Source organism: Arachis hypogaea, chromosome 20 (assembly GCF_003086295.3).
Source record: "Arachis hypogaea cultivar Tifrunner chromosome 20, arahy.Tifrunner.gnm2.J5K5, whole genome shotgun sequence".
Taxonomy (NCBI): Eukaryota; Viridiplantae; Streptophyta; class Magnoliopsida; order Fabales; family Fabaceae; genus Arachis; species Arachis hypogaea.
The window spans coordinates 101482700-101554788 of NC_092055.1; the positions used below are offsets into that span (position 1 = coordinate 101482700).

General features: G+C 35.9%; 2 protein-coding genes and 1 non-coding gene across 15 annotated transcripts; 1 reads left to right on the forward strand and 2 right to left on the reverse strand.

Annotated features, from left to right (window-relative positions):
• Nucleotides 1-9590: 9590 nt before the first annotated feature.
• Nucleotides 9591-15500, forward strand: LOC112785005 (uncharacterized). Its single transcript, XM_072229100.1, has 9 exons — nucleotides 9591-9828; nucleotides 10504-10613; nucleotides 10968-11153; nucleotides 11249-11360; nucleotides 11454-11488; nucleotides 11577-11729; nucleotides 11854-14339; nucleotides 14775-14834; nucleotides 15161-15500. The coding sequence occupies exons 2-9, from the start codon at nucleotides 10543-10545 to the stop codon at nucleotides 15190-15192; spliced, it is 3135 nt and encodes a 1044-aa protein (XP_072085201.1). The 5' UTR covers nucleotides 9591-9828; nucleotides 10504-10542; the 3' UTR covers nucleotides 15193-15500.
• Nucleotides 15501-22656: 7156 nt separating this feature from the next.
• LOC112788663 (small nucleolar RNA R71) lies at nucleotides 22657-22764 on the reverse strand. The gene has a single exon (XR_003196020.1). It is a non-coding gene; the product is annotated as a small nucleolar RNA R71 (small nucleolar RNA).
• A 32889-nt stretch (nucleotides 22765-55653) lies between these two features.
• On the reverse strand, nucleotides 55654-62933 carry LOC112783050 (uncharacterized). 13 transcript variants are annotated; one of them, XR_003193272.3, is made up of 16 exons: nucleotides 62579-62852; nucleotides 62304-62438; nucleotides 61882-61968; nucleotides 61704-61775; nucleotides 61066-61264; nucleotides 60599-60717; nucleotides 60007-60396; nucleotides 59766-59900; nucleotides 59406-59540; nucleotides 59068-59223; nucleotides 58545-58757; nucleotides 57974-58122; nucleotides 57624-57738; nucleotides 57393-57473; nucleotides 56299-56709; nucleotides 55654-55954 (listed from the first exon to the last, which is right to left on the reverse strand). XR_003193272.3 is itself a non-coding variant. In XM_072229162.1 (16 exons), the coding sequence occupies exons 4-16, from the start codon at nucleotides 61933-61935 to the stop codon at nucleotides 56518-56520; spliced, it is 2010 nt and encodes a 669-aa protein (XP_072085263.1). In that variant the 5' UTR covers nucleotides 61936-61968; nucleotides 62056-62128; nucleotides 62304-62438; nucleotides 62579-62933; the 3' UTR covers nucleotides 56222-56517. The 13 variants fall into 13 exon arrangements, 7 of the variants coding, with proteins under 7 accessions (XP_072085263.1, XP_072085265.1, XP_072085266.1 ...); XR_011878230.1 differs by having other exon boundaries at nucleotides 61704-61786; nucleotides 62579-62816; XR_011878231.1 differs by having other exon boundaries at nucleotides 61704-61801; nucleotides 62579-62806.
• Nucleotides 62934-72089: the final 9156 nt, after the last annotated feature.

Here is a 72089-nt window from a genome sequence, read left to right on the forward strand (position 1 = left end):
TATGCACTGTTCATGTCATGCATTCAGAATCACAGAAAATACCACCACATTTAAGTAAATAAGACTATTATTCAATACAGACCCACTTTCTCATGCATTATATTACTCCTGTATTTTTTATTTGAATTTAAGCTCAGTGAGTAATACATGAGACATCTTTTCAGAATTAAAGCAATAGAAAAACTAAACTAGTCATAGGATTCTAACTAATAAAGGATCATGCAACAAATAAAGCAAAATAACAGGAAACCAGAACATAACATAGAAAAAGAGGGGAGGAATAAAAAATGAAAGGAACTCAACCACCTTAGTTATCCTAGCAGTCATTTATTCTTCAGGTTGTGCTCCTCAGTGAAGATGATTCGCCTCCTTTTTGGTGCCATAGGAATAAACAGAAAACTTCTAAGCGAAGCGTCAACACCAAAATTAAAGGTTTGCTTGTCCTCAAGCAAAGAAGAACTGAAAATAGAAGAGACAAATATTAGAATGAAAGAAAAAATAAAAGGATACGAGAATAAGAGAGAATTAGGATTGGGAGAGAGAGAGAAAGAAAACTGGGCGGCGCAAGCGACGCGTTCGCCTCAATGACGCGATCGCGTACGTCGCGCATACTTCATAATGACGCGTTAGCGTCAGGCACGCGTCCGCGTGGATGGCCATGTATGCACATGACGCGGACGCGTCGGGCACGCGTCCGCGTGACCAAATTTGTGCTTTTAGCACACTTCTTGCCTCAAGCCAGCTTAACTCTCTGTCCAGACACCTTTTATGTCGATTTTTCGGGTCACGCGTCCGCGTGGATGACGCGATCGCGTGAAGTGGCAAAAATCATGGATGACGCGGTCGCGTGAGCCATGCGTCCGCGTGGGCTTGTTTGTGCTAGAGGCATAATTCTTGCGCCACTCCCGCGCAACTCTCTGTTCAAATTTATTTTTCACGCACACATGATTGACGCGTTCGCGTCAATGACGCGATCGCGTCGTGTGCCTCTCTCTCTTTTAGCCTGAGGTGTTCGGTTCCTGTGATAAAATAGCTGCATGATAAGAAAATTAGTAAGAACTTAATAAAAATCAACTAAGTAAAAACTACTACTACGAAAACAACTAAGAATGAAAAAAAACGATCATACCACGGTGGGTTGTCTCCCACCAAGCACTTTTAGTTAAAGTCCTTAAGTTGGACATATTGTGAGCTTCTTGTCATGGTGGCTTGTGCTTGTACTGATCCAGGAATCTCCACCAATGTTTGTAATTCCAATGGCTACCGGGATCCCAAACTAGGCGCATAACGCCTTTGAGCAAGTTGAAGCAAGTGACAAAGCCCCAAGAGTGTTGATTGTGAGAATGAATTCCAGGGTCCCAAACCTTGCTTTTACACCCGTTTTCTTATGTATCACCATTGTTTCCACCGGGTGGCAAGCAATCTGAATTCTCACAGAGATATCCAAACAACTTTCTAGACCCATTCAAATTAGCTCTACACCAATCCTTGCACTTCAAATTGGAGCATGCAACCATATTGAACCTTGCTTGACAACTCTTACCACTAACCATCTTCCTCTTGCTCTTAATGCCACAAAGAGCTCTAAGTTGACCATCCGTCTCCAGTAGTCCATATTCAAGTGAGAATGTAAAGGTTAAAGATAGAAATTTTATCCACTTGAATGTTGTATTGGATGGTGATGGCTTTGGGAGAGGTCTTGCAAGCTCCACTCCTTTGTGTTCTTCTTTGAATTCTTCCACCTCTTTGCAAGCTTCCTCAATTTCAACCTCTTCCTCTTGGTGGCCTTCTTTTTCGACTGACTCTTCATTGACCTTGGTCTCAGCACCAGCTACTTTACCACTTCTCAGTTGAATAGCCTTGCAGTCTTCTCTTGGGTTCACCACTGTATCACTTGGAAATGTACTTGCAGACTTCTCAGGTAATTGCTTGCTCATTTGGTCTATTTGCACATCCAAGTTTCTAATGGAGGCTCTGGTTTCCTGCATAAAACTCATCATCATCTCCCAATTAGAATCTTCTTGGGATTTAGAGTTTGCCTGCTAAGTTGATTGAAACTGGTGGTTATTAAAATTATTCTGTTGAGAACCATCTTGAGAATTATGATTAAAATCTTGTGGCCTCTGAGGTTGCTCTCTCCATCCAAAATTTGGGTGATTTCTCCACCCCTGATTGTAAGTCTTAGAATAGGGATCATTTTTGGGGTTTCTAGGAGCACTCCCCATGTAATTGACTTCTTGAAGAGGATTTTGGGTGTTGATAGCTGAGACTTGCATGCCACCCATCTGTTGAGTAAGTAGATTTAATTGCTGAGTCATAAGCTTGTTTTGGGCAAGAATAGCATTAAAAATTTCTACTTCCGTAACACCCTTCTTCTGAGGAGCTTCAATATCTGATGATGACTCTTGATATGGGTAGAAATATGATGGTTCTTGGTAGTTGGAACATGGAGCATTGAAATTTCTTTGGTTTTGGCTTTGCCAACCAACATTTTAATAGTTCCTCCATCCACCATAATATGAATCACTACTTGAGTGTGAGTAGTAACCCACGTGATCTCTCTCCATTATTTTTCCTCAGCACAAAACACCAAAAAAGATTAAACGCACCATGTGGTAAACAGGTAAACAAAGAAGAAAGAATAGAATTTTAAGAATTAAAATAAAAAATTTAAATTAAAACTAACTAGGAAACACCAAACTTAATTTCAGAAATTAAGAAAAAAAATTATTAAAACTAAAAAAATTTTTTTTTTTTGAAAATTAATGATAAAAATAAAAAAAAATTAATAGAATATAGAAAAAAATTTTGAAGAAAACAAAAACGAAAAATAAAAAGAAAAAAAATAAAAATTCAAAGCCGTAAGTTTTTTTTTTTTTTTTTGAAAAATCAAAAGAAAAAAATTAACGCAAAGGGGACACGGGAATGGGAAAAAAAAGGAAACAAGGACATTTTTTTTTTGAAAAATAATAAATAATATTTAAATAAAATTAAAATTAAAACGCCTAATCTAAACAATCAAACAACTAATAGTTGTTAATCACAGTCAATCCCCGGCAACGGCGCCAAAAACTTGGTGTGGTATTTTACAACCACACTTACTAACCGGCAAGTGCACCGGGTCGTACCAAGTAATATCTTACGTGAGTAAGGGTCGATCCCACGAGGATTGATGGACTAAGTAACAATAGTGTTTGATAGGCTTAGTTAGACAAACAAAAATTGGTGTTGAGATGCAGTATAAAAGACGTTAAACAATATCAAAAATATTGAAGAAGGGCAAGTAATTAAGTTGGGAATAATATATGGAGAAGATAGTTAAGGTTTCAGAGTTATCTATTTTTCCAGATTAATTTTTCTTACTAATTATTTTAATCATGTAGGATTTAATTTATGGCAAACTATATGTGACTAGACCATAATTCCTTAGACCTTCCTAGTCTCCTCTAAAATTCATCAACAGCCAATTCCTTAGTCAATTAATTCCAATTAGAGGGTGAAAATCAAATTTCAGTTTATATGCCACAAAAACTCTAATTACCCAAAAATAAAAAGATTATATGTCACGTATCCCGTTAAGTCCAAATAATTAAAATTTAGGAGAAATTGTTTTCAAGCTGTTGTTCAAGTAAAGAGCTTTTCCAAGTTTTACAGGAACTCAAATAGAAAGAGGGTCATACTTCCGTTCCACCCAAATTCATAAAGTAAGGAGCGAAAATAATTCTTAAATTATAAATCCATACATAAATTAAAATAGAAAAAGCAATAAAATTAATCCATAGACAGAGCTCCTAACCTTAACAGTGGAGGTTTAGTTGCTCATAGAAAAGAGAGAAAATTAGGATAGTCAATCATATTCCCCTGATGGGATGAGGTGGAATCTCCCCCAGGACCTCTCTACTAGGAGAGAAGTCTCCCTTTTTATAACTAATCCTAATTAATTTGAAATCTAATATCTAAAACTAAAAATTAAATAATATCTTTTTCTAGAATTAAAATTTGAATTTAAATTTGAATTAATTTAAATAATCAAATCTTCAATGGATGGATGGGGACCACTTGAATTGTCCATGCTGCAGCTTCTAATCTGTGTTTTTTGGGCTGAAAACTGGGTCAAAATAGCCCAGAAATCGCCCCAGCATTTTCTGTCAATTCTGCAGATCGCTCATGTGACGCGTCCGCGTCGTCCACGCATTTGCGTCATTTGTGCAGATTCCAGTCCACGCGATCGCGTCAGGCACGCGATCGCGTCATTGCGATTTCCTCCATTTCGCGCGGTCGCGTGAGCCATGCGTCCGCGTCGGTATTCGCTGGTCATCTCTTTGGCATCTTCTCTTTCTCTGCAGAAACTTCATCAAATCCATCCGAATGCTACCTAAAATAAATAAAATTGCACAAAACTCAAAATAGCATCCATAGTGGCTAAAATATAATTAATTCTTAATTAAACTCAACAAATTAGATGCAAATTCACTAGGAAAAGATAGACAAGATGCTCACGCATCAACTGACAATTTATGCGCCATGAGCTTGGGATCTATCCCGGGCATGTCGAAGGCTTTCCAAGCGAAGAGGTCGAAATTTTCTTGTAGGAGCCTTATCAGCTTTTGCTTCAAATCTCCTTTTAAATTGGCTCATATGTTAGTATTTTTTACGTCCTCTTGCCCGATCTGAACTTCATCGATCTTTCCTCCGGGATGTGGTCGCAATTCTTCTTTTAGTCGGATGCCTCCGAGCTTAATGGTGTTCACCTCCTTGCCTTTACCCTTCAGGTTTAGGCTTTCATTGTAACACTTTTCGCTAGCTTCTAATCTCCCCTGATGGTTGCTATTTCCTCTGGTGTTGGGAATTTCATGCAAAGATGGGGGGTAGATACCACTGCCCCAAGCCGATTTAGGGTCGTTCTACCTATCAAAGCGTTATAGGCCGAGCCCACATCGACGACAATAAAGTCGATACTTAGAGTTTTGGATTTCATTCCCTTTCCAAAGGTTGTATATAGGGGTATAAATTCTAGTAGTTTTATTGGTGTATCCCCCAGTCCGAAGAGGGTGTTAGGGTATGCCCTTAACTCTTTTTTATCCAATCCCAACTTGTCAAATGCTGGTTTGAACAGGATATCTGCCGAGTTTTCTTGATCCACCAGGATTCTGTGTAGCTGAGCGTTGGCGAGAATCATGGTAATTACCACCGGATCATCATGTTCGGGAGCAATACCCTGCCCGTCTTCCTTGGTGAAATAGATGGTTGGGGGGTCGGGTAGTTCGCTCCTGACCTGGTAAACTTCCTTCAGATGTCTTTTATGAGATGATTTTGTGAGTCCTCCTCCAGCAAACCCTCCCGACATCCGGGGTTCGTGGTGGTGGATCTCTTCGATCCTCCTCATCTCATTTCCTCTTTCCATGATTGTCCGACTTTTCCATGAGATATCTGTCAAGCCGACCTTCCCTGGCCAGCTTTTCTATCACATTTTTTAAGTCATAACAATCATTGGTAGAGTGCCCATATAATTTGTGATATTCACAATATTCGCTACGACCACCCTCCCCCTTCTTGTTCTTGATAGGCCGAGGAGGAGGTAGCTTTTCAGTATGGCAAATTTTCCTGTAAATGTCAACTAGCGAAACTCGTGGGGGAGTGTAAGAATGATATCTTCTGAGCCTTTCAGAACCGACTTCTTCTTTCTTCTTGGGCTCCCTCTCCTTTTCCTTGGACGAGTTAGTGTGCCCGGATCGCCAGCTCGGTTCCTGCAATCTGGCATTTTCTTCTATATTGATGTACTTTTCTTCTCTTTCTTGTACATCACTCAAAGAAGTTGGATGCCTTTTCGAGATGGACTGAGAGAAGGGGCCTTCTCGAAGTCCATTTACTAGGCCCATGATCATGGCTTCTGTAGGCAGGTCTTGAATTTCTAGGCACGCCTTGTTGAACCTTTCCATGTAGTCCCTCAGGGTTCTCCGATCTCCTATTTTACCCCCGAAAGACTAGGCGCGTGCTTGACTTTGTCTTTCTGACAATCGCATAAGGAACTTACGTGAGAGGTCGTCGAAGCTTGTGACCGACCTTGGGGGAGGCTATCGAACCACTTCATCGCCGCCTTTGTTAAAGTCGTTGGAAAGGCTTTGCAGCGGGTAGCATCAGAAGCGTCGGCTAGATACATCCGACTTTTGAAATTGCTCAGGTGATGCTTTGGGTCGGTAGCCCATCGTACAGATCCATATCAGGGCTTTTGAAGTTCTTTGGAACTTTTGCCCTCATGATGTCTTAACTGAATGGATCTTCTCCCCCCAATGGGGTATCCTCTTGGTCAATGCGAGAGCTCCTACCTCGGAGATTGGATTCTAGTCTTGAGAGCTTTTCTTCAAGCTCTTTTCGTCGTTCAACCTCTCTCCTTAGGTTTCTCTCTGCTTTTTGCTGTCATTCCAGTTCCTGTTCCAGCTGCTCTAGCCGTTCTTGGTGGCCGTGTAGCAGCCCCATGAGATCGGCAGCGTGGGGTTGTCCCTCTTTCTCTGGCTCGTGCACTTCAGAGGGGATTCTTCTTGAATCTTGAGTGCTTGAGGGGCCTTCCCTATGTTGCTTGTCCGCTCCTTGTAGAGGTACTAGTGCTCTGTCATTGTTATCTGCATCTTGATGCTCTTGCTCAGACTTTGATGCAGTATGTCCATCCTCGTTATGGTCATCCGCCATTTTGGATTGATTTCCTAGGTCCCCGGCAACGGCGCCAATATTACGTAGGTAACCTGAGATAGATGGATTGACCTTGAAAGATTGGCCCAAACATTAGAAGGAGATGATCTCCGATTTGCTTTAGCGTTTGGGAACCGCAGTCCGAGTTGCGTACGTGAGAGAATGTGGGGGTGGTACCTGCAAAGACACTTTGATGCTTAACTTAGTAAGGGAGTAAGCAGGTTTAGAGAGTATTGGAACTTAGTTTTACCTGAGTGTATCATTGTATTTATAGGTGATGATCTAATAACTACCGTTAGAGTAGTTCTACTTCTGAAGGTGGATAACCGTCCCTTTATCTTAGAGTTGTTGAAATATCTCTTCTAGAAGTGGATGAAGGATTTTAGGGGGCCATTATCTATTTGAATGAGCGTTATCTGCCAGCTCGTGTTGAACTCGACCTCTTTGGGGAGGAGCTTATGTCGAACCCGACCTCCTTTTAAGAGGTCGGATAGGTGGTAAAGGCCAACCTTTAGATTGAGTCTTTTTAATTTACTTGAGTTTGGACCATAATATTGAATTAGGGTATGATTATATATATACTTTTTTTTTGTTATTTTTTAGACACAAAAAATGTGTTTGATTTTTATTATCTAATGGTCAGTAAATCATCTAAAATATAATTATATTTTAGATGTGTTTATAATTATTTCGTGCATATATTATTTAGTGGTCAGTAACTGTTTTAAAATGTAGTTTCATTTCGAATATATTCATAATTATTTTATGTATAATTATATAATTTTAAATGTATCATAAAGATTTGATCTAGTGTCTTAAATATATTTAAAATAAATTTAAAATAACAAATAACAAATATAATATTTTTAAAACATATCTAAAAAATAAGTAAGTTTGTGTTAACCAACTACTTAAAATTTTACACTATATCAAATTATCAAGACACATCTAAAATAACATAATAATATATAAAATACTTTTTAAACACATCCAAAATCCATTTAAATTTATCCAAAACAAGTAACATTTATTAAATATTTAAACTACACCCACAATAGTCACCAAAAAAAAAAACTACACCCACAATAAAAAAGATTCTTCCTTTAAAAAAGTTTTTTTTTTCTAATCTTTTACATTAAAAGACGATGCCATATACCTTTTGCATAAGGAAAAAAGGGAAAAATTCAAATGGTTTTCGATAAAAAAAAATTGGGTTCTAATGATTTAGTATTTTTTATTTTTAAAAGGTTATAATTTTAAAATTTTTGAATTTAATTTAAAATAGTTTATTCTTTTTATTTTGAAATTGAATTTTTTTTAATGCTAGAGAAAGATAAATATCAAATTTATATGCAGTTATTTTGTAAAAAAAAAAGGCTGAAAAATGAAAAAATTTAATGAATATCTCGTTACACTGATAGTAAAATATGTATTAAACATTTAAGATATTATGCCCAATCAATAAACTTAAATATCACAAAACACAAAGTTTAATTTTCAAAAATTAAAAAACTTAATTTTAATATATTAATAATATAAAATATTTTATATAATTATATCTATTCTTTTAAATAATTATTTATATAATTAATATAAAATATAATTATTTTTATCAATATAATGTTATATAAATTAGACACATATCTAAAGTACATCAAAACTAAATTCAAATTAAAATTGTAGTAGTCACCAAAAAAAAAAAAAAAATTAAAATTGTAGTTATACGTCATTGCTATAGAATAAAGTCGCCGAAGCGGCGAAGCCAAATCAAGTAATAATTAAATTGACAATGGCTCTTGTTACTTGTCGGGTTCATGAAACGCGTGCTTCATAAGTGAAGAGAAAAGATATATTGGGTAGGAAGTGGTTTATGCATTTATGTTGTTAAGGTTGAGGGGTATGGTATGGTTTTTTTTTTTTTTTTTATCGGATGTCCCCGACGGGACGGGGTATGTTATGGTTGACATGTACACACGTAAAATACCGACAATAGACAAGGCCCAAGATTAAGTTATTGTATGTGATATGAAGAGTGTAAATAATACAAAAAATTTCAAAGGGAACATGTACGTTATATGTGTGGATCTGGAAACCCCAAACGCACGCGTGTTATGCCTTCGGTAGCGGTGAGAGTTGTCGTTTTACTTTACACAAGTCTCAAACCCAATCTCAATCTCAAATCTTTGTCACAATTTTTTGGCCTCCCCTATTTTCTGCATGTTTAAAATTAACGTAGACATACTTACTACTGCACTCAGGCATATCTCATCACCCAATGCAAAGTGTTATCATAAAAAATCCAAACAAAGCAAAGTTCTTTTTATTTATTTATAAGATAATTTTCATATAAATAATGGAAAAGAAGAAATCGAGATAAAAAAATGGGTTGCAGAGCGTGAAAGACACGCGTAGGGAATAAAAACACGAATAGAGTTGATTATAGTGGTGCGTAACGTGCTGTGCATTTGCTCTTGGTTTCTTTTCTTCAACTACCAGAATTTTGTGTTATTAAAACTCAACTAATTCCACTTCATCTAAACAAAATTTTATAAATACAAGTCTTTTTTTTATAATTTTTATTTCTAGATATAAAAATATTTTATACAATTATTTGATCAAATTCACGCGCAATGGGTGTGGTATCTTATTCTTTAGTTATTGTGCATAGAAATTAAGAATTTTTTATTAAAAGCTAAGAGCCTATTAAGTTAATTAATTTTGTATTTTGGATTAGTAACTTAGTATAATAATTAAATAAAAATTTATATATAATTATCTTCATATAAAATTAACAATTAAAAATTATTAATAATAATATAATCAAACTTGTTATATTAACTTCACATTAATACTTCTTCACCTAGTAATTATAGTTCATAGCGCGGACCACAAAACACAAGTTACTTTTGTTCCACTCATCACTCATCACTCATCCATCGCATTATTTGTGTTCATTTCTCATCACACTCCATCACTCACAGTTTCACACAGAGATTCGGCTTGAAGCTGCAGCTTCCTCTTCTCACTCTTACTCACATTTTCATTTTCATTCACCATTTTGAAGATCCTTTCTCTCTTTCCTCTTTTTGTGACGTAAAAACATTTCAGATCTCGAACGTTAGAGGAGAGAGAAAGAAAGCGGTGAGAGAATAACCGCTGTTTCGGTATTCTTGTCTAGCGAGACTCTCTCACCTTCATTGCTTGAGTGCGATTCTCTTGCTCACTGTCTTGGTTTTCGATACATTGGATTGTTGCTGTTTCCATGTTTTTTTTTCTGTTTAAATCCAAATTTATTTTTAAGAATCCGAGATTTCCTTCTTTATCTGCTTGCTTCACTCGAATTTTGTAATTTACTCTTTCTGCGATTTTTCTTTCTCCGTTTAGTTTGAAACTTTTTTTCTTTTCAGATCTGACTTCAATGCACGCGCATTCTTAGCAACTCATTTTTCTTTTCTTCTTTGATCTGGATGTCACTTTCTGTTTGTAACTGCATCTTCCATTATCGTCTCCTGTAATTTGATTTTTTTATAACTTTTTTCGAAATCAAAATTCTGTGATTTTTTGTGGATTAATTTTTTACTTCTCCAATGATGTGCTAGGAAGAGCGGTTGTTGATAACCAGCATTAATATTTTAGAATTTTTTTAGCATTTTTACATTTAGTAGTTGCATAACGTTCTCCTAACTTAATTGCATGATTGTGATGGGAAGAATCTTCACCGTTTTCACTTTAGTCATTCTAGCGAAAAATTGTTGACTAAATTCTGACTTGAGAGTTAACTAAAGTTCTATCTCTAATTGCTAATTTTCCTTTCAGGTTCAAGTTCCTTTTTTTTTTCCATCTAAAATCTTGGAAATGGAGGATGCACTGCATGCTAATGCGCCTTTGGATTATGCTTCAATTCGGATTTTTCCGAACCAAAATAGGTCAGCTTTTATTAAGTGGAAAGTGGAGTTAGAACTAGGTTTTCTAATTGAAACTGAATTTATGACATGAATTCTTTCAGTACTATATTAGTATATTCTGAAGTTGTTTTGGAAATGTTATTATCCTTACGGTAATGTTAGGAAGACAAAAAAAAAAAAAGCCAGAATTTACCTTATTTATCATTCATTAATTGTTATGTTAAATGAGGTAAGTTCGGGCTATTTTTGACTAATTTATTTTGGTTACCAAACATTTCTGTTATCCTTATTCAGTTCTGCATTGAGTATTGATTTATTGTGAATCTTTTCCACATGTGAATTTCTTTTACATTTTACGTGCCTTTATTGGGCTAGGTATGAGGCATTTGTATTTAAGGGGAAACTATCTGAGCAAGTGTTGGCCGGACATTTGGAACACCTGTTGCCGCATATACCTGCAATAAACAAATTATATGCCAAGGGATCTAACACAAACTTTGATCTTGAGTTGCCAGAAAATATGCATGGTGCTGAATGGTTTTCAAAAGCTACTGTTACAAGGTTTCTATCAAGGATGGCAGATCCTTTAGTTTTGTTTCCCTTTGCATTTCACTTATATGAAAATCTTACCAGCTGTCAATTATTTTGCCTCTCAGGTTCCTGCATATTATTAGTTCACCAGATTTGATAATTGACATTAATACTATCATGGATGAGATGTCACAGTTGGAGGAGTCGAAAAAATTCCATGTTTCATTATATGGAAAGGTGATACTTGTCTTTCAGGAAATATATACTGGATATGTTTTGTTTCTAATTGATAGTTGTCTTCTGAACTAATAGTTTATTGCTTATGAACAGCCTGAAGAAAAAAGCTTGTCATCTGATGCTTCAAAGTATGTTGTTGTAACTATTACATTACATTTAGCAAATATATATTTTTGCTTGCAACCTTTATTAAGCTTTCTTAGAATATGCTCCCAGGAACGAATTATTACGAGCAATGGACCTAAGGCTTACAGCATTGAGAAGCAAGTTAGTTGAAACAATTGACAAGGCTACTGGTGATACCTGCTCCCATGAAGCTATGACTCATTTAGCAAAATTTTCTCAACATTTTGGTGCTGTTAAAATTGAGTAAGTTTCAGACAGATTTATCAACTCTCAGGATGAGTAAATGCTATTATATCTTTAGCAAAACTTCTCTACTACTAGAAACATTGCTGAGCGGAGTTTACCTACATTGTGTACGTGAACACAGGAATTCTTTGTGCAAGTTTATAGAACTAAATCAAACGAGCCAGGATACTGGTCCCTTGAACAATGAAACACCCTCGACTACATGTAAGGGGACAAGCAGTGCTGCAAGCAACCCTGTTAAAGTTCGGCAGATTTCCAGGTCATCTAACTCTGATGCCCCTGTTGTCTATGGTGTTTCACCAGCTAAAGCTGCTCAAATTGAGAGGCAGAGTTCAACAGAAAGTGAGGAGTCTTCTAACTCAAGTGATGAGGATCAAATATCTGCTGAGAGAAGTCGTTCTCTTGTAAGATCTGCAACACCCAGAAGGTCGGCATCCCCAATGCGAAGGGTACAAATAGGAAGAGCAGGACCTCGCCGAGCTGCTGCATTAACTATAAAGAGTCTCAATTTTTTTCCTGGCAAAGGGGGGCCAATTTCTTATAGAGATGCTGCTGAAAATGGCTCTGAAGGGGAAGTATCTGAGCAACCCTTTAAGAAATCAGAAATTGATGTTAGGAGGATAACGGTGCAAGATGCCATCAGTCTTTTTGAAGGTAAACAGCGGGATCAAACTGCAGATGTTCAAAAGAGGAAGTCATTAGCAGATGTTTCTATCAGTACAAATAAATCTGTCTTGAGAAGATGGAGTGCAGGTATGGGAGAGACCTCTGTTCAAGACCAGCCAGAAGTTGCAACTGAAGATCCTCTTCCAGTGACTTCCAATGATGTGGTAGATGTCGATAACCATAAGAATTCGGAAGAAGTGGTGTCTGATTTTACTTCTGAAAGTCACGATAACGATGAGATAAATGCTGGTGACATAAAACAGGAAAGACAGGAAAATAGTTCCTATGCTATAGATAATGCAGAAGAAACTGAGTCAAAAGAGGAGACTGCCAGAAAGTTGGCAGCCTCAGAAGAATGGAATAAAAGAAAGCAAGAAGAGTTCAACCAGATTCTTAAGAAAATGGTTGAAAGCAAGCCTGTAATGTTTGGAAAGTCCCAGCCCAGCAGAAACCAGAATATTCCTTTTGAACAGAGGGGAGGATCTTATGATAATTATAAGGAGAAAAGGGATGCAAAACTCCGAGGAGAGAATACTGGAAAGCGGGTAGAAAAAGAAGCACAGTTTCGAGAAATGCAGCAACTACTTGATAAGAGGAAAGAAATGTTATCCAAAAATCTGAGTGCAAGTAAAAAAAGTGCTACAAGGTTGCCCCAAAAATCACTAAGAAATCCAACTCAACCTGCAAATTCTCCAAAAGAGACCTCTAAACCTATAGCTACGAAGAAGACATCTAAAACGTCACCAGTGCCTGCTATTCGGAAATCATGGTCAGCAATGCCTTCACCAAGGGCTGCAGGGACATCTCCTGTTAAATCACGCAGTGGAATTTCATCTGCTAGCACCACCCCAACATGTCGGAAACCAATCTCAGCATCTTCTGTGCCTCAACCAATCCCCCAAAGGGAGAAGTCTCAGCATCGAAACAGAAATGAGAAAGAACCTCAGACTGGCAGTGTCAGAAGTGTCAAAAGCAATGAGAAACGGCAGACAGCTGTTGCAAATAAGAGCAAGGCAACCAAAGCAAAAGTAACGAAAGCTTCTGAAGAAACCACTGTTCCTTCAAAGATTAGCTTGGCTAGCAAGGGAACCAAGAAAAGCAGTGTGGTGCCATTGGAATCGAAACCATTTCTACGTAAGGGTTCTCGGATGGGAAATGGTACAGGGACTGGTTCTGGTAATCTTAACAAGAGAAAAACTCCTCCTAAGCTGGACAAATCTCTCACTGAAAATGGTACTCAACATCAAGAAACGGAATTGGTTCTCAATGCTTCTGATCTGAACAGTCAACATTCAGACAGGGACACTGCAACACCCACTCATCAGAATGCTGCTACAGAACCAGAATCTCAGGTAAATAACCACTTGCAATGTGGTGAAATAGGAAATTTAGACCAAGATCCTACTGAAGTTGGTGATGTCTCAACAGATGTAATAGAGTCTCCCATAGAAATAAGGAATGAAGAGTCAACCATATCACCCTCTGCCTGGGTGGAGGAGACCGAAGAGGATCTGGAACTGTCCAGGCCATGCGAGGACAACACATTTCAACCCACATCTCTGGCTGGTATCCCTCCAGCAGGATCCGCTAGTCCCCGTGTTCGCCATTCTCTGTCGCAAATGCTTCAAGAAGAAAACAGTGAACCTGACACTTGTGAATGGGGAAATGCTGAGAATCCTCCGGCCATTATATCCCAAAAAGATGCACCCAAAGGTTTCAAAAGGCTCCTGAAATTTGCTCGGAAGAGCAAAGGTGGTGGTGATACAGGTTCCACTGGCTGGTCTAGTCCATCCGTATTCTCCGAAGGAGAGGACGATGCTGAGGATTTTAAAAACTCCAATAAAAGAAATGCTGACAATCTACTGAGAAAGGCTGCCCTTAATATGAAGAGTTATGGGCAACCAAAAAGTTCAATGCATGAAGGATATGAAAGAAATTTAGGTACTGATAAAATACATTTCTCTCTTTGCTTTTCCTCTCTACTGATGGTGCTGCACCAAATTTTGGAGTCCCTGAAATTTTTTTTCCCTCCTTGTCCTCTCGAACGTTAGATGCTTTCCTTCTGCTCCTTTTTCCTGTCGTGTTCTTATTTGATGGCCAATTTTTGGTGTCTCTCCAATATTCGGTTATTTGGGGCATATCCGTCAAATTTTTGAAAATTCTTACAATAACATCATTGCTTATTGGGCAATTAATAGGGACTGAAATTCAACAATATATTTTTATATATAAAAAGAAACTACGAAACTTTATGCTCTTTTATGCTAATGTCTTTGTGCTGTTTTTCACGTTGAACTTGACTGATTGCAAATTAACCGGCTCTAATTGTTCATATGATGCCTCTATTCTTATCACGTATAGATTTCTGCTTTGCAGCAAGTAGAGATGATGGCAAGGGTTCTCACAAGATGCATGATGGTGTCAGTTCTACAAGAGGTCAGTCTTCATGAGAAACACTAACTACAGACTTACCAATAATTTTTTTTATCCTTTTTCTTTTTATTTAAATATAGACGAGTCATGTTAACTTTTTTGTTACATTGATAAATTGATAAATTGATGTATTAGGATTATAATTTATATAAATCTAGTTAAAAGGAAAAGGTCAAACAAATTAATATGGAATGAAGGGAGCATGATTTTAGTGTTCCCTATACTTTTCTACATTGATTTTCTCACTAGTGGCGTTTCTCATTAAATACTTTAATGTTTTCTTCTGCATGTTCACGTTCCAGCGACAAGGTCATTCTTTTCTCTTTCAGCTTTTAGGGGAAGCAAACCCTCCGAGTCATAGTTTGGTTGATGGCTATGGAAAGTAAGATCATTGAGTTTGCTTTGCCATAATACAAGGGAAGTTTCATGTTGTAAATTCATTGAACTGCGTCGAGGTATTTTATAACATTACCCTGCAGTTAGCACTCAAATACTCCACGTCCCCGTCCTTAGCAGATTTTCTATACTTGATTTAATTGTTGTGATGGTTGTACCAAGCGTTCATTTCATAATATGTTACTATAACTTATATGAATATTGGTCATGTAGATAACTAAAATATTGGTACCAAATTTTTTGTTTAATTGTTTTTCATAGTTATTGGTGAAACTTGTTTTGGAGAGGTTACTTCTTTCTTTTGGTATGGAGTATATATCTACGGTTACTGTCACTCCGACGCTTATTTAAAAGAAAAACCGTTTTTGTGCAGCTGATGACTGATGGAGTCGAATAAAAATATTTCTTAATGAAAATACTGTTTTAGTGAACTGGTATGTATAGCCGAGTAATAAACATGTAAAATGTGCCGCGTTTTACTGTCTTGTCAAATTTATCAACTCGTTTTGGTGTAAAAATTTGAGTATGATGATGTGTTGGTACTTGGTAGCTATAAAAGCGTTGATAAAATTAAAGTTTTTTAATATATTGTTATTTTTTTTATTTTTTAAATTAAAAATTGTTAAATAATAAAACAATATTTTAATTTCAGTTATATCTTTCAAGACATCGTAGTTAGGAGTGGTAAAGTTGGTAGTTCGTTCCGCCAAGGGACTAGCCCGCTTTGTGAAATAAAATGGGTTTAAAATGTTAGGTAGAATATTTAATTAATTAAATGTTAGTTTGTTTAATTATTTTTTTTAAATTAATAAAATTAATAAAAAATAATTTAAAAATTAAATATAAAAAAGATCAAATTACAATACAATTCTTTTACTATTTTTTAAGATATTTAATTTCAATAGAATTGTTTAAAATAATATCTATCAATAAAATTATTTTTATTTTAAAAAATAAATTACATAATTTAAGAAATATATATATAAAAGTGTAAAATAAAATAAATAAAATTAATAACTAAACAAAAATAAAAATATGTTTAAAAATGATATAATTATTAATTTTTGTAGTATTAATTACTCTTATTTAATAAAAAAATCAAATAACTTTTGGCCTGACAGACGGGCCCGTTCCACCAAACTCGCGGTTTGACAGTGTGGGTTGGTTTGACGGAATTTTTTTATTTGGCGGATTCCAATCTTAGTCTAACCCACTCTTTTTGACGGGTTAGTCTAGTGAGTTCGATTTATTTTGCCATCCCTAATCATAGTTACTATAACCTGTATAGTATCAACATTTAAGTATGTACTATGTTTAACTTTATAAACAAAAGGGTAATTTATATAGTTAAATAAAACACAAGCTAATATTATTTAAATGTTTAATTACTTTACAAATTTCTATAGTTTTATCGAATTTTCAATTAGGATCTTATACTTTTTTCTTTTTAATTAGATTTTTATACTATATGATTTTTTTCAATTTAGTTTTTACTGGAACAAAAACGTTTAAAATAACAAAATATTCTATTAAAAAAAACGAATATTCTCACTATTAGGATAAAAGACCTAATTAAAGACACCTCTATATTTCGAAAATTTTAAAAGAACCTTTGTCATTTTGTCCCACCCTCACAGAGTCCTTGAGCATCCTTAGCTGTTTTTATTTGTTATTTCTTTAAATAAAGGTAGTGATCTGTTGTTTTCATTAAGATTTTCATGCTTTGAATCAATGTTTCTTAGAGTTTCTTCCCTTGAATTAAGTTAGAGATCTTCCTAACTTTAGTTGAGATTTTTTGGTACTTTGATCAATGCTTCTTGGAGTTGTTTTGTGCTTTCAAGTGTAGAAAATGATTAAAAGATGCTAGGCAAGAACAAGGAGATAGACAAAACAGGTATCAAGAAAAACGAAGGAGGAAGCTTAGGATACACTTTGAAATCTTAGGACACACTTTTAAAGTCATATTCATCAGAACGAGGCCTCCGTTAAGATTGGTCATCCAACGTGGAGAAAGTGGCGTCAAGTCATCAACCGGCAAAAGGAATATCATGCGTACACATCATACGTGCATACGCACAAATGGAGCAAAAAGAGAAATCATGCGTACGTATATTTTAGTACGAAAAGGGGTGTTGCATGTACGCATCCCTCATGCGTACGCGCAAATAGTGACAGAAGAAAAATCATGCGTATGCATGACCCCAAGTTCACATTCCACGCCAGTTTTGTGGCGTCCAACGGTTGGAATAAATTAGATAGCCAAATTGGGTCATTCTTGGAAGAAAGTGTGCCATGCAACGGCATATCATTGCCGTACAACGCCAAAACCATAAAGAGGCCCAAAATATTGAAAATTGAGCTGTCGTTGGACGTAGGATTTCTTAGTGTGCAATAGCTAACAATTAGTCCAACTCTTAAGCTCCAATTTCTTCATTCATTCTTCAATTCTCCAAGCTTCCAAAGAGTGAATCAAGCCCATGAAATCAAGCTCAATTAGTTTTGAATTTAATGTAATTGAATTTGAATTTGCATTTAAGTTTGTAGTAGGTTATAAATAGAGGTGGAAAGAGCACAAGAAAGAGACACAATCAGGAAGGGAGTTTTCAGACTCTCTTCTCATTCTTTTCTCTTCTTTCATTTTTTTTCATATCCATTTTGTAATTCTAGAGTTATGAATAGCTAATTCTCTCTTCATTTGGGGAAATAGCTCTGTTGCATTTTAATGGATTAATATGATTTCTTCTTCATCTTCAATTCATCTTTCAATTATTTCTTGAGAAAGAGTTTTAGTTCTTCATCAAAGGATCTAAATCTATTGAAAAATAATTTAGATCCAAGTTGGGTTTTATGATCACTTAGAAAAGTGAATTCATAAAATCAAAGCTTGAAAACTCTTTCTCCCAATTCTCATGATTGTGGATATTGATTTGATATGTGACATTAAATTAATCCTAATTTGAATCTTGAAGAATTGTGTGGTAATCAGAAGATATGCTTCATCTCTTTTCATGAGCAAATAATCAAAGAATTGACAATTGATCAAGTCAAGAAAAATTGAATTACCAAGGAATTAAAATTTAATTACTTATGATTTGTCAAGAGATTAATGATTGCATGATTGAAATGGAGATGAAAAGCTATTGATCCTGAGGACTCAACACCTCTTTACCCCAATGTTACCCCTATTCTTATCTTACTTTATTTATATTTTTGCAATTTAATTTTCAGTCATTTACATTCCCAGTTATTTACATTCTTGTCATTTACTTCCAGTCATTTACATTCCAGTTATTTACTTTAATGCTACGCTCTTTGATTAATTGTCATCCAAAATGAATTGTCTAACTAGAATATCAATTAATCACTGTTTGCTTAATCCATTAATCCTCGTGGGAATGATAAACCACTCACCGTGGTATTACTTGATGCGATCCGGTGCACTTGCCAGTAGTTTTGCGGATATTAGTTTATAAATTCCGTATCAAGTTTTTGGCGCCGTTGCCAGAGATTAATTGCGATTGACAAACTACCGGTTGATTGATTACCTATATTAGACACTTTTTATTCTATTAATTTAATTGCTTTTAATTCTTTATTTTTTTGTTAGTTAATTGTTTGTGTTATTGCCTCACTTAGAATTTTTTCAATTGTGACAAGGGAGATTCCAATTTCTTTTGATCTTGGTGATTATGTTTCTATAGAGTATTTTCAAGGGAAAATGGAGTTTACGTCACCCTTTGGCCAAGCAAATTGCATGGGATACTTTCTACCACCACAAAATGATTCATGCTACTATCCTAATTGTGGTTGGAAATATCAAGAACAAAAAATGATGGAGTATGAGCAAGTAAACCATATAGGATATTTTCCAGGGACACAAAATTATTCACATTACTATGAAATGAGCAATCATCTGAATGGTGGCTGGGAAAATTATTATCAAAGAGATTTCAATACTCCATATCCCATTTATCAAGAGCCATTATCTCTTGATCGTGCCTTGGACAAACTACAACAAACACTGGATGCATTTATGCAAAATTGTCCAATCTCACCTCCTAATTTTTTATATCAAAATCCTTCATCACTTGACCCTGCCTTACCACAAAACTCCTTTCAAAATTCACAAAACCCATTTCATTCCTTTCAAAACCCACAAAATCCACTTCACAATTCACAATACTCCTTTCACAATCCACAAAACGCATTTCACTACCCACAAAACTCCTTCTATATCCTCCAAAACAACTTCACCACAACACGTATATATTCACAAAACTATTCCAACCTTTCATCTCTTGAGTTAACCTTAGAACAACTTTTTCAAGCTACCATTTTATTTATCCAAACAGTAAATAGTTTCCTTCAAGAGTCCAGAGCATATAGTAAAAATCAGGAAGCCTCAAGAAAGTATCTAGAAGTACAAATGAGACAAATGACACAACATCTGACTGAGAAACCAACTATTGTCTTTACTAATAATAAAATTTTCTATCCAAGAGAAGAATGCAAGACCATAAGTTGGAGAAGTAGAGTAGTGCTTAGCAAGGAGAATGAAGACTAAATTGAGGCTATGAAAGAGGAGTTAGAAGTGCAAGAGCAAGACCAAAAGGGCCCTGAAATTCTAATAAAGAAGGAGGTTGTGAATGCATACAAACCTAGGATTTCATATCTTCAGAGGCTACAAGAGGTGGCAAAAGAACAGGTAAAGTCCCTCCCAAAAGAAGCAATACAAAATCATGCAAAAGAAAAGGAGAAAAATAACCAAGGGAGTCCACACTCCAAGGAATCAGAGAAATACATGGTGGTTGATTTAATTGAACCATCAATCTAAGAAGTTCTTGATGAAGGGGACACTCCAACCAATACACAATACTCAAGTCCTAAAACCAAAGAGGTGAAGGCAATCAAGGAAAGCACTCAAAGAAGAATTGTGATCAATAAACAAAAGACAACATCCATAAAAAAGAGAAGGTCAACAAAAACATCCAACCCCTACCTCAACAAACAAGCCGAATCAAGCTAGTAACAATAAAAAAAATCTTGTTAGGAGAAAATCAAATCAGGGGGCATCAATTTTCTCCTCTTCTCCTTTGAAGTCATTCCTCTTAACCAACTAGAAGAAGATGAAGAAAATTCAAGAATCAAGAGTCAAGCTAATGACTTTAAAAGAGCGCTTATTGGGAGGTAACCCAACCATAGTATTGATAAACCACTATTTTATGATTTATATTGTGTTTAATTGAGTGGTTTTTATCAATTATTTACTTACTTATTCATATGATTTGCATGATTTTACAATTCCTTCCTAGTTGAATTCTATGGTTGAAAACTTGCTTCCTAGAGATCTTTTATTTGTATATTTTAATTCTCCTTTATCCCATTCGATGCCGTGATCCGTGTGTTAAGTGTTTCAGGCTTTATAGGGCAGGAATGGCTCAGAGAATGGAGAGGAAGCTTGCAAAAATGGAAGGAACACAAGAAACTAAGGAGATGACCAGCGAACACTGACGCGAGCGCATGGCTCACGCGAGCGCGCGAAATGAAGAAATCGCAGCGACGCGAACGCGTTCCTGACGCGTACGCATGGATTGGAGTCTGCACGAATGACGCGAACGCGTGGACGACGCGAATGCGTGACAAGAAAAATAGCTGAATGACACGAACGCATGGACGACGCGTACGCGTGACCTGCGCGATCTGCAGAAATAACATAATACGCCGGGGGTGATTTCGAGCCGCATTTTGACCCAGTTTTCGGCTAAGAAACACAGACTAAAGTTAGGGAACATGCAGAAACTCAAGACGCATCCACACACATTCAGATACATTGATATTAGGATTACTTTTAGTTTTAGATCTGAATCTAGATTTGCCTTACATTCATAGTTTATGCTTTTGCTTTGGATTTTGGATGTTGAAGAGTCATTACCTCCATTGAAGTTATTACTTTAGTTTGTTTCCTTATTCCTTTACTCCTTTCAGTTGATCATTGACCCTATTCAGATAATTATGTTGCATTTTGAATTTATTAATATATAGAGTTACTTTTACTTTTAATTAATTTTAATTCTCTATTTTATTTTATTTAATTTATTATGTCTTCTTATATTTTTATGAGTATTAAATCCATGTCAATGGAGTAGATTTTCTACTTGACATGGGGGTTGATTAAAAGGAGACACTTGAGTTGGAATGCTCAAGTGCTTAGTTAAATTGGACGTTATTAGCTAATTCTGTATCTACTAACGCTAGACCTTCCCAAGGGAGAGGACTAGAATTTGAGGATAAGAGTTAGCTCAATCACTTGACTTTCCTTTATTTAGTAAGGGTTAACTAAGTGAAAACAACAACATCTTTACACTACACTAGAGAAGATTCTAACAAGGATAGAACTTCCAATTAATCATTCCCCCAGTCAAGGCCTTTTAATATTAATAATAATTCTTAGTTTATTGCTTTAATTTATAATTATTTTAAATTGCTCATTATCCAACTCAAACTTTCTTGAAAATTACTGATTAATAAATTAGTACCCTTTTCTGCAACTCGTTGGGAGACGACCTGGGACTCATATTCCTAGTATTTTTATTTCTAAAATTTGTGACAACTTTTCTAAATTAACAAGGCGGACCTTAGCTGATTAAGAACTATACTCACGACGTATTCTATAAGTTATTTCTTAATTATCCGACTTCTGCCTGCTGTTCAATTTTTGGCGCCGTTGCCGGGGAGTTGCAATAGTGTGCTAGATTATTAATTAGTGTACATATTTTATTTTATTTGCATATTTTATTTTCATTTTTTGTTACCATGAGCTATATGTTTTTCTCCTTGAATGACGCGTTCATTGCCTGATCCGAGCTTAGCCTCTTTTGATCCTGAAATTGAAAGAACTCTTTCACGTATTAGGCGAGCTCGACGTCGGTTAGCCTCTAAGGGTGGTGAAGTGATTGTTATCGATTCACCAGTCTCATCTGAGGGTGAATCTGAACTGCCATCTGAGAGCGAGACAAGCTCCTTTACTACTGATTCAGTTGATTCATGTGCAGGTAACATGGTAGAACCTAGGAGGATTACTCTCCAGGAAGCTGGAGCCCCAGATTTTACACTACAACCGTATCAAGTGCGTCATCCAAATCTGGCTGCAGATTTTGAACTGAAGACTGCACTAATCAACTTGATGCCCAAGTTTTATGGCTTACCTGCTTAGGAGCCTATCAAGCACCTTAGGGATTTCCAGACATCCTGTTCTATTGTTAGGCGTCATGGTGCAGATGAAACTTCTATTCTGTTAACCGCCTTTCCGTTTTCTCTTCAGAGAAAGGCGAGAGAATGGTACTACGCTCAACCCGAAGTGACGGTTACTAACTGGGATACGCTCAGGAGAGAATTTTTGGAAAAATACTTTCCGTCTGAAGTCACAGATAGACTGAGAAAAGAGATCTCCTGTATTGTTCAAGGTGATTCGGAGACTCTCTATGAGTACTGGGAGCGTTTTAAGAACCTTCTAGACGCATGCCCCCATCACATGATTGACAGACTAGTGTTGATCAGCTACTTCACTTAAGGCATGAACCCCCAGGATAAGACTACACTGGATGGTGCTAGTAATGGTTCTATGAAAAAGTACAGGACCGCAGATGAAGCATGGCAACTGATCAGCGACTTAGCTGAGTCCACTAGGAATCACAGGCAGAGGCGCAGCCACTCAAAAGCTGTTTCAGAGGTTTCCTCTGGCGTTAAAACTACTGCTCTTACCCAGAGTATATGTGAAATGACCAACCTACTAAAACAGATGCAGTTAAATCAACAACAAGCACAACAAGCTCAACCTCTCCCACCACAACACAGACAACAGTTGGTTCCACAAAGAGTATGCGGGATCTGTGCTGATTATAGTCATTATACTGACGAATGTCCGCAGCTCCAACAGGAAGACAACACTGTGACAGCCACTCACAACTTCTATGACCGCTCGAATCAAGGATACAATCAACAAGGTGGCAACTACAACCAAGGTGGCAACTATAACCATGGATGGCAGGACAACTCCAACCAAGGTTGGAAAGATAATTCTAACCATAGTTTGAGGGACAACTATAACAGAGGAGGCAAAGATAACAATGGAAACCAGAGGTGGAATAACAATAACAACAACAGACAGCAGAATCAGAACCAACCTTACAGAGCACCTCACCTAAGACAGTCCCAAGGACCCCAACACAACCAACAACAGGTTCCTCAGATCATTTATTCCAATTCCTCATCAAATGATGAGATGCTCTATTCTCTTGCACAAGGACAACAAGACATGCAGACGCAGCTGAACTCTACTTTAAATGGTCTGACTGCCACTTTATAAGCTCTCGTCTCCCGGTTAGATTCATCACCTAATTTCACCAATCAACCTTCAAGCTCCAGTAGAATTTCTTTTCAACCCCTACCTAATCCCAAAGGTGGCATCAATGCCATCACTTTAAGCTCCAAAGCCACATTGCAAAAGAGGAACCAGGAGGAGCCAAGCTCACCAGAACACGTCCTAGCTGAGGATGTGGTGGAAGTGGAAGATGCTGAAGAGAAAGAGGATGTACAAAACATAGTTGAAGAAGAAGCAGCTCAACCACAGAATGAAACACCAAAGGATGCAGAAGCTGTAAGTAACGCCCTTCCTATTCCATTCCCATAAGTTGCAAGGAAGCCTAGAAAGCAGATGGAACTTGACCCCAAAATGGTAGAAATATTCAAAAAGGTTGAGGTAACTGTTCTCTTTTTTTATGTTATTCAGCAGGTACCTAAATATGCAAAGTTTCTAAAAGATTTATGCATACATAAGGATAAGATTAATGAATTAGAAACTATTCCTTTAGGTAGTTTTATATCTGCTTTAATGAGAGGTATGCCTGAAAAATGTAGTGATCCAGGTCCATGCATGGTTAACTGTACCATTGGAGGTGTAATATTTTCTGATTGCATGTGCGATTTAGGAGCGTGTGTTAGTATAATGCCATTGTCTATATATAATACTTTGAGGCTCCCTCCCTTAAAAAGGTCGGCAGCTCGTTTTGTGTTAGTAGATAAAATCATTATTACAGTAGTTGGAATTGCTGAAGATGTATTAGTGAGCATTAAGGGGCTCACATTTTCTATTGACTTCTATATCCTGGAAATGCCCCCTAATGACTCAGGAAGACCATCATCAATCCTGCTTGGAAGACCATTCCTGAAGACTTCAAAGTTCAAGCTGGATGCATTCTCAGGAACTTACTCCTTTGAGATAGATGGCAGAACAGTGAGTTTCAGTTTAAATGAAGCTATGAAGCACCCTCCGGAAGATCATTCTATCTTCTAGTGCGACATCATTGATGAAACTGTAGCTGAATTTTACCAAGAAGAAATAGAAGAGAAGCACAAAGAGCAAGGTCCAAGTGTGGGGACACCCTCTGAACATAATGAAGACCCTTTGTCATTATCACCAGCCCCGGATGATCCAGAACCTAGCCATGAAAAGAAATTGGAATTAAAGCCCCTCCCTCCACACCTCAAGTATGCTTACCTTGAGGATAAGCAGAAGTTTCCAGTTATCATTGCAAGGGAACTCACTTCCCAACAAGAAGAACAACTGCTTAATGTGCTGAGAAAACATAAGAAAGCAATTGGATGGAGCTTGGCGGATATAGTAGGCATCAGTCCTCAAGTTTGTGAGCACAGAATATATTTAGAAGAGGAATCAAAGCCTGTCCGTCAACCTCAAAGAAGATTAAATCCCACCATCTTAGAAGTTGTCAAGAAAGAAGTGACCAGGCTACTTGAAGCAGATATCATTTACCCCATCTCAGATAGTGAATGGGTCAGTCCAGTACAAGTGGTGTCCAAAAAGTCTGGAGTCACAACAATAAGAAATGAGCATGGAGAGCTCCTGACAACTAGAGTGCAGAATTCATGGAGAGTTTGCATTGACTATAGGCGTCTCAACCAAGCCACTCGCAAGGATCATTACCCCTTGCCATTCATTGATCAGATGCTTGATCGCCTGTCAGGTAAATCCCATTACTGCTTTTTAGATGGTTATACATGCTACTTTCAAATTCATATAGCTCCTGAAGATCAGAAAGAGACTACTTTTACATGTCCTTTTGGGACTTATGCTTATAAGAGAATGCCCTTTGGCTTATGCAATGCACCAGCTACTTTCCAAAGGTGCATGATGAGTCTTTTCTCTTATCTCATTGAGAACTGTATGGAGATTTTTATGGATGATTTTAGCATATATGGTGATTCCTTTAGCCTTTGCTTGGATAGTTTATCTAGAGTGTTAGACAGATGTATTAGTTCAAACCTTGTATTAAATTTTGAAAAATGTCACTTTATGGTAAAACAAGGAATTGTACTAGGACATGTTGTGTCTAATACTGGCATTTCTGTAGATCCAGCAAAGGTGGATGTTATTTCTAGTTTACCTTACCCCTCCTCCGTGAGGGAAGTCCGTTCGTTCCTTGGCCATGCAGGTTTTTACAGGAGATTCATTAAGGACTTCAATAAGGTAGCATTGCCTTTATCCAGATTGCTGCAGAAAGATATTGAGTTCGAGTTCAGTGTGGATTGTATGCAAGCATTTGATAAGCTGAAGATCGCCCTGACTCAAGCCCCAATTGTGAGAGGACCAGACTGGAGTCAGCCATTTGAAATTATGTGTGATGCTTCCAAACATGCAGTAGGAGCAGCGCTGGCTCAGCGAGAAGGTAATGATCCTTTTTTAATTGCTTATGCATCTAAGACTTTAGATGCTGCTCAATCTAACTATACTACTACTGAAAAAGAGCTTTTAGCTATTGTTTTTGCTCTGGATAAATTCCGAGCCTATTTACTTGGTACTAAGGTAGTAGCGTACTCAGATCATGCAGCTCTAAAATATTTACTAGCTAAAAAGGAGTCCAAACCAAGGCTAATACGTTGGATACTACTGCTGCAAGAATTTGATTTAGAAATTATGGATAGGAGTGGTAACTAGAATTTAGTAGCAGACCACTTGAGTCGTCTTGAGCACATTAAGGATGACTCCACTCCTATAAATGATAATTTCTCATTTGATAGCTTACATGCAGTATCTGAAGTAGTTCCTTGGTATGCACCTGTAGCTAATTATCTAGTTAGCCACACTTTTTCTCCAAATTTTACTAAGCATCAAAGAGACAAGCTGAAGAGCGAGTCCAAATATTATATATGGGATGATCCATATTTATAGAGGTGTGGTGCTGACCAGGTAATTAGATGGTGTGTACCTCAATCAGAATTCCAGTCCATTTTAGAGGCCTGCCACTCATCTGAGAGTGGAGGACATTTTGGCCCTCAAAGAACAGCTAGAAAAATTTTAGACTGTGGATTCTGGTGGCCTACTCTTTTTAAAGACGCTGCTGAATTTTGTAAATCTTGTCCCCCTTGCCAAAGGTTTGGTAATATATCTAAGAGGGATGAGATGCCTCAACAGATTATGCTTTTCTGTGAAATTTTTTATGTTTGGGGCATTGACTTCATGGGTCCATTTCCAAATTCTAATGGTTACTTTTATATACTGTTAGCCATAGATTATCTTTCTAAATGGATGGAAGCAATTCCCACCCGTACTGATGATGCTAACACTGTCATTTCCTTTGTTAGAAACCATATTATTTGTCGCTTTGGATCACCACGAGCAATCGTGAGTGATCAAGGCACCCACTTTTGTAACAGGAGACTGACAGGATTACTCAAGAAGCATGGGATAATTCACAAAGTAGCAACAGCTTACCATCCCAGATCAATGGGCAAGTCGAAGTCTCTAACAGAGAGATTAAACGCATTTTGGAAAAGATAGTAAAACCTCATAGGAAGGACTGGAGTGCCAGGCTACAAGATGCACTCTGGGCATATAGAACAGCGTACAAAATACCCATTGGGATGAGTCCCTTCCGCTTAGTATACGGAAAGGCTTGTCACCTTCCAATGGAGGTGGAACACAAGGCTTTCTGGGCTGTGAGGGAGTGCAACATGAACTTTGAGGAAGCTGGTGCTGAAAGAAAGCTGCAACTAGCAGAACTTGAGAACTTTCACCTAGAAGCATATGACAACTCCAGGAGATACAAAGAAAAGATGAAGGCTGTCCATGACAAGCACATAAAAAGGAGAGAATTCAGACCAGGGAGTTAGTTCTTCTTTATAACTCCAGACTGAGGCTTATGCCAGGTAAACTGAGATTAAGATGGGAAGGTCCATATAGAGTAGAAAAGGCAGAGCCATACGGAGTTTTTTACCTGCGTCATCCTTCTAGCTCCAAAATTCTAAAGGTCAATGGACATCGCCTGAAGCTCTATCATGGTGAGAAGACAAAGGATCACAAAGAACTAGAGGACTTCCTCTTGGAAGACCCACCAACAGAAGCAGAATGAGTCTGAAGAGCGTCCAACTTAAGGACGTAAAAGCAAAGTGCTAGGTGGGAGACAACCCACCATGGTATGATCGTTCCGTTTCAGTTTTAGTTTTATTTTACTTTATTCTATTTAATTTTTGTTAATGATTCTTCTCATAATCTCTGCATATAGCTGCATATAGCCTGCATTTGCATTTGCATACTGCACCAAAAAAAACGCACGCGACGTGTAAGCGTCGCTGACGCGTCCGCGTCATCGTTGCGTTAGGAAGAAAAGAGAATTGAACAGAAAGTCACGCGAAAGCGTGGCTGGAGGCCTGCCTTAGGCACAAATATGCTCATGCGACCGCATCGCTGATGCGTCCGCGTCATTTTGAAGAATAGCCTCCCATGCGTCTGCGTCACCCACGCGAACGCGTGCCCCTAAAAATTGACGTAAAAGAGGTGTATGGCAGCAAGCTACGATGGATTGGGGCTGAAATGATGCTGGAAGCACCAGCCCTATCACGCGACCGCGTGCCTCATGCGTCCGCGTCGTTTCCTAAATATGGTCATTCACGCGATCGCGTCACCCACGCGAACGCGTCACCCTAAATTTTAGCAAAATGAGTTTGAAACAGAGAGTCGCGCGAATCAAGTCACGCGACCGCATGACCCACGTGTCTGCGTCACTTGAAAAACATCGCACACCACACGTCCGCGTCACATGTGGCGCACAGATTATCCAGATCAGCCAAATATCATATCTTTTCTTCCCCAAATCCTAATTTTTCTTTTCCCTTCTTATTTCTTTCTTCCCCCCTTCTTCCTTCTCTATTCTTTCTCACTTTTTACTTTCTCCTCCTTATTTTTCACATCCATTCTCAAGGTTCTTTTCCTTCTTTCTTTTTATTTTTCCTTTATTACTTTTATTTATGTTTATGTTTTTTTTCCTTTTTCTTTTCACTTTCATTATCTATATCTTCTTTTCCTTTATTTTCTCTGTCTTTTTATTCCTTTAATTGGTGTTAGAAATTTAATTAGGTGATTATTTTCTTCTATATTTTGCTTGTGAACTATTGTGAAATTGTTTGACAATTAATATTACTTCTTAAAGGGTTGCTTGCATGTTCAATTTACTACTTTCAATAACATGTTTACCATGCATGCTATGTGTTTGTGAAAAAGCCTGTATGGCATTGCACACTAATTATTCTATTCTACTACTTTAATGCCTGTTTTTCACAAAACCCCTTTTATATTTTATTAATTAAATATAATTGTCAATACAAACAGGTTGTTAGTTTGAAAGGGTTGGTAATCTAACTTGGACATTAAATGCTTAATCTATGCTACTCATGCCTTTGCCGGCATACCAATAAACATCTTGCATTTAATTACCATCACATGCACTTGCTATATTACCTTTGATGAACTTTTCACATGTAGTCTAGACCATGTGTTAACGACATCCTTCTTCACCGTGCATTGATTATCACCCATAATATTTGCTCCCTTGCTCGAACCCTTATCTTTACATATTACTTTCTTTTTCCTTTTTCAGGATGGCCACCAAGAAAGGTAAAGAGAAAGCTACTCCCAAACCTCCAGCAAGGAGAGAAACAAAAAGAGCATTAGTGGCAGAGCCATCTTCAACAGCGGTGAAACCCTCAACAAAACGAATCAAGAGGATCATCAAGGTCGATGAAAAAGAGAAAGCCTTTCCAACAAAGGACACTGCGCGGTTCACTAACCGCTACTGTGAGCAGATGTTCCCCATCCTGACAAAGAGGAATTATAACAATGAGTACCTTCTTATCCTCCCAACCAACATTACTGAATTTGTTGATCCCCGCATTGAGCGACGACAGTGGGGATTCCTACAGAGACAGCCACGGCAGGTTAATCTATCATGGGTAGTTGAATTCTACTCCAATTTTCACATGCCAACCATGCAGTTTGTCTATGTCCGTCAGAAGCAAGTCCCCATAACTGAAGAGGCCATTCAACAAGCTTTAGATCTTCCCCCCGCTCCAGAAGGATTGGACGCATTCCAAGAAGCCTCACTCAAGCGCCAGACATACCAATTTGACTGGGACGCCGTTCTCAAAATTATCGCACAACCTGGCAGCAGATGGATCTACGGATACCATCGATCCTGACCTAAGGGCATATCGGCTTCAGCACTTACCTTGGAAGCTCGAGTATGGGCACAAATTATGACCCATTACGTCTTTCTGAGCACTCACGAGTCCTCCTTCACTGCAGACATGGTTGTTCTACTCTGGTGTATCCTTACAGACCAGCACCTCAATTTACCAAGACACATTCGGCATGCTTTGGGACACGTACAAATTGCGGGCAACCTACCCTTCCCCGCCTTGGTTTTAGATCTAGTCTCAGCAGCCAGAGTCTCCTATAGAGTTGGGGACACCAAGGCCATGATTCCACGAGATGATCAATACGTCTCTAACGGGAAGTATATCAGACCTCCAGCAGTCACTATCGACCGGAGCACAGAACTAGCAGAAGATATCCCTTCTTCTTCCACATCACAAGCACCTTCAATAAACCAACTGCTCCATCAGATACTTGAGAGGCTAGACCGGTTTGACCGAAAAGGAAAGCAAAGAGAGCGCCATAACAAGCGCAGATTTACATACCTCAAGGAGCTACTTGTTGGTAACCACCCACCTAAAGAAGACCCAGACACCCCGGACTCCACTTCATTTACCAGCACAGGGAGCCACGACGGTCCCGATGGTGAAGATACTGCTACCAGCCCCCCGTTGTTCCTGACAGATGGCACCGAGGACGGTGCAAAGCCTTAAGTGTGGGGAGGTCAGTCAGTACCTGACTTTCGGAGGTAATTTCCTTTCCTTAAAACACCAATAAAATAGGATATTTAGTTAATTTTTCTTTTGTTTAGGATAGAATAAATTGCATAGTAATAGGTTAATTGTATGCATGTTCTACTTGATTGAAAAATAATAAATTTCTTTTTAAGACCTTATTTTTGAAAAAAATTCACTAATTTAAATCGAAACTTTTGTGTTAAAACTTGTTAGAAGTTGCAATTGGAACATAGTTTAAAAAGCTAAGAACACACAACCTGTGAGACTTGAGCCTAATGACATGGTTACATTATTTAACCATAAATATTATTCTTGTGTGTTTGCTTATCTATGATTGTAATCTTTATTTTGTTCCATCCTATATGTCCAATGTTTAATGTGTTATATGCATGCAGATGATTGAGGCTATTAATTGTTTTAACTCACTTACCCCAAATAGCCTACCGTTCCATTTACCTTTGTTAGCCACTTTGAGTCTTTTAAATCCCATTTGTTTTGTATTTTACCACATTACTAGCATTAAGCAGAAAAACAAGTAATATCCCAAATTAAATCTTTGGTTAGCTTAAGATAGAAAATGTGTATCAATTGAGTGTGGGAAATTATGGGAACATTGGTTAATAAAGAAATGTGTCATGATAAAATGTTGGGAATTTGGATACCTACTCATGTGAAACTAAGAAAAATGATAAATCCATGTGCATTGGCAAGATTACTTTAAAAAAATATATATTCAAGTAATTAAGTAATTAAATAAGGGGACGAAATTACCCCAATGCCAAATTAAGTTCAATAAAAAAATCAATGCATATGTGATACAAGTTAAGAGAAAAAGTTGATACATGAGTATGGAATGTGAAAGTGGGAATTATGGGTAGCTAGGCATGAATTTAAAGCATATAAGAGTATGTATGTTAGGTAAGAGCTTAGGTTGATCAAAGATTCAATTTATAGCTCACTTATCCATATATATATATATATATATATATATATATATATATATATATATATATATATATATATATCCTCACCTTTACCTTGGCCCCATTACAACCTTTAAAAGACCTCATGATGTTTGCATTGGTACATTAAATACTTGTTGATTGGTTAGGTGAAGAACAAGGTTTAGAAAGCATGATTAGAGGAGGATAGAGTAATTATCCTATACACATGAGAGACTAGAGTGCATATACACCATCAGTGAGGGTTCAATGCTTAATTCTATGTTCCATGCTTTCATGAGCTGTCTTCTTACAATTTTACTTGTCTTTTATTGTATAATTTGAATTAGTGAAATCTAATTTATGTTTTTTCTCGAAGAGCTTATTTACTTTTAACCAAGTAGACAAGAATCATATAGTTGCATTTATATATATAGGTTGCATTGCATTGCATGAGTCTTACATTTCTCTACTCATTTATTTTATCTCTTTAAGCTAAGCATGAGGACATGCTAATGTTTAAGTGTGGGGAGGTTGATAAACCACAATTTTATGATTTATATTGTGTTTAATTGAGTGATTTTTATCAATTATTTACCTACTTTTTCATATGATTTGCATGATTTTACAATTCCTTCCTAGTTGAGTTCTATGGTTAAACACTTGCTTCCTAGAGATCTTTTATTTGTGTATTTTAATTCTCCTTTATCCCATTCGATGCCGTGATCCGTGTGTTAAGTGTTTCAGGCTTCATAGGGCAGGAATGGCTCAGAGAATGGAGAGGAAGCTTGCAAAAATGGAAGGAACACAAGAAACTAAAGAGATGACTAGCGAACACTGACGCGAGCACATGGCTCATGTGAGCGCGCGAAATGAAGAAATCGCAGCAACGCGTACGCGTCAGGATTGGAGTCTGCACGAACGACGCGAACGCGTGACAAGGAAAATAGCTGAATGACGCGAACGCGTGGACGACGCGTACGCGTGACCTGCGCGATCTGCAGAAATAACAGAATACGCTGGGGGCGATTTCGGGCCGCGTTTTGACCCAATTTTCGGCCCATAAACACCGACTAAAGCTAGGGAACATGCAGAGACTCAAGACGCATCCACACACATTCAGATACATTGATATTAGGATTACTTTTAGTTTTAGATCTGAATCTAGATTTGCCTTACATTCATAGTTTATGCTTTTGCTTTGAATTTTGGATGTTGAAGAGTCATTACCTCCGTTGAAGTTATTACTTTAGTTTATTTCCTTATTCCTTTACTCCTTTCAGTTGATCATTGACCCTATTCAGATAATTATGTTGCATTTTGAATTTATTAATATATAGAGTTACTTTTACTTTTAATTAATTTTAATTCTCTATTTTATTTTATTTAATTTATTATTTCTTCTTATATTTTTATGAGTATTAAATCCATGTCAATGGAGTAGATTTTCTACTTGACATGGGGGTTGATTAAAAGGAGACACTTGAGTTGGAATGCTTAAGTGCTTAGTTAAATTGGACGTTGTTGGCTAATTCTGTATCTACTAACGCTAGACCTTCCCAAGGGAGAGGACTAGGATTTGCGGATAAGAGTTAGCTCAATCACTTGACTTTCCTTTATTTAGTAAGGGTTAACTAAGTGAAAACAACAACCTCTTTACACTACACTAGAGAAGATTCCAACAAGGATAGAACTTCCAATTAATCATTCCCCCAGTCAAGGCCTCTTAATATTAATAATAATTCTTAGTTTATTGCTTTAATTTATAGTTATTTTAAATTGCTCATTATCCAACTCAAACTTTCTTGAAAATTATTGATTAATAAATTAGCACCCTTTTCTGCAACTCGTTGAGAGACGACCTGGGACTCATATTCCCATTATTTTTATTTCTAAAATTTGTGACAACTTTTCTAAATTGACAAGGCTGACCTTAGCTGATTAAGAACTATACTCACGACGTATTCTATAAGTTATTTCTTAATTAGCCGACTTCTGCCTGCTGTTCAAGTATCCTTTGACTTCTTGTTAATTCTTAGTTTTCATTAATTTTCTGTTTTCACTGCTAATTGATGCATACCAAAAGGGTGTTTCAGATTCAAAGCTTCTTGGCCTAAGCAGGAGACAATTTTGGTGTTTTAGCTAACCATGTATTCAATGCAGTAGAGGATAAGCTTTGATTGTTGTAGCTATTATGATGCTAGCATGACATTTGAGATTGCATTATGCATAATTCCAACATTTTGCATTTCATGCATACATCAATTGCTCCATCTCAATTGGTCTTGTTCATTTTAATTCAAGTTGCATGACTATTCCGAGTGAAACAGCAAATTGATTTTGGACATGCTATTTCAGATTATATATTGCATTAATACACCTTGCATGCATCCATAATTCAATCTTAAACCAGCTTTACATAAAATTAAGTTTGGTGTTGCAACTAATCTTAGAATAGGCCATATTGCATATCTCATTTAGCCATGCAAGGTTTTGTGCCTTGAGTAAACAGAACCAAAAGTGTGGAAACTTGGTGCTTGCCATCCAACATTTGTTTTGGCATGGCACGGAACTAACAAGCCATTAGACGGCAACCTGTTGCAAATAAAAAAAATAATTTAAAAGTGCCGTTCAACGGCCCTTGCTTGTGTCCAATGGCATGTTGAAATATGGTGCACGAATTGTGAATCACACTTTTCACAACGCGTACCACTAACCAGCAAGTGCACTGGGTCGTCCAAGTAATACCTCACGTGAGTAAGGGTCGAATCCCACGGAGATTGTTGGTTTGAAGCAATCTATGGTTATCTTGTAGATCTTAGTCAGGAAGTCAATTATGTTTATCAGTTGAATTGGGAATAAATAATAGAGCATGGATTAAAGGTTACTTGTTATGCAGTAATGGAGAATATGTTGGAGTTTTGGAGATGCTTTGTCTTCTGAATCTCTGCTTTCCTCTGTCTTCTTGTTCACGCACGCACGTCCTCCTATGGCAAGCTGTGTGTTGGTGGATCACCGTTGTCAATGGCTACCTTCCATCCTCCCAGTGAAAACTACGCTCACGCGCTCTGTCACAGCACGGCTAATCACCGGTTGGTTCTCGATCCGGTTGGAATAGGATTTACTATCCTTTTGCGTCTGTCACTAATGCCCAGCCTTCAGGAGTTTGAAGCTCGTCACAGTCATTCAATCCTTGAATCCTACTCGGAATACCACAGACAAGGTTTAGACTTTCCGGATTCTCATGAATGCTGCCATCAGTTCTAGCTTATACCACGGAGATTCTGATTAAAGAATCTAAGAGATACTCATTCAATCGTATATAGAACGGAGGTGGTTGTCAGGCACACGTTCATGATTTGAGGAAGGTGATGAGTGTCACAGCTCATCACCTCCATCACAGTTAAGCGCGAATGAACATCTTAGATAGGAACAAGCGTGTTTGAATGGAAAACAGAAATACTTGCATTAATTCATTGAGACACAGCAGAGCTCCTCACCCCCAACAATGGGGTTTAGAGACTCATGCCGTCAGAGAATACAAAGTTTAGATCTGAAATGTCATGAGATACAAAATAAGTCTCTAAAAGTTGTTTAAATACTAAACTAGTAGCCTAGGGTTACAAAATATGAGTGGACTATGATGGATGATGCAGAGGTCCACTTCTGGGGCCCACTTGGTGTGTGCTGGGGCTGAGATTTGAGTGAGTCACGTGCAGAGGCCATTTGTGGAGTTGAACGCCAGTTTTTATGCCAGTTTGGGCGTTCAACTCCAGTTTTTTATCCTTTTCTGGCGCTGGACGCCAGAATTGGGCAGAGAACTGGCGTTGAACGCCAGTTTACGTCGTCTATCCTTGTGCAAAGTATGGACTATTATATATTGCTGGAAAGCCCTGGATGTCTAATTTCCAATGCAATTGGAAGCATGCCATTTCGAGTTCTGTAGCTCCAGAAAATCCAATTTGAGTGCAGGAAGGTCAGAATCCAACAGCATCAGCAGTCCTTTTTCAACCTGAATCAGATTTTTGCTCAGCTCCTTCAATTTCAGCCAGAAAAATACCTGAAATTACAGAAAAACACACAACTCATAGTAAAGTCCAGAAATATGAATTTTTCCTAAAAACTACTAGAAATAGACTAAAAACTAACTAAAACATGCTCTAAACTATATGAAATTATCACCAAAAAGCGTATAAAATATCCGCTCATCACAACACCAAACTTAAACTGTTGCTTGTTCTCAAGCAACTAGACAAATAAAATAGAAGACTAATAGGTTGAGAAGCAATAATATCTCAGAGTTTTTGATTGAAGCTCAGATTCTAATTAGATGAGCGGGACTAGTAGCTTTTTGCTTTTGAACAGTTTTGGCATCTCACTTTATCCATTGAAGCTCAGAGTGATTGGCATCTATAGGAACTCAGAATTCAGATAGTGTTATTGATTCTCTTAGTTCAGTGTGATGATTCTTGAACACAGCTTCTTTATGAGTCTTGGTCGTGACCCTAAGCACTTTGTTTTCCAGTATTACTACCGGATACATAAATTCCACAGACACATAACTGGGTGAACCTTTTCAGATTGTGACTCAGCTTTGCTAAAGTCCCCAATTAGAGGTGTCCAGAGTTCTTAAGCACACTCTTCTTTTTGCTTTGGACCTTAACTTTAACCGCTCAGTCTCAAGTTTTCACTTGACACCTGCACGCCACAAGCACATGGTTAGGGACAGCTTGGTGTAGCCGCTTAGACCAGGATTTCAGTCCTTTAGGCCCTCCTATCCACTGATGCTCAAAGCCTTGGGATCCTTTTTAATTGCCCTTGCCTTTTGGTTTTAAGGGTTATTGGCTTTTTCTGCTTGCTCTTTTTTTTTTTTTTCTGCAAGCTTTGTTCTTTGCTGCTTTTTCTTGCTTCAAGAATCATTTTTATGATTTTTCAGATTATCAATAACATGTCTCATGTTCATTATTCTTTCAAGAGCCAACATATTTAACAGTCTTAAACAACAAATTCAAAAGACATATGCACTGTTCAAGCATTCATTCAGAAGACAGAAAGCATTGCCACCACATTTAACCAATTAGAATTTGTTTTATTTAAACTCGAAATTTTATTGCTTCTTATTCAAAAGATCTACTATTTTATTCATGTTTAATGATGATGAGAAAAATAAACTATAGCTTAATTGGAGATAAAATCAAATAGATACTAATTACTATTATATGACTTCTAAGGTAGACTTTTTATAAGGACACTGTCACAGAGTTAAGGCAGAAATTGGAAATTAACAACCTTTATTCTGGGGGTATGGGGGTTCCTCTGATCCTTGGGAGGCTTGGTATTACAGAAGACTTCTGGCGCTTCAGTTCCCTTAAGTCACGTCCCTGCTCCTCTTGTTCTTTAAGCATATGGGTCAGCATTTGACTGTGTTCCTTCTGTTGTTTTATTATTTGCTCCATAGCTTCCTGTATCTTGGTGACAGACGTCTCAAGATATTCCCAATATTCCGCTTGAGGAATTTCTGGGAGGAATTCCTGTGCTCTCTTCTTGATATGATCCTCCTGTGCTTGTTGTCTCTCCATTGCTGCTTTGGTGATTGACTTTTCAATTAGGATATATTCAGTTATTCCCATCTTGACTCCAGCGTCCTTGCAGAGCAGAGAAATCACGCTTGGATAAGCCAACCTGGCCTCTCTTGAATTTTTGTTAGCAATCTTATAGAGCTCTGTTGAAATCAGCTGATGAACCTCTACTTCCTTTCCCATCATGATGCAATGAATCATCACTGCTCTTTTAACTGTGACTTCAGAACGGTTGCTGGTGGGCAACAGAGAACGCCCAATGAAGTCCAGCCATCCTCTGGCAACTGGTTTGAGATCCTCCCTCTTGAGTTGAATTGGGACGCCCTTTGTGTTGGTGGTCCACCTGGCTCCAGGGATACAGATGTCCTCTAGAATCTTATCCAGGCCAATGTCTGCTCTCATCATCCTCCTGTTGAAGGAGTCTGGATCATCCTTTAGCTGAGGTAGCTTTAGTATCTCTCTGATCTTGTCAGGGGTGGTATGAACAATTTTTCCCCTGACCATGGTCCGAAATTCGTAGCAGGCAGTTCCAGATAGTCTTTGCTTGTCAGTCTGCCACATATTAGCATAGAACTCCTGGACCATGTTCCTTCTTACTTTCGTTTCAGGATTAGCTAGGACTTCCCAGTTCCTGATTCGAATTTGCTCCTGGATCTCCGGATATTCGTCTTCTTTCAGATCGAATCTAACTTCCGGGATCACTGATCTCAGACCCATTACTTTAAGATAATGGTCTGAATGTTCTTTAGATAAGAACTTCCCTTGATTCCAAAGTGGTTTTGGAACGCTCTCTTTCTTGCCTCTTGGAGTGTATTGTTTCCCTTTGGGAGCCATGATCTTAGTGATCTCGGAAAAACACACCGAACTTAGAGGTTTGCTTGCCCTCAAGCAAAAGAAAAGAAAGGAGAGGGATAGAAGGAGATCGAGGTGCACTTGGTGATGGAGGAGGGGGGAGGCCGAACCCAATTTTAAAGGGGTGGGGGGGTGGCTTTTCGAAAAAAAAAAGAAGAGATAAGATAAAAAGATTGAGTTGAAAAAAATAAGATAGCAGATAGAGTTTAATTTTGAAAAGATATGATAGATTTTTGAAAAAGATAACTCTGAATTTTGAAAAAGATAATATGGATATTTGAAAAAGATATGGATTAGTTGAAAAGATTTTTGAGTGAAAAAGATAGATTTGTTTTCAGAAAAGATTTTGAAAAGAGTTGGATTGAATTTGGAAAGATGGATTTTTAGAAATTAGGGATTTTAGAAACCAGGGTTCTTGATATGTTCATGTAAAAATCATGTATTGAAGCATAAAATTTGAAATTAAAATGGAAATACGTGTGGGATTACTGGATTTGGCTCCTCCCTGTCCTCCTGGCGTTTGAACGCCCAAACACTGCATGTTTTGGGCGTTCAGCGCCCAAATGCTGATCTCCTGGGCGTTCAGCGCCCAAATGCTGCCATTCCTGGCGTTCAACGCCCAGTGGGTGGCCATTTCTGGCGTTGAACGCCCAATTGCTGCCATTACTGGCGTTCAGCGCCCAGTGGATGCCCATTTTGGGCGCTGAACGCCCAAAATGCCCCTTTACTGGCGTTTTCTCGCCATTGAGCTTCTAATCTCTGTTTTGTGTGCAAATTCCTTCTGTAACCCTGTAAACTTATGCAATTGATCCTTTTACCTTAGTGTCAGTAAACTTTATATAAACAATTAAAAAAGGAAAAATAGGGCAAAATGCTTAGAGGATTAATGCCCCATGGCTGGGTTGCCTCCCAGAAAGCGCTTCTTTATTGTCTTTAGCTGGACCTTGCTGAGCTTTTAATCTAGCTTCAGCCTTGAGCATTCTTCCTCAATGTTGCCTTCAAGATAATGCTTGATTCTTTGTCCATTGACAATGAACTTCTTATCAGAATCAATATCTTGAAGTTCCACGTAACCATATGGTGACACACTTGTAATCACGTATGGTCCCCTCCACCGGGATTTCAGTTTCCCGGGGAATAGCCTGAGTCTAGAGTTAAACAACAGGACCTTCTGTCCTGGTTCAAAGATTCTAGATGACAGCTTTCTGTCATGCCATTTTTTTGATTTTTCTTTATAAAGCTTGGCATTTTCGAAAGCTGTGAATCTAAATTCCTCTAGCTCATTTAGCTGGAGCAATCGTTTTTCTCCTGCTAATTTGGCATCTAAGTTTAGGAATCTGGTTGCCCAGTAGGCCTTATGTTCCAGTTCCACGGGCAAGTGGCATGCCTTACCATACACGAGTTGGTATGGAGAGGTCCCTATAGGGGTCTTGAATGCTGTTCTGTAAGCCCACAGAGCATCATCCAAGCTCCTTGCCCAATCCTTTCTACGGGTATTTACTGTCCGTTCCAGGATTCTCTTTAATTCTCTGTTAGAGACTTCAGCTTGCCCGTTGGTTTGTGGATGATATGGAGTGGCCACTTTGTGGCGAATTCCATACGGAACCATGGCAGAGTAAAGCTATTTATTGCAGAAGTGAGTGCCCCCATCACCTGATTAACACTCTAGGGACACCAAACCTGCTAAAGATATGTTTCTGGAGGAACTTCAGCACTGTTTTAGTATCATTGGTGGGTGTGGCAATAGCCTCAACCCATTTTGATACATAGTCAACTGCCACCAGAATATAAGTGTTTGAGTATGATGGTGGGAAAGGTCCCATGAAGTCAATTCCCCATACGTCAAACAACTCAATTTCCAAGATTCCTTGTTGAGGCATGGCGTAACCATGAGGCAGATTACCAGCTCTTTGGCAACTGTCACAATTACGTACAAACTCTCGGGAATCTTTATAGAGTGTGGGCCAATAGAAGCCACATTGGAGGACCTTGGTGGCTGTTCGCTCACCTCCGAAATGGCCTCCATATTGAGATCCGTGGCAATGCCACAGGATCCTCTGTGCTTCCTCTCTGGGGACACACCTACGGATAATTCCGTCTGCACATCTCTTAAAGATATAGGGTTCATCCCACAAGTAGTACTTTGCATCAGTGACTAATTTCTTCTTTTGTATTCTATTGTACTCCTTGGGTATGAACCGTGCAGCTTTATAGTTTGCAATATCGGCAAACCATGGTGCTTCCTGAATGGCAAATAGATGCTCATCAGGGAACGTCTCAGAGATCTCAAGAAAGGGGAGGGACGTCCCTTCCACTGGCTCTATCCGGGACAGATGATCAGCCACTTGGTTCTCTGTCCCTTTTCTGTCTCTTATTTCTATATCAAACTCTTGCAGAAGCAATACCCATCTGATGAGCCTGGGTTTTGAATCCTGCTTTGTGAGTAGATATTTAAGAGCAGCATGGTCAGTATACACAATCACTTTTGATCCTACTAAGTATGATCTGAACTTGTCAATGGCGTAAACCACTGCAAGTAGTTCTTTTTCTGTGGTTGTGTAATTTTTCTGGGCATCATTTAGAACGCGACTGGCATAATAAATGACATGCAGAAGCTTGTCATGCCTCTGTCCCAATACTGCACCAATGGCATGATCACTGGCATCACACATTAACTCAAATGGCAATGTCCAGTCTGGTGCAGAAATGACTGGTGCTGTGACCAGCTTAGCTTTCAGCGTTTCAAACGCCTGCAGGCATGCTGTGTCAAACACAAATGGCGTGTCAGCAGCTAGCAGATTGCTTAGAGGTTTTGCGATTTTTGAAAAATCCTTTATAAACCTCCTATAGAATCCTGCATGCCCCAGAAAGCTTCTGATTGCCTTAAGATTGGCAGGTGGTGGTAATTTTTCAATTACCTCTATTTTTGCTTGATCCACCTCTATTCCCTTGTTTGAGATTTTATGCCCAAGAACAATTCCTTCAGTCACCATGAAGTGACACTTTTCCCAGTTTAAAACTAGGTTGGTTTCTTGGCATCTTTTCAGAACAAGTTTTAGGTGATCAAGACAGGAGCTGAATGAGTCTCCATATACTGAGAAGTCATCCATGAAGACTTCCAGAAATTTTTCCACCATATCAGAGAAAATAGAGAGCATGCATCTCTGGAAGGTTGCAGGTGCATTGCATAGCCCAAAGGGCATCCTTCTATAAGCAAACACTCCGGATGGACATGTGAATGCTGTTTTCTCTTGATCTTGGGGATCTACTGCAATCTGGTTATAGCCTGAGTAGCCATCCAAAAAGCAGTAATAATCATGACCTGCTAGTCTCTCTAGCATCTGGTCTATGAATGGTAAAGGAAAATGATCCTTTCTGGTGGCTGTATTGAGCCTTCTGTAGTCAATACACATGCGCCACCCTGTAACTGTTCTTGTAGGAACCAGTTCATTTTTTTCATTATGAATCACTGTCATGCCTCCCTTTTTTGGGACGACTTGAACAGGGCTCACCCAGGGGCTATCAGAAATGGGATAAATAATCCCAGCCTCTAGTAATTTGGTGACCTCTTTCTGCACCACTTCCTTCATGGCTGGATTTAGCCACCTCTGTGGTTGAACCACTGGTTTGGCATTATCCTCCAATAGGATTTTGTGCATGCATCTAGCTGGGCTTATGCCCTTAAGGTCACCTATGGACCACCCAAGAACTATCTTGTGTGTCCTTAGCACTTGAATAAGTGCTTCCTCTTCCTGTGAATTTAAAGCAGAGCTTATGATCACTGGAAAAGTGTCACCTTCTCCCAGAAATGCGTATTTCAAGGATGGTGGTAGTGGCTTGAGCTCGGGTTTAGGAGGTTTTTCCTCTTTCAGAAGAAAGTTCAGAGGCTCTTTCATGTCCTCTGAATCCTCCAAATCAGGCTGAACATCTTTAAAGATGTCTTCCAACTCTGATTCGAGACTCTCAACCATGTTGATCTCTTCTACCAAAGAGTCAATGAGATCAACTTTCATGCAGTCTGTTGATGTGTCTGGATGCTGCATGGCTTTGACAGCGTTCAACTTAAACTCATCATCATTGACTCTCAGGGTTATTTCCCCCTGTTGGACATCAATGAGGGATCGTCCAGTTGCTAGGAAGGGTCTTCCTAGAATGAGAGTAGCACTCTTGTGCTCCTCCATTTCCAGCACAACAAAGTCAGTGGGAAAGGCGAATGGCCCAACTCTGACAATCATGTCCTCAATCACGCCTGATGGGTATTTAGTGGAACCATCAGCAAGTTGGAGACATATCCGGGTTGGTTTAACTTCTTCAGTTAAGCCAAGCTTCCTGATAGTGGATGCAGGTATTAGGTTGATGCTTGCCCCAAGATCGCATAAGGCTGTCTTGGTGCAATCACCTTCCAATATACATGGTATCAGAAAACTCCCAGGGTCTTTAAGCTTTTCAGGAAAGCTTTTCAGAATGACTGCACTGCATTCTTCAGTGAGGAGAACTTTTTCTGTTTCTCTCCACTCCTTTTTATGACTCAAGATCTCTTTCATGAACTTGGCATAAGAAGGTATTTGCTCAAGTGCCTCTGCAAATGGAATCTTTATTTCAAGAGTCCTTAGATAATCTGCAAAGCGAGCAAATTGCTTATCCTACTCCTCTTTCCGGAGTTTTTGAGGATAAGGTATCTTGGCTTTATATTCCTCAACCTTAGTGGTTAAAGAAGCCTTTTTAGAGGGGTTGTTATCAGCACTTGTGTGTGTCTGATCCCTTACTGGCAATTGAGTGCCAGAGTCAGACGCTGGAGTGACGTTAGACGCCAGCTCACTGTCTGTTCCTGGCGCCTGAACGCCAAAAATGTGCCCCTGTTGGGCGTTCAACGCTGGATTCTGCCCCATTTGGGCGTTCAACGCCAAATTCTTGCCCATTTCTGGCGTTGAACGCCAATCCTACCTTGTTTCTGGCGCTGAACGCCAGTTTTGGGCATGGTCTGGGCGTTCAGCGCCAGCCTTCCACCCCTTTTCTGGCGTTTTAGTGCCAGAATTATTTTTCCCTGGGCTCTTACTGTCCTCAGGAGAATCTTTGGTGGGTCGCTCATTTCTTGAATTTTTGATGCCTTGAGGTGGGGTATTTAATGTTTTCCCACTTCTTAATTGAACTGCTTGGCATTCTTCTGCTATTTGCTTTGATAGCTGCTGCTTTGTTTGCTTAAACTGTTCGTCCATATGTATATTAGCTATCCTTGTCTCCTGTAACCTGTCTTTGAATTCAGCTAGCTGCTTTGTTAGAAAATCTAATTGCTGATTGAATTCAGCAGCTTGTTTTACAGTACTGAATTCAGCAGTTACTGTTTTAACCTCTTCATTCATGGAAGGGTTGCTGCCTAGATACAGATGCTAATTCCTGGCAACTGTATCAATGAGCTCTTGAGCCTCTTCAATTGTCTTTCTCATATGGATAGATCCACCAGCTGAGTAATCTAGAGACATCTGAGCTCCTTCTGCAAGCCCATAGTAGAAGATGTCTAACTGAACCCACTCTGAAAACATTTCAAAGGGGCATTTTCGTAGCATCTCTCTGTATCTCTCCCAGGCATCATAAAGAGATTCATTATCTCCTTGTTTAAAGCCTTGGATGTCCAGCCTTAGCTGTGTCATCCTTTTTGGAGGGAAATATTGATTCAGGAATTTTTCTGTCAGCTGTTTCCATGTTCTTATGCTGGCCTTAGGTTGGTTATTTAACCACCTCTTGGCTTGATCTTTTACAGCAAATGGAAACAGTAATAGTCTGTAGACATCCTGATCTATTTCCTTATCATGTACTGTGTCAGCAATTTGTAAAAATTGTGCCAGAAACTCTGTAGGTTCTTCCTATGGAAGACCGGAATACTGGCAACTTTGCTGCACCATGATAATGAGCTGAGGATTCAACTCAAAGCTACTGACTCCAATGGAGGGTATGCAGATGCTACTCCCATATGAAGCAGTAGAGGGGTTAGAATATGACCCCAGAGTCCTCCTAGACTGTTCATTTCCACTTATGTCCATGATGGATCTATGGATATAACTTGGACTGATTTACCTTTTTATTTATTTTATTTTATAAGAAGTAAATACTTAAATAAAATAAAATAACTAAAAAGAAGTTGAATTTTGAAGTTAAATATTTTTTTTCGTTTATATAAAAAAAATTAATTAGTTAAAAAAAGAAATTTTTGAAAAAGAGGGAAGATATTTTCGAAATTTAGAGAGAGGGAGAGTTAGTTAGGTAGTTTTGAAAAAGTTAAGAAACAAACAAAAAGTTAGTTAGTTAGTTAGTTGAAACAAATTTTGAAAAGATAAGAAATTAGGAAGTTAGAAGAGATATTTTGAAAAGATATATTTTTTTTTTGAATTTAGTGAGGAGAGAGAAAAACAATAAGATAGTACAAGATTTAAAATTTTTAGATCTAATGCTCCTTGTTTTCGAAAAATTTGGAGGGAAAACACCAAGGAACACCAAACTTAAAAATTTTAAGATCAAGACACAAGGAAAACTCAAGAACACTTTGAAGACTCACAAGAACACAAGAACATGAAGAAAGAACACCAAACTTAAAATTTTTAGAAAACCAAACCAAAATTTTCGAAAACCAAAGGGAATTCAATAAGAAAACACCAAACTTTAAGTTTGGCACAAAATTTAATAGAGAAAATATTATTTATGAAAAAGAAGGTTTTGAAAAGAATATAAAAGACTCTAACCCAATTACCAAGAACACAGATTAACGCTCTAGCCAAATGAGTTATGAGACCTTCAAAAATTTTAAGAAAGATTATTTTTGAAAACACCAAACTTAAAGTTTGGCACAGGATTTAATAGAAAAGTTATTTTTGAAAAAGGTTTTAAAAATATGATAGCCAATTATCATGAACATAAACACCACGTTCTAAATAACTGAGCTATAAGTTTAAAGTATTTTAACAAGGGATAAATAATAAAAGACTATAAACCAAAAAAAAAAAAAGAAAGATTTTTCCTAATCTAAGCAACAAAATAATCCGTCAGTTGTTCAAACACGAACAATCCCCGGCAACGGCGCCAAAAACTTGGTACACGAATTGTGAATCACACTTTTCACAACGCGTACCACTAACCAGCAAGTGCACTGGGTCGTCCAAGTAATACCTCACGTGAGTAAGGGTCGAATCCCACGGAGATTGTTGGTTTGAAGCAATCTATGGTTATCTTGTAGATCTTAGTCAGGAAGTCAATTATGTTTATCAGTTGAATTGCGAATAAATAATAGAGCATGGATTAAAGGTTACTTGTTATGCAGTAATGGAGAATATGTTGGAGTTTTGGAGATGCTTTGTCTTCTGAATCTCTGCTTTCCTCTGTCTTCTTGTTCACGCACGCACGTCCTCCTATGGCAAGCTGTGTGTTGGTGGATCACCGTTGTCAATGGCTACCTTCCATCCTCCCAGTGAAAACTATGCTCACGCGCTCTGTCACAGCACGGCTAATCACCGGTTGGTTCTCGATCCGGTTGGAATAGGATTTACTATCCTTTTGCGTCTGTCACTAATGCCCAGCCTTCAGGAGTTTGAAGCTCATCACAGTCATTCAATCCTTGAATCCTACTCGGAATACCACAGACAAGGTTTAGACTTTCCGGATTCTCATGAATGCTGCCATCAGTTCTAGCTTATACCACGGAGATTCTGATTAAAGAATCTAAGAGATACTCATTCAATCGTATATAGAACGGAGGTGGTTGTCAGGCACACGTTCATGATTTGAGGAAGGTGATGAGTGTCACAGCTCATCACCTCCATCACAGTTAAGCGCGAATGAACATCTTAGATAGGAACAAGCGTGTTTGAATGGAAAACAGAAATACTTGCATTAATTCATTGAGACACAGCAGAGCTCCTCACCCCCAACAATGGGGTTTAGAGACTCATGCCGTCAGAGAATATAAAGTTTAGATCTGAAATGTCATGAGATACAAAATAAGTCTCTAAAAGTTGTTTAAATACTAAACTAGTAGCCTAGGGTTACAAAATATGAGTGGACTATGATGGATGATGCAGAGGTCCACTTCTGGGGCCCACTTGGTGTGTGCTGGGGCTGAGATTTGAGTGAGTCACGTGCAGAGGCCATTTGTGGAGTTGAACGCCAGTTTTTATGCCAGTTTGGGCGTTCAACTCCAGTTTTTTATCCTTTTCTGGCGCTGGACGCCAGAATTGGGCAGAGAACTGGCGTTGAACGCCAGTTTACGTCGTCTATCCTTGTGCAAAGTATGGACTATTATATATTGCTGGAAAGCCCTGGATGTCTACTTTCCAATGCAATTGGAAGCATGCCATTTCGAGTTCTGTAGCTCCAGAAAATTCAATTTGAGTGCAGGGAGGTCAGAATCCAACAGCATCAGCAGTCCTTTTTCAGCCTGAATCAGATTTTTGCTCAGCTCCTTCAATTTCAGCCAGAAAAATACCTGAAATTACAGAAAAACACACAACTCATAGTAAAGTCCAGAAATATGAATTTTTCCTAAAAACTACTAGAAATAGACTAAAAACTAACTAAAACATGCTCTAAACTATATGAAATTATCACCAAAAAGCGTATAAAATATCCGCTCATCAAAATACATGGCCCAAAATCACATTTTTCTTACATGTATGGTGTTACATGATGTTGCATGGTTCATTTCTTGCATTGCATAGTACCCTTTAAGCTTGATGTACACCTAATTTGCACTGATTTCTTTGATTAGGGATGTCACTTAATGCAAGCATCACTTTAGTTGTTATAGTTAGTTTGTTGAGTTTATTAATTAGTTTTTGTTTCTTTGTTTTGCAGTGTGTGATGTATGTGCATCATGTTGTGTTTTTCTATGCTTTTTCATATAAAAAATGAATTCATAAATTTTAATTATGATGTATTTTTGTGCTTAAGTTGTATATTGCTTTGATCTCTTTGATTTAATAAAATTTGTAAAAAATTGTAGAAAAAGAAGCAAAAAAGCACAAAACAAGGATGATTGAAGGATCTGGGAAGTGTGCGTAACACAAGATGGAAAAAAATGTAAGGGGCGTAGCCCTTAACAACGCCCAGAACAATGCCAGATCTAGCTCCAACGCCCAGAGCAACGCCAGGATTGAACTGGCACTGTTTCAACTAACGCCCGCAACGAAGGCCATGTGTACGCATGAGGATGAAAATTTTGCCCTGGGAAGATTACTCTGGCATCAGCAACGCCAACATTTAACTGGCGTTCGTTTGGACAACGCCTGCGATAAGGGCCACGCGTACGCATGACAAGTGAAAACAACGCCAAGATATAACGAGCGCTCGTTTGGACAATGCCTGCGATAAGGGCCACGCGTATGCGTGGGCGATGCGTACGCGTGACAAGTGAAAACAACGCCCATTTTAAAGGGCGCTTGATTAAGCCAACGCCAAGTACTGAAGGCGTTGGTACAAATAACGCCTAGTCCATCTAGAGCCTCTCAATTTGGTTCAAGTATTGCTCCAAGTTCACTTCAAAACTCATGCAAGCAAGCCCACAATTGTCAACCAATCAAGGTTACAAGAATCATCCAGAATAGTTAATTTTCATTGGATTGTAATTTGTTTTGAATTTCATTTGAATTTGTAATCAGGGATAGCTTATAAATAGGCTTTAGTTTTATCATATCACGGAGATTCCGGGAGGGGGTCTTCGAACTCCTCTCTTCACACTTCACACTCTTCTCTTCCATTTTCTTTCATACCCACTCTTGTAAATATTTAGTTATGAGCTTCTAATTTCTAACATTTGAGAAAGAGAACTCTATTGCAATCTAATGGATTGATATTATTTTTCTTCTTCATCTTCAATTCTTCTTTTATTGTTTCTTTAGAAAGGACTTCGTTCTTCATCCCAAGGGTTCAATTATCTTGAGAAAGAAATTGAATCCAACTTGAATTCTATAGGAGCCTCAAGAGAGGGATCATAGAATTGTGCTTGAAGTTCTTTCTCACAATGGTTATGAAATTGGGTTTGGGATTGATACGTGACATATAATCATCCCAACACTTGATTCATGAAATTGTGTGGCTCTAAATCAGAGACCACTCTTCATCTCTTCTCATGAATAATTAGATCAAGAGATTGGCAATTGATCAAGTTAAGAGAAATCAAATCACCAAGAGATTGGGGTTTGATTACTTATGATTTGTCAAGAGATCAATGATTGGATGATTGAAGAGGAGATGAAAATTATTGATCCTGAGAATGCAATATCTCTCGATCCCAATGTTCTTTTCATTCTTAGTTCTAGCATTTTACCTTTCCGTCAATTACTTTTTTGCACTTTATTTTCTTTTCACTTACTTCCCAGTACTTTACTTTTATGTTCTTTACTTTTATGTTCTTTATTGTTTTCCTTTAATTTCAAGTCATTTACATTTTTTGTTTGATCATCACCCAATTATGACCGTCTAACTAGAATAACCAATCAACTATTGCTTGCTTAATCCTTTAATCCTCGTGGGATCGACCTCACTCTTGTGAGTTTTATTACTTGATACGACTCGGTACACTTGCCAGTAGTTCTATGGAATATTGAATTGTAAATTCTGTATCAAATTTTTGGCACAATTGCCAGAAATTATTTGTGATTAACAAACTACCAGTTAATTGATTATCTAGATTAGACACTTTTTCTTTGTTTGTTTTAGTCATTTCTTTGTTTTTAATTCTTTCTTTTACTATTGTCACTTAACTGTTTGTGATATTGCCTCACTAGGAATTTCCTTATTTGTTACAAAGGGAATTCCAATTTCTTTTTGTCTTTATGATTGTGTTTGATACAGAACATTTTAAAGAAAGAATGGAGTATACATCATCTTTTGATCAAGCAAACTACATGGAATATTTTTCACCACTACAAAATGATTCATATTATTATGCTAATGGTGGGTGGGAGTATCAAGAACAAGGAGTGATGGGATGCTTCCCAAGGCCACAAAATGATCCATATTTTGATAAATGTAACAACTACTCAAGTTGTGGCTGAGAAGATCAAAATCAAAGAGATTTCAATGATCCATACCCCATTCATCAAGAGCCATCATCTCTTAATTTTTCAACCTCACCTCCTAATATCTCATATCAAAATTCTTCACCACTTGAGTATGCCTCAGCACAAAATTCATTTCAAAATTCACAAAATTCATATCAAGTCCCTCAAAACAATTTCACCATAACCTATGCACCTCCACAAACTCATCAAAAATCTCTTCTAGCACTTGCAATAGAGGAACTCTTCTAGAGATATCTCTCAATTTCCCAACTCATTGAGTTCTTAGGGCAAAATATGAGAAAATTGGTAGAAGATATGGAAGCCTCAAGGAGGAATCAAGAAGAGCAGATGAGACAATTGGCACAACATTTTGTTGATGAACCCACCAATGTCTTTCCTTGACCAGGGGAAGAATACCATGCCATCATCTTGAGGAGTGGAGTAGTGTTTAATGTAGGCGAAAATGAGGAATTGGTAGAGCAAGAAAAAGAGGTCCTTGTACCAAGTAAAACCCCAATGAAAAAGGAGGTTGTAAGGGAAGAAAACAACCAAAAGAAGTCCACACACTAATGAAGCAGAAAGTTGCATAGAGGGTGAGTCCATTGAACTACCATTCCAAGAAGTTCTCGGTGAAGGAAACACTCCAACTATCACACAACACCCAAGTTTTGATATCAAAGTGAAGGCAATCAACAAAATCACTGAAAAGAGGATTGTGACCAAGGAACGGAGGACAACATCCACGGAAAAGAGAAGGATAAAGAGCAATCCAATCCCTGCTCCAACAAGCAAATTCACTCAAGCCAATAACAAAAGAATGCTTGTTAGGAGGAGATCAAAACTGTTCTCTCTTGAAGTCATTTCTATTAACCAACTGGAAGAAGAGGAAGAAATTCATGAACAAAATGTCAAGCTAATGATATTAAAAGAGCGTTTGTTGGGAGGCAACCTAACCGTTGGTAACATTTTCTTTCTTTGCCTAGTTTAATTTCAAATAATTTGGCATGAGATTGCATAAAATAAGCTTGGTGTTGCCATGAAACAATTTGATTTCCAAATCTTTACTGGGCACTTGCATCATTTTCAAATGAAAGTGTCACACTAGATTTGGTGTTGCCACTTATCTTTCATGCAAGGTACCATGCACAACCCACTTATTAATGCAATCACATTGCCACTGTTTCTCTTATGGCCTTCATTTTTATCTTTAAATTTGCTTACCCAAACACATGCATTACTTACATCATTGTTTTAAGACATTCATGATTCATCATAAATTCCATCACCACTATCTTATTTGTTGTTTGAGGACAAAAAATCATTCTAAGTTTGGTGTTGGAGGGGAAGAATAGGAGGAAAATGACAACAACAATGATGAAGATCTACAAGGTGGTTAAGTTTCTTTTTCTCTTATTTATTCTCTATACATTCAATTGCATGATTGTCTTCTATTTTTTTAATATGAATGTGTGTTATTCCTTGTGAATAAGCATAGTTTGATTTTTAAATTGTAACTATGACATCATAACTACCATTTTAAAATTTGTGAGTCAAAGTAATTAAGTATCATGATCATAAACAAACAAGGTAAATTAAAGAAGAAGCTAGCATGAGCATATGAGTATTGGAAGGCTAGCATGACTATTGTTGCTCAAAATGCATTTGAATTTGTTTGATTGAAGTTTTCATCTAGGACATTTTATGAAATTTTTGAAAGTTTGAAAACCTTGAAGAAGCAATGCAATTAATGATCAAGAAAGAAAAAGGAAAAAATGAGAAAGCTAAAGGCTCTGAGTACCAATGACAATTCATTAGTCAAGTACTTGTGGTGTTTATGTATCAAGTAAAAAGCTTGAAAATAAAACACTTAGAGTCAAAGCTAGGCTCAAGTGCAAAGCATTCCCTCAAAAGCTCAAGGCTCCGAGCATCAATGATTAGAGAGTAAAGAAAAGAGACAAATGAGCTTAAAGAGTCCTCTAATTAAATGCTTGTGGTGTTTATGTATCAAGTGGTAATACTTGAAAACAAAGCATTTATAGTCGAAGCTTTTAACTAATGGTGCAAAGCACCCAAGAAGCTAAGCTAAGAAAAAGATGAAAAGCTTGTTTCAAGGAAGGAATATAAAAAAAAAAAAAGATTTCATAAAGTGAGCTAGATAGAAACATCAATCATTTGAATTTCTTTTGTGATTGTTGCATGCATAGTAGACTAGCTAACCATGAACATTAAATTGCTATTCTTCTCACCTTGGATTGTCAAAATCTATTGCATGATTCTTTAGTTGCTTGAGGACAAGCAAAGTTTAAGTTTGGTGTTGTGATGCATGTACATCATGTTGTGTTTTTCTATGCTTTTTCACATAAAAAATGAATTCATAATGGTTAATTATGATGTATTTTTGTGCTTAAGTTGTATATTGTTTTGATCTCTTTGATTTAATAAAATTTGTAGAAAAATTGTAGAAAAAGAAGCAAAAAAGCACAAAACAAGGATGATTGAAGGATCTGGGAAGTGTGCGTAACACAAGCTGGAAAAAAATGTAAGGGGCGTAGCCCTTAACAACGCCCAGAATAATGCCAGATCCAGCTCCAACGCCCAGAGCAACGCCAGGATTGAACTGGCACTGTTTCAATTAACGCCCACAACAAAGGCCACGCATACACGTCAGGATGAAAAATTTACCCTGGGAAGATTACTCTGGCATTGGCAACGCCAATGTTTAACTGGCGTTCGTTTGGACATCGCTTGCGATAAGAGTCACGCATACGCGTAGGCGACGCGTACGCGTGACAAGTGAAAACAACGCCCATTTTAAAGGGCGCTCGATTAAGACAACACCAGCTGGGCGTTGGCAACGCCAAGTACTGAAGGCGTTGGTACAAATGACGCCAAGTCCATCTGAAGCCTCTCAATTTGGTTCAAGTATTGCTCCAAGTTCACTTCAAAACTCATGCAAGCAAACCCACAATTATCAACCAATCAAGGTCACAAGAATCATCTAGAATAGTTAATTTTCATTGGATTGTAATTTGTTTTGAATTTCATTTGAATTTGTAATCTGGGATAGCTTATAAATAGGCTTTAGTTTTATCATATCACGGAGATTTCGGGAGGGGGTTTTCAGACTCCTCTTTTCACACTTCACACTCTTCTCTTCCATTTTCTTTCACACCCACTCTTATAAATATTTAGTTATGAGCTTCTAATTTCCAACATTTGAGAAAAAGAACTCTATTGCAATCTAATGAATTGATATGTTTTTCTTCTTCATCTTCAATTCTTCTTTTGTTGTTTCTTTAGAAAGAACTTCGTTCTTCATCCCAAGGGTTCATTTATCTTGAGAAAAAAATTGAATCCAACTTGAATTCTATAGGAGCCTCGAAAGAGGGATCATAGAATTGTGCTTGAAGTTCTTTCTCACAATGGTTATGAAATTGGATTTGGGATTGATACGTGACATATAATCTTCCCAACACTTGATTTAAGAAATTGTGTGGCTCTAAATCAGAGACCACTCTTCATCTCTTCTCATGAATAATTAGGTCAAGAGATTGGCAATTGATAAAGTTAAGAGAAATCAAATCACCAAGAAATTGGGGTTTGATTACTTATGATTTGCCAAGAGATCAATGATTGCATGATTGAAGAGGAGATGAAAATTATTGATCCTGAGAATGCAATATCTTTTGATCCCAATATTCTTTTCATTCTTAGTTTTAGCATTTTAACTTTCCCGTCAATTACTTTCTTACACTTTATTTTCTTTACACTTTACTTCCTAGTACTTTACTTTTATGTTCTTTACTTTCTTGTTCTTTATTGCTTTTCTTTAATTTCAAGTCGTTAATATTTCTTGTTTGACCATCACCCAGTTATGACGGTCTAGCTAGAATAACCAATTAATTATTACTTGCTTAATCCTTTAATTCTCGTAGGATCAACTTCACTCTTGTGAATTTTATTTCTTAATAAGACCCGGTGCACTTACTAGTAGTTCTACAAAATATTGAATTGTAAATTATGTATCAGCGAATATTTCACCTTATTTGCTAACATATACTTTTCAAATTAGTTTTTATATACTCATTTCTATATTTATTTTTATTTTTTTCTATTTTTTAATAATATTAAAATATTAACATATTTAACATAATGTTATTATATAAAATACTAATAATGACTTACATTATTATGTTTTAGAAATCACATTGTATACCTTAGATTTTTTTTCATAATATATATATATCTAAATTATTTTTATGTAATAAAAATTATAGTAAAAAAATTAAAAAATTCATCTAAAATTAAGCTCCTCCATCTAAAAATTTCTAGATCTGTTCCTAGCTGTATGAGATGATATTTGAAGCCAAGTTTTGAAGGAGAAGGACACGCTACTCTACCACAATCAATTTTTACAATGTCTTAAAATTTTTAGCTTAAATTCTAGAAAGTGCTCCAATTTTTCTCTAAAATTTCTAATGGTTTTCATCAATATATCTCTAGTTTTAGCTCCAACTTGATGGCTTTGCTGGCTCTTCCTTGAACTTCTCCCCGCATGGAATAATCTAGTTCTTCTCGGGGACCTCTGCCTTTAACTCGTCCTCCTCTAAGTGGACGTTGACCGATTCAACCAACCCCATAATAAGCCTCGAGAATGGAAGCACACTAGCCTTAAAAGTATCCTTCATCTTATTATACAATACAAGATTGTTGTCTCTATTGTAACGTTTGTGAAGTGGGTGTTCGGCTATACGTAATTGAAGATGATATAGAGCTCTGTCATGGCCTCCATCGTGAGCTGGCTCGCTCTCAGTCCGATGGGGACCACTTGGAGTTGTAGGTCCGCGTGGAGTTGCACATGGATGTCAATTTCTCATAGTCATCTTTTCCTCGTAGAGGTCGCACCTCCATAGGACTCGCTCAGTCCGGAGAAACACCTGCTCCATATCACTCAAAGAAATTGGAGGAAAACTTCCATACCATCCAAGGATATATAGTCTCTATGGGACCTTGAGTGAGGAACTATCATCCCTATTTTTGTACAGGGCCATTAACATACTAACAGATGTTGTTATCCACCGCCAGTGATCCTCAAAATAGAGCCTCTTCTTGTAGTATAATTTGTCAAACAAGTCCTCCGCATAACTATCTCTAAAGCGGATGGGATCCTTAGCAGTCTTTCCTTATCCATGGTATCTAAAGAGTAGGAGTGTCCGCGGATCGGATCGGATCGGATATGGCCGAAAATTCGATCCGATTCGCACAATTTTCATTGGATCGGATCGGATATGATATCCGCACTTTTTAGTGCCCGATCCGATGTGCGGATCGGATCAGATCGAATATCAGATATATCCGCATGATTAAACTTTCTCTTTTTAATCATATTTCTATGTAAAAGAATTCGATAAAAATATTTCTTTCATACTTTTAAACTTATTTATTCCTAAAATATTTTTAATCAAACTCTTTCTAAATAACAAAAATAAAATAATACAATATATAAATAATAATTACTAACTAAAACATACAAACAAGTAAATATAATACCAAACATATATATATTTATTTATTTTTTAATTATTATAGTGCGGATCTGTGGATCTGCGGATCGGATACGCGAATGTAGAGCAAATATCCGCGATCCGATCCGCAAAAGGTGCGGATCCGATCCGATCCGATCAATTTGCGGATCGGATCGTATCCGCAATTTTCGGATCGGATGCGGATATTTACTGCGGATCTGCGGATACGATCCGATCCATGGACACCCCTACCAAAGAGAGCTTGAGCCGTTTTCCACGTTTCCCCAACCACACCCTTGGACTATTAACATACCTATTTTTGCATATTCTGAAAATTTTGTTGCATGCATGATGCCAAAATTTAGGGTACGCAAAAAAAGTAGAACATCGAAAAAATGTTGGCTTACACGTGAAACTACTGCATTTTGCACGACCATATCACTTATCTTGTCACCATCCTCATCCTCGTCACCGACTTCGTAGTTGGCTTCAAAGTCCTCTTCATGCTCACTATTGTTTTCTTTGCATGTTATTTCTCTCTGTCATCCATGTCTGAATCGTGTTGAACCATTCGCAGCTATATGTTCAAACTTAACATACAACTCTATCATTAGAACGTGAGCTTGAGTTTGTTGATAATCTGAAATATCTACTGCATATTTGCTTCATCAACAATGGATATTGTGTCAAACTTTATTAGCCCTCTAATACGATAATAAGATTCCTATACAAAATATTGTTCACCCTCTTTAAAATATTACTTTCTATGCTTTGACAAAGACAGTATTGTAGTTCCGCAATCGTCATAGTGCATGGAATAACAAAAAAAAAATGAATACCCACACGCAAAACTCACACCCTCGTGTGTGTCATATAATCTCATGGTCGCAATATACTAGTAAATTTGCGCTACCTTCCATTGCTTCCAAAATTCCACTTTTATTTTCTCTTTGAACTCGCACTAGAAATTATCTACCCTCACACCACCAATACATATACACAACTCAACTCAAAATGATGGAAAATGGCTAACTTAGTATTTATAGACGAAACTTTCGTATAGGGTTATAAAAATAATCAAGAAGCAAGTCACGTGTTCCAACACTGACCAATTCTGCTTCCTTCAACACGCAACTTGTGTGTCGCTTTTCTACGTCCCTAACACCCATATACTTGCATTTGCACCTCAATTCCCCCTTTAGGTGTGACGTGTAATACATCTTTCTTGTCCATAACTAAAACAATCAACCTTAATAGGCTATGTTGCCGCATGATTATTTCATACATTTATTTTACTTGCTTTTGCAAAAACAAAATGCAGCTTTAGAATCCCTAAAGTCAACTTGTCCGTTCGGACAAACATAAAAAAAGGGTAAACATGTCCGTTACTGTCAATGCCGGTCTACCCTTTACCAAAATGTAAGAGGTAAATGCAGTTTAGTAGACACATGTACCTAATAGCTTAAAGAGGGAACCAAGTCGGTCATTAACAGCTAGTATCGTATATTCGTATCGTGTCTTGCAACCACATTGGCCTCTGGATATCTGGATACAGAAGGCATCATCACATCGAAATTAATAACGAAGCTAACATTATATTCTATCCACTAATACTTTGAGGCCCTCCTTAAAATTTTCCCCTTTCAATTATACTAATTTTTAATTAGTTAATATTAGCTAACATTCTTTTTTTATTATAAATTTTTTTTAACCCTTGTTTTTTAAAAAGTTTAAGACTTGAGGTATAAAATTAGAATTAAAATTTAAAATTTAGAATAAAAAAATAATTTACAACAAATTGACCGAGATAAATTGGAAAAAATTAACTCCTTAGTCAACTCATTAACAAAATAGACGTGTCAGTTCCAGAGAGATGTCAGAGAGCACACCTGGATATTCAAGGACACCATATTTACAAATGCACGAGAGGTTGATTTGCCAAACTGCACAAGTGAGCTTCAGGCAATCTTTCTCGAGGCCAGACTATTATATATCTTTCACATCAAATCTCCAGTCACTTGAGCTGTTATTTAAGATTGTACTTCACATTTTATATCTCACTGGCGCAAAAGCATTTAATTAGAGACCCCTCCTGAAAATTTCTAAATTTATCTCCTAAGGTATTGAAGATACGGGAAAACCAAGTCAGCATGAAGTCCATAATAACATGAGAAGATATCACCAATCCGGTTTATGCTATCCATTGCAGAACCATCTCCTACGGAAAGTTGGATCGAACAAAGCTTCACAAGTTCATACGCAATTACTATATCATCAGGATGATACAACTTCTCTAGAATCTGTCAAATAAAAGAATGAATCACTATAGATTTATTACTTGGAACGACTAACTAATTGAAACAATTTGCACATAAAAGCATAACCCAACGACAAACAATCCGATCACGATTCCATGGTTCTTCAAAGGCTTAAGTTCCTCAAAATATGTGTTTAAAATAGAAAAACTATACAAATTTCAGTCAATAGCAAATACAGTGATAATAAAACTCAGCACATACAATCTAACAAAACCACAGGTCGACTTTGCCCAATGACTGCATCTTCTATAATATTTTTATGACAATTTTATTTAAAAAAAATCACACAACTCTAAAAATATTTTTCATACTTCCTCAACAAAAGAAATCTTCACAAACTTCTTCAACCTTTGGCATACATGATAGCTCCTCTAAAAGAAATCTCAAATCAGTGAAGGACACCACAACGAAGTAGCAGCACCCCTTATAGTATTTTGCAATGCAACATGACAGTGCTAGTTCACGGGTTAATGGGGCAATTTTCTGAGTTCCACTACCAATTTGTTATAACTTATAATACTGATTTGTTATAATACTGCTGCTGGAAAAAGGACTTGATTTGTCATAGCTATACAGGGGGGAAAAATCCCCACTCTTCTGCTTTTCACTTTTTGAGTGACAAAATCCAACATGCCAGATGGTAGGTTAATTAACTAAAAGTTTACCTTGATGGATGCTTTACAATGGTCCATACATAATTGAAATTCTCCCAACAAACAAAAGGCCTGTGCAAGGTTATCCTCTGCCTGCATACATCAACAGGAAAATGTATGTTAAACCATCATATAAAGGATGTAAAATTTTTTTGTCTATCACAACCTATTCCCTTAATAGAAGTATTCATCTAAACTTCTAGACCTAAGTGGGAGGACTTAGTGGATGAGGCTAAAACTCACCTCTGCAATAAGCCTGTTATAGGCATGCAAATTTGATCTTAGCAAACGTAAGGATCTCAAAGCATCTGCAATTGTGGTATTTAAAATTTCTTTTGATAATATTGCATCCTGTAACCTGCCATTACCATCTTTCAAACAATAAGCTGCAATCTACTATAGTGTTCAAACAATCAGCTGCAATCTACTATATCAGATGAGCTAATGCAGGATTAAAAGCCAGAGCATTCATCTAGATAGCAACAATAAAGGAACCATACCAACTCTGAATATCTTTAGTCATAAAAAGGGAAGCTGTAATTCACATTACAGGGATATTAATATTCATAGGACCCAAATTGAACTATGCATACCTTTTTATGAATATTAAAGCTTTATCAACTGCAGCACGTGAAGGCACCAAATCACGGTAAGAACCACACTTCAGACAGTATCCAGGTTGAATATGATGGGAGGCATCATTTTGGTTGAGCACTTTATGAATGTCATCATTCTTGTCTATCTGAAAAGAGAGATGGATTTTAAGGGGAGAAAATAGCTCAAACCTTAAGATCTTTTATTCAATCTCAACCACAGCAGCTTATGTAAATCACTGGATGCACAACTATTTTTTTTTTTTAAAAATGTCTATTAAGAGTATATTGATCCAATTGCTATTGCATAGCTCCAAAAACATGAAGGATGAATCAACAGAGTGACAGACACAATTAGCAAAATTTAAATCTGCCAGTACCAAGAGTGAAGACATGGTGGAAGAAAGGTGCTTACAAGTTACAAGTAAGAAAAGTTAAGAATGCTGTACATCTTAATAATGAAAATTGCGTTGATATTGCCAAGTGATTTGAAAACACCAAGGCATTACTTGTGACAAACCACATAAGTTAAAATTATCCTACATTACAATGTAAGCAACCCTAAATGTACCTTTAAATGGCTCATGAAATTCTTGATTTTCTGCTTTTCACAGTTAACTACTCTGCTATCCAAGACTGCACCAAAACAATTAGAATTGACACAACAAAATGCATTGAGGACAATGTCGGATAGATTGACTTCAGAACAACCAGTACACTGGCACTGAAACATGTACTCCTCTTTGAGGAAATTAAGGCGATCTTTACAATCCCAGAACCCAACCTGCAAAACCAAAATTTATTTTAAAAAATGAACAAGGGAGTCACACAGCAGATTGGGAATTTATACTAAGAACCTAACACAGTCTGACAGACCTTTGCTCTTAAGGCTTGTTTTGGATCAAAAATAAATAAATAAAAGAAATAAACAAAAACTCTATGCTAAAGGCTTAAGCTTTTGGGATGCATAATTACTGGCACTCATTATACAATATACATTATGAAGAGTCATGTTAGAGATCATTCAAATAATTCAAACCCAAAAACTGATTAGCAATATGAAAGATGGCTTTTAGTTACCAACAGGAAATTACCTGTGGACCATAAGACAACTCCAGATGACCCTCAGCAGGTATAGCTTTTGTTGTCCGTATACACAAATTACGTGAAATAAAATATGCATGAACATTTGGTTGGCAAGAATGGTTGAATAAACTTCCAGCTTTATAAATAGCTTTACCCACCCTGACCTAAAAAGCAAAGTGACAGAATATGACTTAAAATCACCAGGGATAATTATTACCACCAACAATGTCTATACTGTAATAGTAGAATTTGCAGTGATATTCATAATTAAATACAGCACAAGCTTAAAAAATGTCTTATATAAGGAGAAATATTCCAATAAAAGATAAGGACAGAAAACAAATACCTGTTCCACGTTACTAGTTAAGTATGGACAGGATGGAAAATCTCCAAACTGATTGGATAGTCCGCAAGCATCTTTTGATTTTAAACGAACAACAGTCATACAATTCACTTTCATTTGAGAAATAATTATAACAACCTGCATTGTCAGACAAAAAATTACATAAAATTTGAATACGAGAGCTAAATGATTCAATCATGAGAAAATATAGAAAAGTTGATTTCTGCAAGAAGCACTTTCACCATCAAATTTTGCAAAAATACTGTTAAATACATGATTAATGATGGTTCTGCTGCTGACGGAAGTATTAATAGACATGCATATGCAGCAGTGTGCATGCACAAAAAGGATTTCCTAACCAACCTGGGAAATGGTGACTTCGTCAATGGACAATGCAGCTCCACAAGAGCGGTTAAGACAATATAATAACACAATGGAATATATATGTGTATCCAATTTGCTTTCAGGCAGCATATGTTCATAACAATGGGAAAGCTCCTGCACAAGAAGTATAGAAGCCATAGTTAGCCAGCTGCAATAAGATCACAAGTTAACAACACAATCAGCTGTTCTGAAAAAACACCTGCTTGCATTTAATACCTACCAGCTTCTCCACAAAGTACGTAATATTTTCTGATGTCCTCTCTAGTAAAAACCTTGCCAGTATTCGGCCAGTTAAAACCACCTCTGATGGCAGTACTGCAGACCAATTTACACCATGACATTCATGCTTATGTTCAGTGATATTCTCAGTTTCACATTTGGAATCATGACCTTGAATAACTTTGTCAGCATACTCTCCAAGGTCACTGGGTAACTTCTCAATAATGCTGTGAACTTCTGGGAAAATCCTTAAGACTTGCCCACCAGCCTGTGTCTGGCATTGCTGGGAGCAATACAGTGGTACGGAACATGATCTACAGGGTACCCTATCAGCAGGTAGGTCATTCAAGCAATAGTGGCAATGACTTTCCCGGCATTGCTTTAATATTATCTGAAATTATGAATTAAAAAAACTAACAAGTTAACTTGCCAAAATAAGTTTACACCACTCAAGGAATATAAATATACAAAACTAAAAATGGAAAGTAACTATTGATCTTAAGAAGTGAGGAGATTCATGTTTACAACATAATGACTGTAAACCCTATGTCCTAATACCACACAAATAGCACATAAGGCAAAATGTGTATTACCACAGCATAAGGTTCTTCACTATGAGCCAAAGAACCAGGTGAAATGTCATTTGATGATACCATGCCTCTTCCTTTCTCAGGTATGGCGACACACTGTAGCATTACTTGGGGAACCTCACCTGCCACAAATGTACTACACCATCTTCATCTTACTATCTCAAAAAGAGAAATACATTGGTGCAGAATACATGTGCACCGGGGTAGCAGATGCAAAACAACATGAAATAGCAGGGTCAGGGGGAATGGAAACTTGGCCACATTGCTTGAAGTGATAACTGAACCCTAGTTCCTTTCAGTTTCTTGTCTTTGATTTTTTTTAAACTAATCTATAGGGTTTATACCTCTTTTACTTGAACATAGTTCAATGGTACATATATTAGAAAACTGAACTTAACATCACCTTGACCAAGTAGCTTTACAGTTTCAACTGTAACTTGCTGCTTAAGTAGACAAGGAAAGCTTCTTACCCACTGTAGTCAAGGTGTTCTCCTTACGTTGTCTTACTGTGCTTGTGCTCTTGCATTGGTCAAAAATATTTTTCTGCTCACTTTCTATTTGTCTCTTCCCATTCAATGATGATTCCACAGTTTTAGCCATATTTAGGTCACACATCGCATCTTTATAATTTCCCAGGGAAGCATTTGCCTTACCTCTTCTGTACCATGCCTGCAGCCGAAACAATAAGATATTGAAAGAAGAGTGGAAACTACAATTTAAGTATGTATATATAATCATTGTCACATCCACTTAATCAAACATTGAAGCACATAATCCTAAACATTCACTGGCATCAACATAGACTGATCTTTAGGATGAGGAAGTAAAGCATTTTATATCACACCTCAATTATCATGTTTGTAAGTCAAATCCGAAGACATCTCCAATACTTATTCATAAACCATCGCCCAAAACCATATGCATACATCAAGAAGTAAAGCTAATCATACTTCTTAGTTACTAATAAATAATTTAATGGAAAAGCATTCATTGCACTTTACACATAAAAATAAACTTGAGACAGATGCAAGAAATTCATCCCTCTCTGTAATGATGTAAAAAGAAAGTAGAATATGATGAAAAATGGGTCATCGGAGCTGATTTTCACCTTTGCATTGCTTGGACATATCTGAAGGGCACGAGTACAATCTCGCAAACACTCTGTCAAAAGACTCATTTTCTGCAGGAAACCTACGGGAATAAATACTTGACCACAATATCAAGCCTTCAAAAAAATAAATAAATAAAAAGTGTGCGTGTGAGTGTGGCACAATATTGGAGCTTACATGCAATACAGTAGCTCGATTGATATACAAAGTTGCAACCAGATTATTTTCCATATCACCATCCTCAAAAGGTGCCTTTCGCAATGCCTACATTTCATATTAGCGAACACAAAAACTATAGTGAACCGTTAAAAAATAAATAGCAAGTAACAATATACTAGTATTCAAACTTACTCCATGACCAAAACAATGTACAGATGGAATGCTGGATCGTATTTATCCGTCCTTTTACATTATTCGTAGTATTCTAGTTCAATTGGAAAAGGATTAACATATTTTCTCAATAAGCGAGAACAGTTATCACTGAAACTCCAAATGTTATAACATGCGAAGCAATAGCACACTATTAAACCAATATTTGCGGTGACAAGAAAACAAAAAGCAAAAAAAAAAAAAAAAAAAAAAAAAAGGAAAAGAAAAACCTGAGTATAGAAATCAAGAGCGTTGGCGTAATTTCCTTTGGAGAAGCACTGGTTTCCGAGCTGCTTGGATTCGAGCGCAGCGTCTTTGCTCTTGCCGCAGAGAGCATGCTTGGGATCCACGAGTTCAGTGAGTAACTAACACAGGAAGAAGTTTGAATTGCGGTTCGTTAGGGTTTAATCGGAAGTTCAGATATCGAAGATTCGAAGCAAAGAAAATTAGGAATTTTAGTTGGAAAGGAGTGACGAATAGAGTAGAGTTGAGCGAGGATGTTTACCTGGTGGAAGGGCTCGAAGTGATGGAAGAAGCTGTGGAGGGAGGAAGAGGTGGCGCGAAGATCATCGACGGTGCTATCACCGATCATGCGCTTCAGGCCTTCGGGAATCGCAGCCTTCAGAGTTTCCATCTTTTTCTACAACACCAGCGCAGTTTACTAGTTTACTATCCTAGTTACCAGTGTCGGTGTGCTTCTACTTGTTTCCCTCTATTTTCGTTTTCCCGGTATGTGTAGGAACGAATCCTCTCGTTCTTTTTTCCTCTCCTAAAAGTGTAATTTTTTATCGTACACTTTTTAGGATTTTAATCCTCTAAAGTTTGAATTTTACTATAAAGAGTAAAGTATGATCTTCTATTTTTAAATAGTTTCTCTTTTGTATTTATTTCTGGTCCCATCTATAAAATCAATAGTGAAAAATCACACTTTCAAACTTTAGAGGATCTAAATCCCACTTTTTAAATAAAAACAAAAAAATGTAAAAAAAAAAATATTAAATCATGTTGAGTTAAGAATAATATTAATTTTATTTAAGTGATACAAGTCCAAATAACTATATAGCAGCCCAAACAAATGAATCAAAGCAATCAAATATGCTGAATGGATATTAAATTCATAATTAAGCCCAATATAATTTTTTTTTTACCAAAGATATGAGATTCGAACCCACAATTTTTTAATTGAGTATGGGGAGATTATGTCATTTGAACTATTATTCATTGGCTTAAATTTGGAAAGATAGGAGACTCGAACCCACAACCTCTTAATTGAATATGTGGAGTCTATGCCATTTGAGCTATTACTCATTGGCAAGCCCAATATAAATTGAAACAAAAGGAAAGCTAAATCTCATCTTTGTTCTCTTTGGGTAAACACACGAGAGAGAGAGCGCTTTACCTTCAAGCTTACATACACCAAAAAAAAAAGTGAGAGAATGTTCATAAAAAAAAGTAAGAGTTTAATCAAACAAATCAAAAGCATATTACACTAAGTCAGAGGTTAAAGATAAATAATTTTTTTTTTTGCATTCAAGTTGATTTCTTCACTTCTTCTCCTACTCTTTGCAACGCCATTTAAAGAAAAATGAAGAAAAAGGTGGTTGATTATCTCTGCTGTAAATCAACGGCTAAAATTGTTACTTGAAGACAAAGCACATTTTTAATGATTTAGATTTGAGACTGTCACTGTGTAAACAAAAATCCTACTGCTCTGTGCTCCTCAGTTAAGCCAAGAATCAGAGTCAAAATTCCTAATTTTAGAGTTGATTGAAGGAAAAAGGAAGATAATGACATGTGGTTCAGGAAACAAGGGTTTGAGTTTGGAGGACACTCAGCCGTGACAATAAATAAGATACAAAAGAAAAAATTAATTCTGAAATTGGAACAAGGAGAGAGAACCCGAGAGAGAGCAAAGAGTGAATCCTCACTACTGAGTTTGAAGTCTTGGAAGCATTGCACCTACACTAAAGGGAACACTTCGCCAAGATGAAGAACAAGGTTATGAGTTCAGAAGTTGGGTTCAATTCATAAAGTCAAAGCTGCATATTCATCATCTCCTTCATATTTTAATGTTTTGTGTTTCAGTTTTAATGTATATCTTTCTGTATTTTCTTTGTGAGATAAAAGGCAAGAAAGAGAGGCATTGAAAAAAAGCCATAGAGTGAAAAAGGCTGAGAGAAATACTTGAAAGAAAAGCTAAGAACGATTTCAGATTTCTTTTGGTTGTATTTTCTGTTTTGTATCATGTACTTGAGAGGTATCCCTTGTTAAGTTGGGTAAACATTTAGTATGGTGAGTCTAGGTATTAGCATAGCCAAGTCAAGTGTATGTTGAAGCTTGTGTGCCCAGATAGGATTAAGTTGAGTCTTAGGGAATCGGTATATGTAATACTTAGACTATAGTGAAAATTCCACCAACGTTGTGGTGGAGACTAGATGTAAGTTGCATTGCACAAGGCAACTGAACTAGAATATATGGTCGTGTCAACTTCTTCCTCTCAAATTTAGCTTTGTTCTCTGGTTTTATGAGACAAATCAAAATTGTCTCATGATTTATCTGCGAGGAGTGCTAGGGGGCTAGCAATTTTTGTGTTTTGTAACCATCAATTGGCCATCAATAGTCTTTTTAATGGTGTGAGATTACATTTAATGGTGGGAGATCACTCACTTTTCTCTTGATGGTTAAGTGCTGACCACAAAACACAAAAATTGTTGGCCCCTAGACTTTTTCTTTATCTGCTGCGTAGATCAACAAAAATAAAGTTCAAAGTTTTTATTTTAAGGCTTAGTTAATTAAACTAAAAGAATGTCATAGATTCAATTCCATTCTTTTAAATCTTCTGGAACTTTCAAATCATACTTTATAAAAAAAAGTATTTTTCTATGTATGTGTATACTTATAAATGTTTGAATTAATTTATTTGAATAAAAAATATTTTTATTAAAAATAAAATATATTTATTAAATTTTAAATATGTTTAAATATATTATTTAAAAATATTTTTATTGAAAAAATTAAAGATCAATTTGAATTAACTTTTAAAAAATACTTATAAATTTTTTAAAGAGAAATTTTAAATATAAAAATTACTTTTGATATTATTTGAATAATACAAAAAAAATATGTTTTATTTAATTTATATAAAATCATAAGATCAAAACATAAAACTGATAACTATCAACCACGAACACTTTTTTAATATGTTTCAACTCTTACATGGCACTAATATGTCTCTAAAATATAAAACACTACACAATCTCCCTTAGTACTCTAATATCTTTTATATAGTAACGCATCCGTTTCCTCAATTTGATTATATAAATAAAGGTGAATTCTATCACGTAGAAAGAAAGATTTTTTTACATGTGTATGTTTGTGTTGTTAAAAAAATAGTGTGACAAGTGTTTAGAAAAAAATAATTAAAAAGATAAAATTTGACATATTGCAAGTAAAATATAGTGTATTTTATCTTATGTAACATGTAAATGATGTATTAATTAAATAGGCTAATTATATTTATATTAATTAATTATTAAAGATAATATTGGATCTTGTATGATTTTCTTATTTTTGGACTTTTTGAATGTACGCTCTCTCTCTCCAAAAATATTAATTTTACACACAAAAATTTATTAATATTTATTTATTTTAATATATTCCTTTTTTCTTTTTTGATGACTTAGATATATTCAGTTTCACAAATATAAAAATGTATTTATTTACATATTTTAACCAACAAAAAATATATAACTTTACGTATTTACATACATTTAAATTAACGGTAATATTTATATATATTTAATTTAAATATTATATCACTATATCTGTCAATATTACTCTGGCTACATATAGATATTTATAAAAAAATATTATTCAAACACCACATATTCTTGACATCTTATAAAAATAGTTTGTTATTAATTATTTTTATATTAAAATTTTTTTAATTAATAAAACAAAAAAAGATTATATTTAATTGTTTAAAAATTATTGATGTCAAAATAGCATTTGTAATACTGTCATTTTTATGGTGCAGAAAGAGAGAATATATATTTTGGGAGAATTGATTTTTTAAAAAAATGAAAATTGTAATAAGAAATTTTGCTTTTTGTTGTAAAGAGAAATTAAAAATAAATTTAATTTTAATGTAGTGTTAGTATAAAATAATTTTATATTTACATCTAATGACGTAACACTATATTAACAAAAATAATTACTTTTTATAGACGGTGTAAATTGTCATCCAAAAGACCAAATATAATTACACGACTATGTAAAACACATTTTATACTGTCAATACATCAAAATTAAATTCACTAAAAATATGTGCACCCAAAATTTATATAACACTAGACATATAAAAAAACATGGTAGATACCAAGAAAAATATAAGAAAACATAGTTATTTTTTAGTATTATGTAGACGATATCTTGTTATTTTATTTGTATTAAAATATCTATTTACAGTTGTTTATAAAAAATAATTAAAAGAAAATTTCAAAATACTAAAAAAAAATCTTTTAATAATTAATATTTCAGAAAAAAATTGTCTAAAAAAAATTAAATACTTCAAATTATTATTGAAATATTTTAGATGCAACCTATTATTTATAATTAAATTATTAATTTTTTACAATGAATAAACTATGTTATTGAGTGAATATTTAATATTTATTATTTTATTAAACGAAAAAAGTATGTCGAAAGAAGATAATTTTTCTAATATATATTATACATTCATTAATTCAATTTAAAATAAATATTAATAAATTTTTGTGTATAAAAATTAATTTTTCAGATGATATTTATTATGTAAATAAAAATAATTAATTGAATTTTTTTTAAGTAACATGAGTTGGAAGAAAAATTATTAACTTAGATGAAAAATTAATGAAAAAGAAAAATTCAATTAATTATTTTTCTTCCAACTCATGTTACTTGAAAAAAAATTTAATTAATTATTTTTATTTATATAATAAATATCATCTGAATAATTATTTTTATAAGATGTCAAGAATATGTAGCATTTGAATAATATTTTTTTTTATAAATATCTATATGTACCCAAAGTAATATTGACAGATATATTGATATAATATTTAAATTATATATACTAGCGGCTCAACAGACACTATCGTGCCTGTTCAGCCGCTTTTCTATTATTTTTAAGAAATTAATTTTTATGTTTTTATTTTAAAATTATAAATTTAATAAAATAAAATATTAAAAAATTTTATTATGTTGTTATTATGTGAAAATAAAAATCAAAATAAAAATTTAAAAATATTATTTATAAAATAAATTTATAAATGTTATTATGTTTATTTATTTATTTTTAATAGTATTTAATTTGAATTAGAGACAAAAAATTATATTTAAAGTATTCTTTATTTTTATGCATAATTATAATTGATAAAAAATATTTTTTAAAATTTATTATTCATTTTTTAAAATTATCTTTAATTTTATTTTTTTAAATTATTAATTTATATTTTTATTATTGTCTCAACGCCACTATGATATTGCATCGTTCTCCTTTCTCGTCTTCTTCTCCTTCCACCTTCTCTTCACTCTATGGTTATTAATTATCACCAAATACCATTATCACAACTTTTAATTTTGTCTATCACTTTTATTTATAACCTACTATTTTGTTAAATTTTATAAGTTGTTTAAGTTTTACTAAAATTTTTTTTGTGTCTTTTGAATATCTGAATGTATAAAAATTATAATTTTTTTCTTGATGTGCGTGTTAGTTGTCTTATTTTGTTCGATTGAGAAGAAATTTAAGACAAAAAACATTCAAAATTTTTGTTATATTAGCAAAATTTGATGTCAATAATTCTAAAAAATAATATCAAACTATATTATTTTTAACTAAATAATAAAAAAATAAAAATACATCATTGTAAGTTTTTTAATTAATAATTATAAATTAAAGTCGCAGTTTAATATAGTACCTTGGACAAAAAGTAATCATTGTTATTATCGTATTTGACTACTACTATATAAGTTTTATGTTTATTTTATTATGCACATTAATTAAAATGTACTTTATTATTTCATTTTGCATGTTTTGAAATAATGTCATCTTATTATAAAGGTGAAATTAATTTATCATTTGAATATTATCGCTAAAAAATAGTTACTTAAAGTGAAACGCTAAGTAAAGAGAAATAGAAAAATTTTGTAATTAGTTAGAAAATTTTATATCTCTCTCTCCAAACTCAATTTTGTTATGAAATTTTTTTTAGGTAAAAATATTTTTAACTTCCTATATAATAAGTATCATTTAAATTATCTAATGCATAAAATGTCACATCTTTTTATTTATTTTCAAAATTAAAGTTAATTTTTGTTACTTTTTTACTTTCTTTTGGTTTTCTAAATTAGCCCATATATTATCAACTTATATCTGTTATTTATGCAATAATTTATCTCTTCTAGTAGTTATTCATTAATAAATGCTAAATTACTCAAATTCAAATCTATTCTCTTAAACCACTTTTTAATCATCTAGTTTGAATCGTTTGATTAGGAGTTTTTTAGACTCTGAAATTTTTAAAATAAAAAAAACAATAAAATAAATTAAAATGCCTAAAAAATAAAATAATCCAAAAAATAAAAGATATATAAAAAACTAATAAATTAAAAAATCAAAATTAATTAACAAAGTTCTTATCTTATCCATTTTAATGTTATATGGAGTTTGTTCATTTTATCATTGATATGTGCATACTTTTTGTGTCTTCTGTATGACAAATACAATACTTTATATAATTAAATATCAAATCCAGTACTTTAAATAATTAATTATTTAGAAAATTAGTATACGGATATTTTAAGAAACACTTGATAGGTGTGATTTTCTTGCATGCATTATATACCAATTAAATAACTAAGCCGATATGCCAAACAAATAATATTGTAAAAGGCAAAATTAATAAATTTTTTTGTAATATAATTTATTTATTTTAGTTTAATTTAAAAATATTTATATACTCAAATTTTAAATACAATATTCTAAGTAATCAAGTATTTTAAAAAATAAAAAAATTATCCCATTAAAAGCAATTTAAAAAAAAATATTAAAAAATATTTATAAAATTTTTTCATCCCATCATTGACATATAGCTAAATACAGACATGTCAAAAAAATAAATAAAATGTACATATAAAAGGTAAAGAAACTATTTTTTTTGTCAAATCAAATTAATGAGAGAAAAAGACATAACGCAATTTGTCTACGTAAAAAATGGTAACAAATTAAAAAAATTAAAAATTGATTAAAAATATAGATTGAGTAAGTAAATTGAAAAAAAAAATTATAACCGCAGTGGAGGAAGACAAAGGAGTAGGATGGAGACAATTCAACTGAGAATGTTAAAAGAAAGAAGAAGAAAAACATAAAAAAAAATACAAAAATGATAATTTTTTTTTAAAAAACTACAACAAAAACTCTAATAAAATAATTAGACTGAAGCTACAGAGTACATTCAGAACAAAACGATACAAACAAAAACTAAGATAAAACTAAATAAAATATAATTTAAATGAATATTACAAAATATAATAAAATTTACCAAAAATTACTTATCACTGTTATTGATGATAATTGAACATTTTCTCCATCATAAATTATTCTTTTGTTCTTTTCGTACATGCTTCTAAAACCAACATTTATCATAATCATAGTCTATTCTAGGAAGTTGTCTAAAGAGTTATTCAAAAGGTGAAAATGTTAGAGTTGAGTAAGAGAAGTAAAGAAAATTAAAGAAATGATAAAAAAAATAGATTATTTAAGTGGAGAATTGAGAAAGAAGTTACGTGTGAATTTTTTTTGCAACTGACAGTGAAATGCATAACTGTAAAATTAGTTTTGAATTATGTTGGCATTTAGCAGGGTTAAAATAGAAAAGAAAATTGGACACCAAACTTAAAGTTTTCGCAAGGCGAGTAAATGCAAAAGCAAGGAAGCATAGATTGTTGGAATGATGTGATAATTACTAAAATATTGTGAGTAAATCAATGTGTGACATTAAGGAAAATAATGTGTGAGTTTTAAGTTGCATGTGGTTTAGAACACACACATTATGCTTGAGATACTTCGAAGAAACTTGTAAGTTAAGATAAATAAACAAGTAATAAAGAAGCATGAAATCACTCAAGCAAGAATCAAGTGATTGTGAAATGGATGATGAATGGACATTGATTGATGTGCAAGAAAACTTAATGAACCAAATGAAATATAGAGTTCACACATCAAACAATGACACACATTGAAGTTTGTTTACAATACCTAATTGACATAAAAGTGGAAGACATGGGTGCTATGGAACTTAGAAAAAAGAAGATAGAAATTAAAATCAATCACATAGCAAGCATGGTTCACAAAACTTTACAAAGCTAAAAAATATGTCACTAGGTAAGTGATGCGTGAGCATTTTTTCTATATTTTCCTAGTAAATTTGCATTCAAATTTGTGAGTTTAATCAAGATTTAAATACTTCTTGGCAACTATGAATGCTACTTTGAGTCGTCTGCAATTTTTTTTATTTCAGGTAGCTTTCGGATAGATTTGACAGAGTTTTATAGAAAAAGAGAAGAAAGTGAATGATGTTGTCAACTCTGACCTTTGTACACTCTAACAAGAATAACTTGAGCTAAAGAAGTCTAATTGATGTGATTCCAGTGGCATTAGAAAGCTAACTTCCATAGCTTTCCAACGATGTATAATAGTATGCACTTCTTTTCCATCATGCTCAGCCATACTGGCGCCTAACTTGGCCATTCCCACGTTAGACACCGGAAGAAGAATTTTAAAACTCCAATTGCTTGCTGTCAGGGTGGCGTCTAACTTCAGGATTCTGAAGTAAGGCGCCAGTGATCATCAACGCATCCAAAGCATGCTGCCATAGTGGTGCCTAACTTGGGATTTTCCAAGTTAGGTGCCAGCTCAATGATTCACAATGGTCCCCACGTCTCAATTGAAGCTGCACGAAGAAGTTTATCTACTTTTGATTAAAACTTTAATTTATTTATAAATAGGAAAAGATATTATTCAGTTTTAGAAAATATATTTTACATTAATTAGGATTAGATATAAAAGAGAAAAGATTCAGCCCTTCGGGCTCTTCTCTTCTCTTATCTTCTCTCTTACTTCATTCCACAATTTACAGTGTTTAGAATCCTTGTTTTCTCTCTGAACCATGAGCAATTAAACCTCCACTGTTAAGGTTAGGAGCTCATTTTATTATATGGATTAATACTATTACTCTTCTATTTTAATTCATGTATTGATTTTAAGTTCAAGAATTGTTTTCATTCTTCATCTTATGAATCTAGGTGGAACGGAAGTATGACCCTTATTCTAATTGAGTTCTTGTAAACCTTGAAAAAGTAATTTACCTGAACAACAGCTTGAAAACAAATTCTCCTAAATCACTAATTATCTGGACTTAACGGGACATGTGACATATAATCCTCTTATATTTGGATAATTAGGATTTTTGTGGCCAAGGAATTGGCGGTTGATGAAGGTTAGAGGAGACTAAAAAGGTCTAAGGAATTAGGGTTTAGTTACATATAGTTTCCATGAATTGAATCTTGCATGATTAAAGTAGTTGGTAAGAAAAGTTAATCCGGAAAATAAATATCTCTGAAGTCTTAACTGTTTTACTTATATATTTTATAACCCGTTTACTGCTTGCTTTCTGAATTTTTGAATTTACTGTTTGATGCAATTGAACTCTCAAAACACCATTTTCTATTTGTCTAACTAAGTAAATCACGCAATCATTGTTGCTTAGTCCGTCAATCCTTGTGGGATCAACCCTCATTCACTTGAGGTACTACTTGGTACGACCTGGTGCACTTGCTGGTTAGTTTGTGGGTTATAAATTTCGCATCAAGTTTTTGGCGCTATTGCCGGGGATTGAATGTGATTGACAACTAACAGTTGTTTGATTGCTTAGATTAGGCATTTTAGCTTTAATTTTATTTAATTTTGGCCTTTA

What these genes read in the sequence shown, in the direction of transcription:
- LOC112783050 (XM_025825786.3), bottom strand. Translation starts at nt 62,707, where the DNA reads ATGGAAACTCTGAAGGCTGCGATTCCCGAAGGCCTGAAGCGCATGATC. An exon ending in CGTACTTTGTGGAGAAGCTG is followed by an intron (nt 59,901 to 60,006) that starts GTAGGTATTAAA and finishes CTTCTTGTGCAG; the next exon opens with GAGCTTTCCCATTGTTATGA. An exon ending in ACGAAGTCACCATTTCCCAG is followed by an intron (nt 59,541 to 59,765) that starts GTTGGTTAGGAA and finishes CTGACAATGCAG; the next exon opens with GTTGTTATAATTATTTCTCA.
- LOC112785005 (XM_072229100.1), top strand. Translation starts at nt 10,543, where the DNA reads ATGGAGGATGCACTGCATGCTAATGCGCCTTTGGATTATGCTTCAATT. An exon ending in TCAAAAGCTACTGTTACAAG is followed by an intron (nt 11,154 to 11,248) that starts GTTTCTATCAAG and finishes TTTGCCTCTCAG; the next exon opens with GTTCCTGCATATTATTAGTT. An exon ending in TTGTCATCTGATGCTTCAAA is followed by an intron (nt 11,489 to 11,576) that starts GTATGTTGTTGT and finishes ATATGCTCCCAG; the next exon opens with GAACGAATTATTACGAGCAA.